Source organism: Quercus robur, chromosome 11 (genome assembly GCF_932294415.1).
Source record: "Quercus robur chromosome 11, dhQueRobu3.1, whole genome shotgun sequence".
NCBI lineage: Eukaryota > Viridiplantae > Streptophyta > Magnoliopsida > Fagales > Fagaceae > Quercus > Quercus robur.
The window spans coordinates 18853912-18926000 of record NC_065544.1 but is presented as its reverse complement, the minus strand read 5'-3'; the positions used below and the strand labels follow the sequence as shown (position 1 = coordinate 18926000).

At 34.6% G+C, this 72089-nt stretch overlaps 6 protein-coding genes, 2 long non-coding RNA genes and 2 other non-coding genes across 10 annotated transcripts; 8 read left to right on the top strand and 2 right to left on the bottom strand.

The window, feature by feature from the left end:
• Positions 1 to 14152: 14152 nt before the first annotated feature.
• On the top strand, positions 14153 to 14982 carry LOC126704797 (uncharacterized). The gene is made up of 2 exons (XM_050403800.1): positions 14153 to 14318; positions 14735 to 14982. Exons 1-2 carry the CDS (start codon positions 14153 to 14155, stop codon positions 14980 to 14982), a joined length of 414 nt encoding a protein of 137 aa, XP_050259757.1.
• A 413-nt stretch (positions 14983 to 15395) lies between these two features.
• On the top strand, positions 15396 to 18616 carry LOC126704796 (uncharacterized). Its single transcript, XM_050403799.1, has 2 exons — positions 15396 to 15561; positions 18456 to 18616. The coding sequence occupies exons 1-2, from the start codon at positions 15396 to 15398 to the stop codon at positions 18614 to 18616; spliced, it is 327 nt and encodes a 108-aa protein (XP_050259756.1).
• An 815-nt stretch (positions 18617 to 19431) lies between these two features.
• LOC126707115 (receptor-like protein 7) lies at positions 19432 to 22671 on the top strand. Its single transcript, XM_050406714.1, has one exon. The coding sequence runs from the start codon at positions 19756 to 19758 to the stop codon at positions 22621 to 22623; it is 2868 nt and encodes a 955-aa protein (XP_050262671.1). The 5' UTR covers positions 19432 to 19755; the 3' UTR covers positions 22624 to 22671.
• Positions 22672 to 30389: 7718 nt separating this feature from the next.
• LOC126704795 (PLASMODESMATA CALLOSE-BINDING PROTEIN 3-like) lies at positions 30390 to 45637 on the bottom strand. Its single transcript, XM_050403798.1, has 4 exons — positions 45629 to 45637; positions 44410 to 44728; positions 44234 to 44267; positions 30390 to 31019 (listed from the first exon to the last, which is right to left on the bottom strand). Exons 1-4 carry the CDS (start codon positions 45635 to 45637, stop codon positions 30689 to 30691), a joined length of 693 nt encoding a protein of 230 aa, XP_050259755.1. The 3' UTR covers positions 30390 to 30688.
• Positions 37273 to 39583, bottom strand: LOC126705319 (uncharacterized). Its single transcript, XM_050404218.1, has 2 exons — positions 37684 to 39583; positions 37273 to 37405 (listed from the first exon to the last, which is right to left on the bottom strand). Exons 1-2 carry the CDS (start codon positions 38726 to 38728, stop codon positions 37368 to 37370), a joined length of 1083 nt encoding a protein of 360 aa, XP_050260175.1. The 5' UTR covers positions 38729 to 39583; the 3' UTR covers positions 37273 to 37367.
• LOC126705320 (uncharacterized) lies at positions 39579 to 42300 on the top strand. The gene is made up of 2 exons (XR_007648239.1): positions 39579 to 40054; positions 40179 to 42300. It is a non-coding gene; the product is annotated as an uncharacterized LOC126705320 (long non-coding RNA).
• LOC126707760 (small nucleolar RNA Z122) lies at positions 41345 to 41427 on the top strand. Its single transcript, XR_007649066.1, has one exon. It is a non-coding gene; the product is annotated as a small nucleolar RNA Z122 (small nucleolar RNA).
• Positions 41602 to 41689, top strand: LOC126707762 (small nucleolar RNA Z122). Its single transcript, XR_007649068.1, has one exon. It is a non-coding gene; the product is annotated as a small nucleolar RNA Z122 (small nucleolar RNA).
• Positions 45638 to 49005: 3368 nt separating the features above from the next.
• Positions 49006 to 50755, top strand: LOC126707362 (uncharacterized). Its single transcript, XR_007648918.1, has 2 exons — positions 49006 to 49409; positions 50513 to 50755. It is a non-coding gene; the product is annotated as an uncharacterized LOC126707362 (long non-coding RNA).
• A 9154-nt stretch (positions 50756 to 59909) lies between these two features.
• On the top strand, positions 59910 to 60908 carry LOC126704794 (uncharacterized). Its single transcript, XM_050403796.1, has 2 exons — positions 59910 to 60395; positions 60462 to 60908. The coding sequence occupies exons 1-2, from the start codon at positions 59910 to 59912 to the stop codon at positions 60906 to 60908; spliced, it is 933 nt and encodes a 310-aa protein (XP_050259753.1).
• The last annotated feature ends 11181 nt before the right edge of the window (positions 60909 to 72089 follow it).

Here is a 72089-nt window from a genome sequence, read left to right as displayed (position 1 = left end):
AATTGAAGAATTTCTTGGGAATCCTACAAGATCCACTCGTTCATTTTTCTCAATTTTTTTTTTTTTTTTTGAGAGATCGAGTTTTAAACTATGATGTCCGCTCTTAATGATAGCTTTTTATAATTAGACCAAGACACCAATAGGTTTTCGGTGTAGGCGAGAATTGAACTTCAGATCTCTTATTTAACCATAAGAGACTTTACCAATTGAGTTAATTGGAATCCACGTACATATGTTCAAATTATATCTAATGTAAAAATTTCGAGGTTGGATACTGAAATGTCAATTCCCTAGCATAATTTGAACTCTTCTATATTTTGTTTAGACTACCGCCTGCGATTGCTAATTCAAGGTTTTAGTCCAGGATTAGGGTTTTGATTTTCACACTCCACTATTTCACATTTATTTTTATGTGTTAACATGTGAACATTTTCACCTCATTGTGGACAAAGGTCATATTCACAACATTTTCATAGTATTTTCATAATAAATTTTAAGTAGTAGGTTGTTATTGGTTGTTATGAGTGAGCAAGAAAATAATTTAAATTGTGGATTCTGATATTTTTTAGACCCCTTAAACGATTGATTTAACTTAGGTAATTAGCCAAATTGTTACTTAGTCCAATTAAACAAGTCTAGGTTATCAAAAAATAAAAGATCAAATCATGTACAGCAGCGGAAAATAAATAACACAAGATATGATCACCCAGGAAACCAAACCGGTAAAAACTTGGGGAGGATTTGACCTAACTATCCTCAAGGTAAACTTGAATCCACTATCTTGAAAGAATCGAAGTTCATACAATAAGACTTACAAGCCCCCACGCCCAACTTCTTATTGCTACCAACCAGTAGAACTTACTGACATAACCACGTGCAAGCTCCGAATCCACGGACTCCTTCTTTCTTGGATTCACCACCAGATACAAGCACACCCGCTTGTGTTTTCTTTAAGCTTCAATGGCAGAAACTGAATTGATCATCAAGGCGTAGATAAATCTTCTCCTTGAAAACCCTAAGTTTGTGTAAAGGAAAACTCCTCTAGATCTCACAAGAGATTTACACAAACCGCAATTATGAGCAACATTAAAACGTGGCTAGGGTTTGCCTTTTATACTTAGGACAAATAAGAAACCCTAAAAACATTTTAAAACACTTAGGGCTGAGTTGGACGAATTTGCAGAAAAACATTCTGCCCGAGTTTCGATCGATCGAGCCTGTCTTTCGATCGATCGAGCCAGGCCGAAAGGCACAATGCTTCCTCCTTAACTCGATTCCAACTTTACATAAAATCACAACTTTGGGCTAGACTAAAAACACTTCTAAAACATTGTTTTGATCATGGTCTGCCGACAATACAAATTAGAGTTCTAAATACATAAAATCCTAAGACTTTAGAACCTAACAAACTCCCCCTTTGGCAATCCGTGACAAAACACAACTAGAAGCTCAAAGTTTACAAAATAAAAAACTCTTTACAAAATAAAAAACTCTTTACAAAATAATGCTCATAAAACAAATTCAATCCTAACTACTATCCATCAGTTGCAAGTGTAGACAGCAGCTTAATTGAATCAACCTATATATTTCCTGAAACACTAAACAAAATGCATAACCGCATGTGTGGAAACAATACAAGTAAACAAAATAATATCTTGATTTCAAACAACACACAAATAAAGACAAATATCAATGAATAGGTCATAAATATAAATCAATAAGCAGTTTGAAACAAGAAACATATAAAGTACCAACAAAACATAAAACTCCCCCTAACATGAATATCCCATCAAAAACATGGTAAGAGCTAAAAATGTAAAGTACAAAGTGAAGCACCTAGATACAATCTAAACTCCACAAGCTCCAACTAAAAACAAATAAACTCCCCCTGAAAGCAAAAACTCTACAAAGTACTCCCCCTTTTTGTGACGGAATGCCAAAGGGCAAACAAGATATCCATCATCAAAAGGGAGGTGGTCTAAACTGCGCCAACTCTGCATGCAAGGCACGGATCTCATCGAGCACGTCCACCAAAATCTATCCTTGAGCCGCCTGAACGGTCAAGACATGATCCAACGTGCGACAAATGTCTGAATCATCCGAAGCAGTCGGTGGAGGAACATCAGCATCAGCAGCAGCACCTGATGTTTTAGCAGCATCAGTACCTGTAGAAGAGGGAGGAGGGGGAACAGCACTAGATGACGCACCCCTAGGATGAGAAGGAGCAATTCTCAATTGAGCAGCCCTCTGACGAAGAAATGTGGCACCTATGGGAGCAATAACATGAACAAGCTCACCAGACGGAAAACCATCTAGACCTAAGAAGAGCAAAATCCTATGAATGAAAATAGGATGAATCAGCACATGCCCTACGGTAGAACTCCTATGAACCTTGTTCAAAGAATGAAGGAACAAGTGAGGAAAACTAATAGACGCTCTAGAAACAAAGGCATACAAAAACACACATCACTCTAAAGGGATGGTGTGGAAGTGAGAGATAGGCCACAAGGAATGACACGCTATCCTAAAGAAGAGATAGGTAGTCTCGGTAAGCTCAACGGACGTGATCCGAGGATCAGAACCCCACTGGATAGATGACTCAATGATGTAAGACATGACTACATCTAATGAGGGTGACTCATCATAGGGATAGTCAGGCTCCCGAACAACCGGCACCCTAAGAGCCTCAGCCACTACCCGAGGGGTAGTGGTGAACTCTACACCTCGTATCTAACTCCTAACAAGGGTGTTGGAATCATAGATGTGGTAAGAGAGGTTCGAGAAGAACTCTCTAATCAGGGCGGTCGGGGGTGGATGATCTATCTCTAAGAGAGGCAACCAACCTCTAGACTCAAAATTGGCCCTAATGGCCGGATCAAGCTCGTCCAACACAACAACTCGCTCAGCCCATATCTTACGCTTACAGTTCAAGGTCTCAAAGGCTTCTCTACACTTATCATTCCTAAACAACTCAACCCTAGTGGGAGACTCAGAGGAAGTGGAAGTGGTCCTATGAGCTCTAGTTTTCCTAGGCATGGTGCTAGGATAAGGACCAACACATAGAGAGAGAGAGAAAAAAAAAAAAAAAACAAAACCAACGGCAGACTGCAAGTTAGCACAAAAACAGAATATAGAATAAAAATCTATATGATGCATGAACATGTTAAATGACATGATGCATGTTCTAATGCAGTGTAATTAAGTCCAACAAGTTCAAATTCACAAAATTTGGCTTGAACAAAGAGGTATTAACACAAAAACCCCAAAATTTTGAAAAACCACTTGATCAATTTTAAAAAATATTGACGAATTGATCATCACACATGATATAAATCACATATTAATGACCAAATTTATCAATGTAACAAGCCAATTTCATCAATTTAACCCAATTAGACAAAATCCCCAATTCGGAACAATTTCAAACCCTAGAATTTTCAATTTCTCAAAAACCACAAAATTGATCAAATTAAACTATAAGAATCATCATTATAGCATCATGGAACAAAAACCCATTGATCAATTTCACCAAAATAGGTTCGAATCATCAAAAACCCCAATATTTTGAAAGTGCAGAAAATAGCCACAAGAATGCATGAAAAATGCATGAAAACATGAAATAAAATGTAAAAGGAAAGGCAAAAGAGACTTACCGGCTTTCAAGGACAAAAACCTTGCAAAAATCGTGGAGGAAAACGACAAAAAATTGATTGTAGAGCCTTTAGCCAACGCGGAGAGAGAGAAAAGTTGAAAAACTTTTGAAAAAGTCCTTTTGAAAAAGACAATTTGACCTTTTAAAAAAAACATGTTTCACGAGTTTCAATCGATCGAAAAACAGCCTCGATCGATTGAAATAGACAGAGACTCTATAAAAACAATTTGAAACAAGTTCAATCGATTGAAAAACAGTTTCGATCGATCGAAACAGACAGAGGCACTCTCTATCAAATTTAAAAATTTTCGATCGATCGAAAAACAGAATGGATCGATCGAAATGGGCAGAGGCTCACCAAATTCGAGGAAACACAGTTTTTGAAAAAGACATTTAGAATCAACTCAAAGTATTGAAATTTAAGAACAAAATGCATGAGAATGAGATGATATGATTTTCAAAAACAATCATTTTAAGCCCAAATTCCTCAAAAACAAAATTTCTTGCATTCTCCACAAATTTTTAAGCAACAAATTAATTTTACACAAAATTCAAAGTATTTGCAAAACTTGGTTGGTCAGACCATAAACACACATAATAACATGTACAATGTTTAGCAAAGAGTAACTCGTGTAGTGTGTGCAACTAGCAAAAACTTGAGATACATGTGAGGTGATATGTGAATAGCAATCAATCACAAAGTCTACAAAATTCATCACAAAGAATTTAAAAGAGACTATCACCTAAAGAGTTACATCATATAACTCCCACATCTCCTAGATCATAAGCTTGCAATCATGTAAGTTTCTTGTATTTATGCCTCATAATATACATACCAATTTTAAGTCATGTGAGTTTAGCAACAAGCCTAATAGTACACACCAATTTTAAGTATTAAGCAATTTAAACCGAGGCTTCACCTTATGTTCTTTTTGTGCATGTGCTACACTTTCTCGAGTACAAAATCTTATGATATGCACTAAGGTGTTCATGATTGGCTAGTGAACAGTGGTGAGATGGTTATTTATTCCTTTCTCTAAAAGTTTAAGTCAAACATTTAAAAACATGTGACTTCAAGATTAAGACATAGTAATCAAAACCATAAACATCTTTCGCACACAACATGCACTACAAAGTTTCAACTAGTAAAGTGCAATAAGTAAGCTCATCAAAGCTAAACAAGGTACAAAAGACATGTTATGTGAAAATAAATTGACCAACCTTGTTCTCAAAAACCAAGAAGAATAGTACAAAACAAAATTTGCTTCCTTTTTCTCTTTTTTTTTTAAATTTTTTTATTATTATTAAAAAAACACCTAGAATGAAATGCATGAATGTTATGCAATGCAAATCCTAGAAAAAAAAAAAAAAAAAAAAAAAAAAAAAAAAAAAAACAAAAACAAAAACAAAAACAAAAACAAAAACAAAACCAAAGAACAATGGTTACAAAGGGTAGAACAATGAAGCACAAGGACCATGAAGATCAAGACAGATCAGGGACATAGAATCACACCAATTACTTGATGAAGAGTCTCAAACTTACTTCTATCAAGAGGTTTGGTGAAAATGTCGGCATTTTGACGCTCAGTAGGAATATACTCAAGACACACAATCTTTCTTTCAACAAGATCCCTAATGAAGTGATACCTAATCTCTATGTGCTCAGTCTTAGAATGTTGAACAGGGTTCTTAGATATGTCAATAGCAGTAGAGTTATCACAGTAAACCACCATGGTATCTTGGGATATCCCATAATCAGTTAAAACCTTTTTCATCCAAAGAAGTTGTGAGCAACAACTTCCAGCAGCAATATATTCTGCCTCGGCAATAGACAAGGACACAGAATTTTGCTTTTTGCTCATCCAAGCAACAAGATTAGCACCAACATAAAAACATCCACCAGTGGTGCTTTTTCTATCATCAGCATTACCAACTCAATTAGAATCAGAAAAACCAGCAAGAGACAGATTAGACTCTTTACTATAAAATAATCCATAATCACAAGTTCCAGCAACATATTTAATTATTTTTTTGACAGCATTTAAGTGTGAAACTTTAGGATTAGATTGAAATCTAGAACAAACACCAACACTAAATGCAATATCAGGCCGACTAGCAGTTAAATATAACAAACATCCAATCATACTTCTGTATAATGTAACATCAACAGACTCACCTGATGGATCATAACATACATATTCAAATTAATTAAAATCAGAAGTGATAATACATGATATATGAGCCAAAATAATAAAAAATTTCATCATTTTGCCTAATCAACTTTATCTAAGTCAATGTTAACATGATGTTCATCATCTTTCAAAATTATTTATTTATTAAAATTTTCTAACAACTACTCCAATACCCAATAATCCAATGAAAACCTTCCCACTGAACCTAATTTCACATTGTCTAGTGGTCTTGAGACCATCTATTAAGTTTGACCGAGTTTGACCAACTTTAACTAAACTTTGACTGTGCCTTTCTCTAAATTTAACCGTTTGATTGTGACCATAATTTACTAGAATTAACATTTCATTACACTCTTCAAATCCAATGGTTAGATTTCAAATCTAAGTATAGCGTGAGATGAACATGTGTTGTGTATCTGTATGGCTATGTTCTCTCAATCTGACCATCTAATTGGTCTCAAATTTCACCAACACCAATATGTCACCATACTCTTCAATTCCAATGATCAAGATTCGAATATGGTGAGATGTAAACTAGCTGTAGTTCTACACCAACTGTGAAGATGGTGAGATGTTTCACTTGCTAGCTAGTTGCTAATTGATTAAAGGAGATATGGCTTAGTGACCGCAATGACCTTTGAAGTTTGAGATAATGTAAACCAAAACAAATATATATATATATATATATCTTATAATAATTATGATAGGCAAACGTACAAAAGACTGATTGATTAGATTTTAGAAAGAACCACCCTCCAAAATTGAAGAGAAAAATTACTTGTTGACTAGAAAAATCAGCATCGCCCAGTAGCTAGCAAGTCAGTTCTCTATTTAATTTCGCACATGGTATAATTTTTTTTTTTAGGTGGTGGTATGGTATAATTATATTAGTAGGAATTGGATTTATATCTCGATCAATAATTAATTTCATGATGCAATTATAATGGAATTGTGAGATCTGATGTAGAAGTTTGAAAAGTAGAGAGGTAAAAAGTTGAAAGGTTAAGAAAAATATTTTGATCTAGAGACTAAAATCAAAAGTGATTTTTAATTTTCAATCTCATCCATTGATTTACTAGCATCAAATCTAGATCCGTAAGAAGTATGGGTTGAAGTGATAGTCCATTAATATTTTGTGGTGTTTCATATTGGCGATTCAAACCCCACCTCCTATAATATAATAAGAATTACTCTTGGAATCATGAATAATTACTGCCATTGAGACAACAACAGGTAACATGAAAATAGGAATGCTTTTAGAAAGTCATATGAACTAATGTAGCTTCATAAAATCAATCTTAGAGAACCTTTGAGTGGTTGCATGCATGTAAAATTTCGATGAAAATAGGATTTTATATTTGTTATTCCAGTTGCACTCATTCAATTGATCTTTGGATCACTCATTCAATTCATCTTTGTTCACCAGTGAGATATTTAATTTTATTTAACATGTTGAACTTTTCATTGAACTATTTAATTTAACGTGTTGGGACAACAACTTGTATGTTTCATTGATGTTCCAATGAGATATTTAATTTCATTTAATGTGTTGAACTTTCCACTAAGCTATATAATTTAACGTGTTGGAACAACAAATTGTATTTTCCTTTAATATTGATGTTCGAGTGAGATATTTAATTTCAATTAACGTGTTGAACTTTCCACTGAACTATTTCAGTTAACATGTTGGGATGACAAGTTGTGTTTTTCATTAATATTCCAGTGAGATGTTTAATTTCATTTAGTGTGTTGAAATTTCTACTAAGCTATTTAATATCATGTGTTGGGATGATAGGTTGTATTTTTTATTAATGCTTCAGTGAGAGAGATATTTAATTTAATTTCATGTGTTGAACTTTCCACTGAGCTATTTAATTTAATGTGTTAGGACAATAGGTTGCATTTTTCAATGAAGTTCCAATGGGATATTTAATTTCATTTACCTTGTTGAACTTTCCACTTAGTTATTTAATTTAACACAACTGTGTATATAAGAGTTAGGCCCTTGCTATTATACACCACTATCAATTTCTTTAAGACCTTCTCCCATTTCCCTGTGTGTGTTAAAATACTTAGTATTCTTTATAAAAAAAAAAAAAAAAAAAAAAAAAAAAAAAAAAAAAAAACCAGTATTATCTGTTAACTCATGAGTCATGGCTTCAATTGGATATGAAGGTGCATGGAACATCATGCCCAGCACCTGCACCAAAGTTGTCCGTATTGTCGATGAGCCTCTTGCTATTGAACAAGGCCTCTTACCCTTGAATAGCTTTTCAAATGGTTAATATATTCACCAAAAACTTGTGATAGTAATTGATTTTTTTTGTATTTCCAATAAAAACGTTCGGGTTTAAATTCTTCCTTCCAAATCCCACTATCAAATTATTTTTATTATTATTATTACTAGCTTGTAACTTTATGCATATGCATGGATACACTTAAAAATATACAATAAGATGCATAATATAATTCATATATATATATATATATATAATTTAAATAATATTGAAAGTCTTTTTTATATTTTTTTTAACTCTTTAAAAAATTTTGTAAGTATATTATTAGGTATAAAATGTAAATTGTCCATGTTTTTAAAAAAAAAATTATTGTGAAGCACTTTTTTTTTTTTTTTAGGATTCATTTATTTTAGATTCTTTGGTTTTTGTACTTAATAACTCACATGGATGAATATTTATGATGTGGTCCCACATTTGATTCTAAAATTAAGAAATATAACTCTTTAAGAATAAATAATTTAGGACACATGGCACAAAATTGAAACTCTGAGTTGGAATTCTAATTTGAGTTTTTCTCAGTTTCACCTATTATTATATATATAGATTAATTAGAAAGTTAGGAGTAGGGGAATTTGAATCCTAGATGTCTCCATTAGAACTACTGGAAAGTGTCAGTTGAATTACAAGCTCTTGACCCCATTGTCAAATTATCCAAAGAATGAAATAGTTGATAAATTCATGAGTTCCAATTAACTCAAATATATAAAAAAAAAATTATTCTCATATAAGAGACTTAAATTCAAATCTTACTAACACCAAAATTCAGTAAATTATAAAAATAAAAAAAGTAAATTAATAAAGAGGTACTTTTTTTTTTATAAGAATCGCCTTGCTCATACAGTCATACTTATATAAGAAAACTTGAAGTGAGTGAGTGCAAGAATAATAATCCTTGAGTACACCATGATTGCAACCCTTATCATCATTGAGGACCTCTAGTTTAAAAATACTTACTCTAATTCAAGGATGACTTCTAAATCTAGGTTTAGGCACCTTGCAGGCATACTTGCATTGATTCTTGTAGGGTCTGAAGAGGCAAAGGGATTTGGAGGAATTTTTAAGTTATCTCCATCATCCTCCAACATTTGAACCCCAACTTTCATGGAAAGATGATCCACTAGATGCCATTGGATGCACTAGAGTCCCACAATCGCTAGTTTCTTTGCAATTTTAGCATCTCCATTATCCTCAACATAGACTTGTAGGTTTTCCTTTTTCTCTAACATATTGTATATACATTTTGGAAAATATATTTGGCTAGTTGGCTAGTATTCTCCATGGTTACACCAACATTTTTCTTACCTTCAACCATTTCAAGCAACAATATTCCAAAGCTGTAAACATTTGATTTGTAAGACACGCTCCCAAAGTTCCTATAGAACACTTTGGGTGCAATGTAACCCACGGTCCCCCCTAGTTGTGGTCATGGACATTGCACTCTAATCCTTTACACACGCTAGACCAAAATAAAAAAAATTTCGATTGAAATTTCAGTCTAGCAAAATATTATGAGGTTTGATATCAAAATGGAGAATTTGTTGATCACATCCTCAGTGAAGATATTCGATTCCTTTTGCTATGCCAAGAGCAATGTCTAGTAGTTTTTCCCAGGCAAGGAAACGGTTAGAATCTATTGAGGAAATGAACTTCTCTAGTGAACTATTTGGTAAGAACAAATAAACTAATGCCCTTCTAAATCCATCAGCGCAGAAGCCAACCAAGCAAACATGGTAGATTCTACCCATTGTTCCCACTTCATTTATGAATTCTTCCCCATTTCCCTTGAAACTATTCAGGATCTTCATGGCAACATGGATTTCATTTGAAAGCTTTCCATTGAACATTGTTCCAATGGCTCCTTGCCCTAACTCATTAGATTGATTTGTAATCCTTTTAACATCGTTATATGAGTACCTTGTGGCCTTGAGAGCTCTATAATCCTCCAAAAACCTTTCAATCCTTGCTTGATTTTCTTTTTCTATTTTGTCATAGTGATAGACACGGTAGAGTAAATATACCACTAGTTCCAAAAGAAATGACCCCAAGGTGGAAACTACATGTTAAACATATTTGTGAGTCTAGAAGGAAAAAAAAAATTTAATTGTGAAATTTCAAAAATGGCCAATAGACAACCCACCAATAATCACTTTTGTTGTTGAAACTAAAAAAAAAAAGAAAAAAAAAGAAAAAAAAGAAAATTGGCTCTAGTCTCATGTTCGCAATAGAGAATGAATGCGATGCTGGCAATAGTTGGGTATTTTATCCTTTTTGTATTAGTTTTAAATTATAATTAATAGAAATAAAAAAATGTAAAATGAAACTATTGATCTAGAATTGGGTTTCTCTTGACAGCCAAAAATAAAATAAAATTTAGGGTTTCTTTGTTGTGGTATTGGAAGTGGAAGGAACAACAGAAAAATTAAGACAAGAAATCTCATCAATTAAGAACAAGGCCAAGAAAGACTATAGAAAGAATAAATGAGTTACAAAAAAAAATTCTAATTCAAATAGAGAGAGAGAGAGAACTTGGCCACGAAGAGTAAGAGGTTTTTTGAAACTTAAATTTGTATAAGTTAAGGAATAACAATAACACTTTTTTTTTTTTTTTTTAAGGATTAGTTATTCTCCATCTTGAAGAATAATTATTCATAAAGAATAACTATCTCTTCTAATAAAAACATAACCAAAAAATTGAATGATTATTCTTTTTTTTTTTAATATATGAATGAATGATTATTCTTAAGTTATAGTTATTCCATTATGGGGTCTAGTACAATACTTGTTTTTTAAAATATTAAAATGATATATTATGATTAGTTCAACATCACCACTGTCACTTTTATTATACACTTATCACAATGTGTCACTTGATCCAAACAAAAAAAAATGACACTTATTAATTAGAAAAAAAAAAATTGATTATATATCAAACTTTATATGTTATTTTATTATTCAAAATTAAGGAGAATCTTTGTGTCCCACTATCCACGTTCTTTTTGTGAGGAGCTAAATGACATATTCTGCATGGAAAGAGGGATAATATCAGGTTCTCAAAGAATTTTTAACCCACTAAAGTTTTTTTTTTTTTTTAAATAATAATAAAAAGTGGCATTCATGCTTGCATTAAGAAAAAAGAACTTCTCATGAAAATAAAAATAAAAAAGTACTTATGTTCTTAGCAAAAAAGAAAATAAAAAGTACTTACGTTAAGTTTTTCAATTAAATTAAAATACATGACTGCATTGACCAATAAAGTATAAATTGTAATTTTTTTTTTTTTTTTTTTGGTATAGTTAAATTCAATACAACACTATTGGGTATAATATACTTTTTTTAAAACTAAAATAAACTCCATATGTTTAAAAAGGATGGTTCTTAAATTTTTTACCCTCTGCATTACATTAGGTGGCATTAAGAAAAAAGTACTTCTTATTTATTTATTTTTTTTAAAAGTACTTATGGTCTCGGCAAAAAAAAGAAAAAAAGAAAAAAGTACTTACATTAAGTTTTTCAATTAAATTCAAATACATAATGGCATTGACTAATAAAGTTTAAAATTGTAATTTTTTTTTTGTATAGTTAAATTCAATACAGCGCTATTTGTTGTAATATACTTTTTTTTTTTAACTAAAATAAACTCAATATGATTAAACAGAATGGTTCTTAAAGTTTTTACCTCCACATTATATTAGGTGGCATTAATTTGGGAAGGCAATAATACATGTAGCAAAAAACCAAAAAGCATTATGAAAGGGAATTAACATTGGTCTATGTAGCTTAAGAGAGTGTATTGTGTGTAGTATAACTCACTACACCTTCCCTTAAAAGTTACCATGGCTTCTGAGTGGAGTTGTGGTATACTTTTGTGTTAGAATCCCTTTTTCTCTCTCTTGTGTATGTGTGTGTGTGTTTGTTTCTCAAATATATATATATATATATATATAAAGAGTCTATGTGATGTAACACATGGTTTTAAGAATCTGTACAATCAAGGAACCGATAAAGGCATTGATTACCGATTTTATATATGGTCCAACCCAAGTCGAATCGGTAGTCAAACCGATGATGTCATAAATAATTTAATTTAAAATATCTAAATAAATTTTACATGAATTTTTATTTTTCATAAATTATATTAAGAAAATATAAAAAATTGAAAGATTTACTTTATTCTATCCTTTTTTTTTTCTAATTAATAATTATTGTCAAATTATAATTTGCTATTTAAGTTTCACATATATATATATATATATATAATAGTTTAATATTTTAACTTCAACTTTTAACTATTTATTGTGAAAAAAAAAAAAAAAAAAAACTAAAACCAGAGTCCAAGATGTCAAAATGACTAAACAAGTCATTCCTCAAAAAAAAAAAAGAATAAATAGACAAGTTATTCATTTCCATTCCTACTTTCATAATCTTGTCTAGTCATACACGTTTACTCAAGTTTTCTTTTCTTTTTTCCCCCTAAATCTATAACCACATGTTACTACCTACCCTCAAGTCCTAAAATCATATTCAAACTTCTTAAATTTTACTTCTCAGTCTTCTTTCCACACTCTTTCTATAATAAAATAGACATCCTCTCGCTTCTCAGCCACTCATTCTCAAATCTCAAGTCTCTCTCTTTCTCAATATAAGTTCTTGATCATTTTCAGTCTTCCTCAACATTTTGTTCCAATCAAAGCCCAAAGCACATATTTGATTATTTCTCATGTTGAAGAGGACGCATAAAGGAATGATTTTGGAATTTGTATAGACACGGACAATGAAGTGATTGAGGATGATGATGACATCAATTTGGAATCATTTGGTGATGAAATTGATGCTCCTCCCGAATTTAGCGATAGAAATCATCCTATTTAAGTTGAAGATTAAGAAGATGAGGATGAGGATGAGGATGATGATAATGATGCTAGTGGTGGAGCATTCAGTTCACATGATGATATTGATTTCAATTTTCTCCATAAAAAATGAGGCCTGTGTCTTAAAAGTTAGTAGATGTTTGTTTGAAACTTTAAAACTTATTTGCTATTTGGATGTAATGAACTTATTTGCTATTTGCCATTTGGATGTAAATGTAATGACTAATGAACTTATTTATTTGGTTTTGTTGAAAGTTTATTATGTTAAGGATGATTGTTTTGCAAATGTTATTATGTTAAATTCTTTAAAAAATGTTAGATAATTGTATTTTTTTTTAAAGGAAACATATTTGTTACTATTGGTTTGTTAGTTTTAGTATATTAATAAATTATTAATTATTTATATAATTTAAATAAATAATAATTAAATTATTTATGACGTCACTGTACCAGTTTTTAAAACCTTGATATTTCTTATGTTGAAGAGGATGCACAAAGGAATGGTTTTGGAATTTGTAAAGATATGGACAATGAAGTGATTGACGATGATGATGAAATCAATTTGGAATCATTTGGGGATGAAATTGATGCTCCTCCCAGATTTAGAGATAGAAATCGTCCTATTCAAGTTGAAGATTAAGAAGATGAGGATAAGGATGATGATAATGATGCTAGTGGTGGAGCATTCGGTTCACATGATGATCTTGATTTCAATTTTCTTCTTAACAAATGAAGCTTATGTCTTAAAACTTAGTAGTTGTTTGTTTGAAACTTTAAAACTTATATGCTATTTGGATGTAATGAACTTATTTGCTATTTGCCATTTGGATGTACATGTAATGACTAATGAACTTATTTATTTGGTTTTGTTGAAAGTTTATTATGTTAAGGATGATTGTTTTGTAATGTTATTATGTTAGATTCTTTAAAAAGATGTTATATACCTGTATTTTTTTTAAAGGAAACATATTTATTACTATTAGTTTGTCAGTTTTAGTATATTAAAAAATTATTAACTATTTATATAATTTAAATAAATAATAATTAAATTATTTATGATGTCACCCTACCGGTTTTTAAAACCTTGATATTTCTCATGTTGAAGAGGATGCACAAAGGAATGGTTTTGGAATTTGTATAGATATGGACAATGAAGTGATTGAGGATGACGATGACATCAATTTTGAATCATTTGGTGATGAAATTGATGCTCCTCCCGGATTTAGAGATAGAAATCATCCTATTCAAGTTGAAGATGAAGAAGATGAGGATGAGGATGATGATAATGATGCTAGTGGTGGAGCATTCGGTTCACATGATGATCTTGATTTCAATTTTCTTCATAACAAATGAGGCTTGTGTCTTAAAACTTAGTAGTTGTTTGTTTGAAACTTTAAAACTTATTTGCTATTTGGATGTAATGAAATTATTTGCTATTTGCCATTTGGATGTAAATGTAATGACTAATGAACTTATTTATTTGGTTTTGTTGAAAGTTTCTTATGTTAAGGATGATTGTTTTGTAATGTTATTATATTAAATTCTTTAAAAAGATGTTATTTACTTGTATTTTTTTTAAAGGAAACATATTTATTACTATTGGTTTGTTAGTTTTAGTATATTAAAAAATTATTAACTATTTATATAATTTAAATAAATAATAATTAAATTGTTTATGATGTCACCCTACCAGTTTTTAAAACCTTGATATTTTTCATGTTGAAGAGGATGCACAAAGGAATGGTTTTGGAATTTGTATAGATATGGACAATGAAGTGATTGAGTATGATGATGACATCAATTTGGAATCATTTGGTGATGAAATTGATGCTCCTCTCGGATTTAGAGATAGAAATCATCCTATTCAAGTTGAAGATGAAGAAGATGAGGATGAGGATGATGATAATGATGCTAGTGGTGGAGCATTCGGTTCACATGATGATATTGATTTCAATTTTCTTCATAACAAATGAGGCTTGTGTCTTAAAACTTAGTAGATGTTTGTTTGAAACTTTAAAACTTATTTGCTATTTGGATGTAATGAACTTATTTGCTATTTGCCATTTGGATGTAAATGTAATGACTAATGAACTTATTTATTTGGTTTTGTTGGAAGTTTATTATGTTAAGGATGATTGTTTTGTAATGTTATTATGTTAAATTCTTTGAAAAGATGTTAGATACTTGTATTTTTTTTTTAAAAGGAAACATATTTATTACTATTGGTTTGTTAGTTTTAGTATATTAAAAAATTATTAACTATTTATATAATTTAAATAAATAATAATTAAATTGTTTATGATGTCACCGTACCGGTTTTTAAAACCTTGATATTTCTCATGTTGAAGAGGATGCACAAAGGAATGGTTTTGGAATTTTTATAGATATGGACAATGAAGTGATTGAGGATGGTGATGACATCAATTTGGAATCATTTGGTAATGAAATTGATGCTCCTCCCGGATGTAGAGATAGAAATCATTCTATTCAAGTTGAAGATGAAGAAGATGAGGATGAGGATGATGATAATGATGCTAGTGGTGGAGCATTTGGTTCACATGATGATCTTGATTTCAATTTTCTTCATAACAAATGAGGCTTGTGTCTTAAAACTTAGTAGTTGTTTGTTTGAAACTTTAAAACTTATTTGCTATTTGGATGTAATGAACTTATTTGCTATTTGCCATTTGGATGTAAATATAATGACTAATGAACTTATTTATTTGGTTTTGTTGCAAGATATTATGTTAAGGATGATTGTTTTGTAATGTTATTATGTTAAATTCTTTAAAAAGATGTTAGATACTTGTATTTTTTTTTAAAGGAAACATATTTATTACTATTGTTTTGTTAGTTTTAGTATATTACAATATTATTAATTATTTATATAATTTAAATAAATAATAATTAAATTATTTATGATGTCACTGCACCGGTTTTTAAAACCTTGATATTTCTCATGTTGAAAATGATGCACAAAGGAATGGTTTTGGAATTTTTATAGATATGGACAATGAAGTGATTGAGGATGATGATGACATCAATTTGGAATTATTTGGTGATGAAATTGATGCTCCTCCCGGATTTAGAGATAGAAATCATCCTATTCAAGTTGAAGATTAAGAAGATGAGGAAGAGGATGATGATAATGATGCTAGTGGTGGAGCATTTGGTTCACATGATGATCTTGATTTCAATTTTCTTCATAACAAATGAGGCTTGTGTCTTAAAACTTAGTCGTTGTTTGTTTGAAACTTTAAAACTTATTTGCTATTTGGATGTAATGAACTTATTTGCTATTATCCATTTGGATTTAAATGTAATGACTAATGAACTTATTTATTCGGCTTTGTTGAAAGTTTATTATGTTAAGGATGATTGTTTTGTAATGTTATTATGTTAAATTCTTTAAAAAAATGTTATATACTTGTATTTTTTTAAAGGAAACATATTTATTAATTTTTGTTTGTTAGTTTTAGTATATTAAAAAATTATTAACTATTTATATAATTTAAATAAATAATAATTAAATTGTTTATGATGTCACCGTACCGGTTTTTAAACCCTTGATATTTCTCATGTTGAAAAGGATGCACAAAGGAATGGTTTTGGAATTTTTATAGATATGGACAATGAAGTGATTGAGGATGATGATGACATCAATTTGGAATTATTTGGTGATGAAATTGATGCTCCTCCCGGAATTAGAGATAGAAATCATCCTATTCAAGTTGAAGATTAAGAAGATGAGGAAGAGGATGATGATAATGATGCTAGTGGTGGAGCATTTGGTTCACATGATGATCTTGATTTCAATTTTCTTCATAACAAATGAGGCTTGTGTCTTAAAACTTAGTAGTTGTTTGTTTGAAACTTTAAAACTTATTTGCTATTTGGATGTAATGAACTTATTTGCTATTTGCCATTTGGATGTAAATGTAATGACGAATGAACTTATTTATTTGGTTTTGTTGAAAGATATTATGTTAAGGATGATTGTTTTGTAATGTTATTATGTTAAATTCTTTAAAAAGATGTTAGATACTTGTATTTTTTTTTAAAGGAAACATATTTATTACTATTGGTTTGTTAGTTTTAGTATATTACAATATTATTAATTATTTATATAATTTAAATAAATAATAATTAAATTATTTATGATGTCACTGTACCGGTTTTTAAAACCTTGATATTTCTCATGTTGAAAAGGATGCACAAAGGAATGGTTTTGGAATTTGTATAGATATGGACAATGAAGTGATTGAGGATGATGATGACATCAATTTGGAATTATTTGGTGATGAAATTGATGCTCCTCCCGGATTTAGAGATAGAAATCATCCTATTCAAGTTGAAGATTAAGAAGATGAGGAAGAGGATGATGATAATGATGCTAGTGGTGGAGCATTTGGTTCACATGATGATCTTGATTTCAATTTTCTTCATAACAAATGAGGCTTGTGTCTTAAAACTTAGTAGTTGTTTGTTTGAAACTTTAAAACTTATTTGCTATTTGGATGTAATGAACTTATTTGCTATTTGCCATTTGGATGTAAATGTAATGACTAATGAACTTATTTATTTGGTTTTGTTGAAAGATATTATGTTAAGGATGATTGTTTTGTAATGTTATTATGTTAAATTCTTTAAAAAGATGTTAGATACTTGTATTTTTTTTTAAAGGAAACATATTTATTACTATTGTTTTGTTAGTTTTAGTATATTACAATATTATTAATTATTTATATAATTTAAATAAATAATAATTAAATTATTTATGATGTCACTGCACCGGTTTTTAAAACCTTGATATTTCTCATGTTGAAAAGGATGCACAAAGGAATGGTTTTGGAATTTTTATAGATATGGACAATGAAGTGATTGAGGATGATGATGACATCAATTTGGAATTATTTGGTGATGAAATTGATGCTCCTCCCGGATTTAGAGATAGAAATCATCCTATTCAAGTTGAAGATTAAGAAGATGAGGAAGAGGATGATGATAATGATGCTAGTGGTGGAGCATTTGGTTCACATGATGATCTTGATTTCAATTTTCTTCATAACAAATGAGGCTTGTGTCTTAAAACTTAGTAGTTGTTTGTTTGAAACTTTAAAACTTATTTGCTATTTGGATGTAATGAACTTATTTGCTATTATCCATTTGGATTTAAATGTAATGACTAATGAACTTATTTATTCGGCTTTGTTGAAAGTTTATTATGTTAAGGATGATTGTTTTGTAATGTTATTATGTTAAATTCTTTAAAAAAATGTTATATACTTGTATTTTTTTAAAGGAAACATATTTATTAATTTTTGTTTGTTAGTTTTAGTATATTAAAAAATTATTAACTATTTATATAATTTAAATAAATAATAATTAAATTATTTATGATGTCACCGTACCGGTTTTTAAACCCTTGATATTTCTCATGTTGAAGTGGATGCACAAAGGAATGGTTTTGGAATTTGTATAGATATGGACAATGAAGTGATTGAGAATGATGATGACATCAATTTGGAATCATTTGGTAATGAAATTGATGCTCCTCCCGGATTTAGAGATAGAAATCATTCTATTCAAGTTGAAGATGAAGAATGAGGATGAGGATGATGATAATGATGCTAGTGGTGGAGCATTTGGTTCACATGACAATCTTGATTTCAATTTTCTTTATAACAAATGAGGCTTGTGTCTTAAAACTTAGTAGTTGTTTGTTTGAAACTTTAAAACTTATTTGCTATTTGGACGTAGTGAACTTATTTGCTTTTTGCCATTTGGATGTAAATGTAATGACTAATGAACTTATTTATTTGTTTTTGTTGAAAGTTTATTATGTTAAGGATGATTGTTTTGTATTGCTATTATGTTAAATTCTTTAAAAAGATGTCATATACTTGTATTTTATTTTTTAAGGAAACATATTTATTTCCTTTTGTTTGTTAGTTTTAGTATATTAAAAAAATTATTAATTATTTATATAATTTAAATAATTAAATTATTTATGATGTCACTGGTTCAACCATCAGTTGAACCGGGACCAACCAGAAAATCGGTAATGAGCTTTTCGACCGGTTCTTTCATAGTTCCGGTTTTTAAAACCTTGATATTTCTCATGTTGAAGAGGATGCACAAAGGAATGCTACAGTAGATGCACAGCAGAGTGAAACAGTTAACACGTGTGATTGACACGTGTATTCACTTATTCAAACTGTGCGTTTTTCAGAAGCAACTCTAATACAGTCACACGGTGTGTTTCATCTCATGCCAGCGAAGCAACAGTTAGTTACTGATTCCAGAGTTCTGTTATGGCAGTTGTTTAAGTGGGATAATCTGTTTTGGTTGTTAGAAGATATTTATGAGTGATCCGTGCTTTCTGGATTCTTAGGTTTACTATATATACCTGTACATTGTGTAAATCTTTCATATTGTGAAATAACAAACTTCTCTTCCTCGCAAATCTCTCTCTCTCTCTTTTCACTCTTTCCTTTTGCTCTCTGTGTGTTTGTTCTGCAATCTTCAATAAGTCTTCTTGTAATTCTCTTGTAAAAGCTTAGCTTTTCTTCATCTCATACATATCATCCAATAGAAGTATCTCTTTTATTTTATTTTCATCCACAAATCTGAGAATTTCCCCAATCTCATTTCAGTGCAAATCTAAGAAGTTTGTACCATTTTATTCTAGTTTTTCTTCTTATTCTTAAATTCTAAGAGTGCTAAACAAAATTCAGTACAACATTATGGGTTTATCAATTTCTCTGTTCATGCTCATGCACTTGCTTGCTCTACTTTCGTTGTATAATCTTATGTTTGCCAGCTCTTCTTTCGTGCAACCTTTATGCCATGATGATGAGAGCTTCGCCTTGCTGCAATTCAAGGAAAGCTTTATCATCGATCAGTCTGCATCTTCTGAAACTTCTGCTTACCCGAAGGTTTCTTCGTGGAAGCTTGAAAGTGATGATTGCTGCTCATGGGATGGTGTTGGGTGCGACAAGGACACCGGTCATGTGATCAGCCTTGATCTCAGCAATAGTTGTCTCTATGGTTCTATCAACTCCAGTAGTAGCCTTTTCCGTCTTGTTAATCTCCAGAGGCTGAATCTCTCCTTCAATGACTTTAACCACTCTAGAATCCCTGTTGGTATTAGGCAGCTTTCAAATCTAACTTATTTGGACCTCTATGGATCAGGATTCGCAGGCCAAATCCCAGCCGAAATTTTACAGCTTTCTAAGTTGGTTTATCTTCAACTCTCTCTCAATTTATTGAAGCTCCAAAACCCTGGCTTACAAAGCCTAGTTGAGAAGTTTCCAAACATGGAGGAGTTACATCTTAGTCAGGTTGATATATCTTCGACAGTGCCCAATAACATGGCGAACCTTACTTCTTTAACTTCTCTTGTACTTGGAGAGTGTGGTTTGCAAGGTGAGTTCCCGGCAGGAATTTTTCAACTACCAAATCTACAGATCCTCAGTGTGTGGTTCAATCCAGATCTGACTGGATATCTTCCAGAATTTAACAGAAGCAGACCCCTTGAACTCTTGAATGTTGCAGGTACGAGTTTTTATGGTGAGCTACCAGATTCAATTGGTGACCTCAAGTTGTTATATGATTTTGACGTTTGCGATTGCAATTTCTCTGGACCAGTACCATCCTCACTTGGTAATCTTACCGAGCTCATCAATCTGGAACTTTCAGATAACAATTTCAACCGTGGTACTTTGGATTGGATCGGTAAGCAATCTAAATTCATTGCGTTGGGCCTAGCGAACCTCAATTTGAATAGTGGCATCCCATCTTTTATTCGAAACCTTACCCAGCTTACATATTTAAACCTTGGTTCTTGTAATTTAACGGGCCATATTCCATCTTGGCTTGCAAACCTTACCCAACTAGCTGATTTGCAACTTGGAAGCAATGGTTTGCATGGTGCAATACCATCATGGATATCTAGGCTTATGAATCTTGAAACTCTCTATCTGGATTCTAATTACTTTGGTGGTATAGTTGAATTTGACTTATTTTTGAAACTCCGAAACCTCTCTTACTTCAAACTGTCTTCCAACCAAATTTCCTTGCTGACAAAGCCTAGTAACAACATAACTTTTCCAAAATTTCAGACCCTAGGACTGGCTTCTTGTGACTTAGATGAGTTCCCAGATTTTCTAAAACACCAAGATGAATTGGAGATTTTGGAACTTTCAGAAAACAAAATTAGTGGCCTAATACCAAATTGGATGTGTAACTCAAGTAAAAAAACTCTTTTGAGTCTTTATCTGTCTGACAATTTTCTAACAGGTTTCTCCCAACTTCCTGTTATTCTACCATGGACCAATCTAAAAGATTTGGATCTTAGTAATAACAAGCTGCAGGGATCACTTCCTATCCCACCACCTTCCATCATTACTTACTCAGTCTCAAACAACACACTAGCCGGAGAAATCCCACAAATGATTTGCAATCTAAGTTCTCTTCTTTACCTTGACTTGTCATATAACAACTTGAGTGGCATGCTTCCGGATTGTTTGGGAAACCTCAGTTTTTCCTTATCAATTCTCAAGCTAAGAAGGAACAACTTTCACGGCAACATTCCTCAAATATGCAAGAAGGGGAGCAAATTGAAAATGATTGATTTTAGTCAAAATCAATTACAGGGGTGGATACCAAGATCGTTGGTGAGCTGCACTATGTTGGAAACTCTTGTTCTCGGAAACAATCAGATAAATGATTCTTTCCCCTCTTGGTTGGGGGTTCTTCCAGAATTGGGGGTGCTTATATTACGATATAATCAACTCCATGGAGCAATAGGGAAACCCGAAAGTAATTTTGTGTTTCCAAACTTGCATATCATTGACATTTCTTACAATAACATAACTGGAAAGTTACCGTTTGAGTACTTTCAAATTTGGAAAGCCATGCAAATCATTGGTAAGCATGGTCAAATGTATATGCAAGCATACGATAAATACCTTATACCTGGATATATAGTGACATCTCACTACCCTTACTCAATGACATTCACAAACAGAGGCATGGAGACTGCATACCAGAGAATCCCATATATTCTCATAGCCATGGATCTTTCAAGCAATAACTTTGAAGGAGAAATTCCAGAACTCATGGGGAATTTGAAAGAAATCCAATTGCTCAACCTATCCAACAACTTACTCACGGGTTCTATCCCCTCATCACTGGAGAAGTTGACAGCACTAGAAGCATTGGACCTTTCTCAAAACAAGTTGTCTGGAGAGATCCCTCCACAACTAACACAGCTCACCTTCCTTGCTTTTTTCAATGTCTCTAACAATCATTTAATAGGGCCTATACCACATGGGTTCCAATTTGATACCTTTCAGGACAAGTCTTTCAATGGTAATCCTGAATTGTGTGGAAGTCCTTTGCCAAAGAAATGTGGAAATTTCGAGGACCCATTGCACCATCCTTTAAATCAAGAATCAAAGTTGCTATCTGAATTCGGCTGGAAAGTAGTTGTGATCGGATATGGTTGTGGATTCATAATTGGAGTTATTATTGGGCAAATTGTGATCACAAGGAAATATAAATGGTTTATTTATCTTCACTATGCAGTTCAACACCAAATAGGAAGATAAGTGACTGGGAGGGGATCTTGATGTTAAATTCAAACAAGCTAGATGTTACCTAAATAAAAATAAATCTTGGTATGTGTTGTTACCATTACTATATTTGTTTTTTCCTTTCCTTTCTTTTAGAGATTTAGGTGGGTAGCATCATTGTACAGGATGGAACTATTGTGTGCACCAAAAAATAAATCTTGGTATGTGTTGTTAGCATTACTATATTTGCTTTTTCCTTTCCTTTCTTTTAGAGATTTAGCTAGGCAACATCATTGTACTAGATGGAATCGTTGTCTGCACCAAAATCTATGTAATATATAAGCATTGTGCTTTTTCCTTCCTTGCCCTTGTGTTTTTGTGATATTTTCTTAGCTTTGACCTGAGATGGTCTTGTGGTAAAACTATTAATGAAATTAATTTATTGTGTATTAGGTGTGGTAATTGGGTTTAGTTGGGCGGGTTTTGAGTTTTGTCATAAATGAGTTAGATGTATAATGTTATGCCACATAAGAAATTTATATGTTATTTTTTGTTTTTTTACAACAATCGATTTTTAATATAGGTGAAGATTAAACATCAGATCTCTTATTCAACAATCAGACTATCAAAGATTTTATCTATTTAGCTAACTAGAACTCACAATTTTACATGTTATTATTCTAATATATATTTTAAAATTGAATTTAAATTCTATTTTATATTTAAACCCCCTATTAGAATCTTGGTACATCATATTTTCTTTAAATAGTAGACTATATAATTCCATAAACACACGCAATTATAATAAATGTCTATTAATAACTACTATAATTATGAAATTTCATATTTATGTAAAAGAAAAAATAAAAAAGAGTTGAAAAAATTATCTTATATTAAACTTTCTTGCGCATTGCACAAGTTACTGATTAGTATATGGAGATAAGAGTCTTACTTGATGGTAAATCACGTTTATTATGGATTGAATTCTATGGGTTAAAATCCTCTCACATATGAGAGAGAGCATTATTACAAATACCATACTATGTTGACTGTCATATAGTACCAATGACTAGTAATCTAATATTGTTTAGGGTGAAAAATAATGATTTAAAGCATGAACACATGGCATACTGAGAGATAGGCAAAGTAGGAAAAGAAGACTTCTGTGTCAAATTACAATTTTTGGAAATCGAGGCAAGATAGAAAATTGCTTGGAATGATGATAAATGGCATTGTGGTGTTGTGGTTTAAAAGCTTCGTATTGTGGTGTGTGGGACTTGGGCTTCGTTTGGGTATTTTGTCTTAGTCTTTTCTCCATCAATGCTCAAGCGTGTTTTTCTCCCTATTGTAAAGCCTATGTTGCTGTGATATCTGGGTAGGTTGTCTTTTTGTATATGGGCTTTCTTTCCCTAGTGCAGGTATTTAGCCCAAGTGATGTACCTCTTATACTTTTAAATAAATAAAATATCTATCTCTTACCTCAAAAAAAAAAAAAAAAAAAAAAAAAAAAAAAAAAAAAAAAAAAAAAAAAACGTTTCCTAAGAATACACCAAATATAAGAATAATTACATTCCAAGGCATTCAAATTGCAAGACATCATATTCCAAGAAATCTAGATGCCGGGTAATATAGATTTTTTCATACCAAACGGCCTTAAAGTGACTTGCAAACATTAATAAGGGACCAAAATTAATTGAAAATTGGTTTATGCTCAAATAAATATAGTTAATTCCTTGAAACATGTGGATTTAAATACTCAATTATTTTAATTTGTATCTCCTATTTTGATAACTACAAAATCTTTTTTAAACTTTTAAGCAAGAGAGAATATTTTTTATATTTGAATGCGAAGATAGAGGTCTATTCTTAAAATAGTGTTGATTAGGATGAAGACACATACCTTTGTAGAACAGATTATATACTTGCTGGATCTTACTCTTTACTTGCTTTACAAACTCCTCATCATGATCTATTCACCTTATGGAACACAATCAAGTCACCAGAGAATCTACTAGAGTCTCCCATATATTCCATGCTCCAAATTCTAGGGCATTGTAGATGGTGTCCCTAGAGAAAAATAGTCTATTTAAGAGAGCACTTACAAAATTATACGAATGTTCTTTGTTCTTACAATATTCACTATTAGTGATTAGTTATCTAACTACTATTAGTGTATTTAAATATCAGGATAGATCCACCCACTATCAAATGGGTAGTCCCAAAAAGTATTTAACCACTAAGTTTAAATTACTCCACTATTAATCTTGACAACTCATATCAAGATCAATCAGATTAAATTTAAACTCACTAATCAGATAACCCATGTGAACGATCCATGGGTTATGGGTTAGGTCAAAACCCAATCTAATTTTTAACTTCTCTCACTCATCCACATTGGGTACTACAATCAGAATTGGCTCCTCTCAATCTCTTGTCCAATCCTCTCTTCATACAAAAAATGGAATGTGCGACCTTACGAGAAGGTGTAGGGTAGGAGTATTATATTAAGTTACCATATAAACTAACTTAGTACATTACTCCTAATATCTAGTCTATGCCCCAAATTAATTGATCACACTTGACCAAGTTTCTTTAATCCCTTGTGAGTTCAAAACTCAAAGCAATACTTAATCCCATACCATATAATATGCTAATGATTATGTGAACAATAGATTCATCATAATTGTTTGGGCTATGAGCTATAAAATGAATAGTGTGTTCTAAATAATCTTCCCCATACACTTGTGTAAATTCATTCACTCTTGACAGCTTTCATAGACCTACTCCATCAAACATTCACTTCATAACATAGTTCTAGGTTGAAAAGGACACAAAATGGACTGTGCAATGGTTAATTAGGGCTCACATAGTGATGGAGTAGGGATCTTTCTAATTACTCCCTTAATTGGTCGGCTATAGCACATATAGTGCTATGGTGCAGCTCTTACTCAATTGGGCCTGTCACACTCAAATATCATACGAATCCTAGTCCAATTGCCACAAAAGCACAACCAACCTTAGTGTCTCAGCATGATTACACATCAATTTCTGGGATACAGCTGAATTTAGTAGTCTTGGCCATTGACCATTGTACAGGTTTAGAAAAATGAAATGAGATGGTTCTGGGTGGTAGTAAAACACAATACAAACTCAACCCAAGTAGCTTTCTACCTCCAATGATACCTAAAATTTTCATTCGAAACTAAGCAGAGCCAACTCAAATTGATATCCAACTGTGTCCAAGCAAGAATATACCTAATTACCCATTAGTTTGGGTCTGAGTAAAACTCCATCTGTGGATGACTTAGAGGCTTTGGCTTGGCGAAGATCAGTTATTTTTGCAATTGAACTTGGTCTCCAAGAGGTAATTTTTGAGGGAGACTCCGAAGTAGTTTACAAGCATCTTACGAAAACCTCGCCAAGTTTGGCTTCCTTTGGTCACATAACTATGAAACTTGAAAATTAGTTTCTCAATTTCGCTTTGCTTCTTTTTCCCATGTAAAACGTAGTGGTGATACAGTAGAGGATAAGCTTGCTAAATTAGCCAAAAAAATTTCTACTCCACAAATATGGAGGGAAGATATTCACTGGGAGGCTAACAGCTTTGTAATTCTTGACAAAATTTCAATTTCAATCTAATGAAAAGCTTCGGCTGGATACTCAAAAAAAAAAAAAAAAAAGGTCAAATAGACCGATTGATGATAAATAGTTGACTAACGTAGGCCTTTTTCTCAAATGACATTTTTTTTTTTTTTTTTTTTTTATATAGAATAACATGTTTTCCCACTTAATGTTTTTGCATAAATTTATGATTTCTCATTTGAGGCTCACAAATGGAATTTAGAGTATGTTAGCCAAAACTGGCTATGCTATTTGGAAAGAAAGGAATTCAAGAATTTTTAAGCTAGAGCTAGAAATGAATGTATGAACACTAATGTTAGAGCTAGGCTTAGTGCTTTTCGAGGTTTTAAGCCATCCTAGGAAAATAGATGGCTTCAAAGGTATTGTGGTATGTCTCTAGATATTTGTTAATCCTAATTCCTGCGTAAATATTTTTTTCCTTTTATTTCTCCCTTTGATGCCAAAACCCTTCTTCATGTGTAGTCTCTCATACAACTTGAAAGCTTTTGAAGGTGCTATGTTTTTGCTCTCCAGGGTATGCCCCTTTGCTTTTGTATAGCTTTTCTTTCTTAATACGTACCTACTTTTATCCAAAGAAAAAAAAAAGGCTCTCAAATAGCCTAAAAATATAACTTTTTTTTATTTTTTATTTAGGGTATATTTTCATGAATGAAAAAAATAAAAATCGTGTAATTATTTAGAATTACTATAAATATAAATTACTTTTCGTGTGAGCCAAATAAGAGAAAACTATTACCTTTACTAATGCCCTGAATCTTATAATGTTGGTTTTGCCTTATTCTACCAAAATTTTTGAAAAAATCACATTGTTTAAAAAGTAGAGAAAAAAAATTTATAGATGAAGGTAGGAAATCTGAACTATAGATGTCTCTGTTAGAAACATTAAAAGATGTCACTTGAGCTATAAGGGTATTAATAAATTCAAGTTGTTAAAGAGAAAGAAATAAGGATAATGATTTATTAGGTGTGCTTGGGATTATACTAGTATTACCCAATTACCTAAATAAGCATGTTCCATTTCCTAAGCTTTCCATAGAGGTTTCATGTCCAAACTTCCAACTACATAATCATATATATTATATTTGTTAAATTAAATTATACTTTTGATTCTTAAAGTTTAGAGTTATTTACTTATTTTCATTAAAGTTCTTTAAAATTAATATTTTTCATTTTTATCTACTAAGGAGGAGTTTGGATTCAGCTTATCTTGCGTCCACGTTTGCCTTCAACGCGTTTCAGGCTTTTTTTTTTTTTTGGGAAGCCGCACTTTTTGACTTTTCTACCGTGAACAGTGCATTTGTGCACTGTTCACGGACCCACAAATTACACTTTTCAGCAACTTTTTCATTAAAAATGGGTCCCACGGTATTATTCACACATTTAAAAATTATTTTGCTACAGTATTTTCAGTTTTCAGTTTTCAGTTTCAGCAAAATAAGTTCTATCCAAACAGACCCTAAATTTGATTTTGTTTTCAACATGAGCATTTTGTTCATGTCTATGACTAATTTGTCGTTTAGAGAGAGTCTTAAAAAAAAAAAAAAAAAAAAAACAACAACAACAACGTAATTTTATTAGCACTTAATAGCCCGATCAATTATATATATGGGTAAAAAGACCATTTTGAAAACAAAACCAAACTTAAAGAACCAATATAAAAAATCTCAAACTTTTAAGGGACCAAAGTAAAAACAACCACAAGTTTTGAGGGTCAAAATTGTAGTTTAGTCTATTTGTTTCCGGTAGAAATTACGTACATCTTTTCTTCTTTAAAAGATACTTTTAATACATCTTATATATACCATTTAGGATCTACCCATCGTGCCCGAAAAATAAAAAAATAAAAACCTAACAAAGCAAAAGATAATTAAAAACAACTAATTAAATTGCAATAAAGAATTCTCATAATCACTTTATTTAATCCATATCTATCTAACAAACTTTCAATGTGGGATTAACACCCACACACCCACACAACACAACTCCTTCGTAATCTAAAATTTCAAATTCACACAATTCAAGGCCAGCTTTCATAAACCCCATTCCCCACCTCAAATAAATAAATAAATAAACATTTCAACCTAAATTGTTTTTTTTTTTTTTCTTCTTTCAATCATAATAATAATCCTTTTGTAACATGGAGCAAACAAAACCCAATTATATTTTTGCATAATAAGTATAAATAATATTTGTGCAGTGTAGACAAAGCACGTAAACAATTCAGTAAAGTATAACGGGGAGCTGTGAATTGCAGCCCACATTGTGCAACTAAAAGCAGAGGCTGAGCCTACGAGGATAGGGTTTTAAAAAAAAAACTTATACCATGTGGGTCTCCATTAAAACCTTCCAATTTCTAAATTTTAATGGAGCTTTCGAATAGCTTGAAAAAGGGACCATGAGAATGGTATTTCCAAGAAGGCACATTTTTTACACACACACATATGACAGACCCACCAATTGTGGCCTTCCACTATTTTAAGGAAGATTTTAACTCTAGGACCAAGCAGAAATCATTAAAAATCTCACGCTAGCACTTCAAAATAAAAAAGTGTTTAGTGGTAAATACCAACATAAAAACTAGTGTTTTATTTTTAGGACCCTTGCCTTGCTACCCCTGTGGCCCCATATTTGCAAGCATCTTAGGCCTTCATAGACTCTTGCTACCCTCTGTGGCCCCAAATTTGTAGTTTATTGAGACAATTGATACCATCTTAGGCTTGCAAGTTATTAAAGTATCTGTTTCTATTTTTTTTATATAAGATTTGAATTTTCAAGGTTTCCAATTGAAATTTATAATTCAAATTTCAAACTCATGTAAATTGAATCACCTTTTTACCTTCCATATGAGAATTTACAAGCATATTATTAAATCATTTAAACAAACCGCAATTAAATAAACTATTCTCCCCCATGATTCTATAAGTGAAAGAAAATTCATGAAGGACTAGAAGTGACAGAATGTCCTGCATAGACAGAAAATAATGGAATGCATACATCCTTTGCAGATCTGACAATTTATTTCCACCCATGTCAAGAGTCAAGACAAAGAACTGACAAAATCAGAAAAGATTCACATGCACATCACATTCTCAATATTTCATAGAAATAATGATTTTATGATCACCGGCATAAACTTTTCACGTTGTTTTAACCCCACAAGGATTGAATGGGACAGTGCAATAATAGAGACTCATGATTTAAAGTTGAAACTAGAAAATAATAACAACATCAAGATGGTAGATGCTCCAACAACTGGTCGATATTACACAAAAACACTGCAAGAATGGATGAGGAATTCCATACAGCTGCCTTCCATTTATCACCATAAATAAATAAGATCAGAATAGCTTGTAACCTCAAGACGTAAAAGCACCATTTGCAACCATTTATTAGCTATGTGTTTGAACTTAATTTGGTGTAATCTAATGTACTGCAAATCTGCACCTAAGAAACTATACCTAAGTTTTGCACAATACATGTTCAAGTTGAACTTTCATTACATGCTAGATTAGTGATTATGTTGTAAAGCACCATCTCATTTCACAAGACCAACTGACCAATACAGCCAGATAAACATTCAATGCTGAGAAAGATTCATGATCAGTGCAATAAGGCATTTGAACATGGCTATTACTGATTTCTTCTAACAACTATGGCTCCCCAAATGTACATCATGGTTAAGGAAATTCTGCATAAATTTCTGGGATACAGTTGATTTTATTAGTCTTGGCCATTGTACAGGTTTAGAGAAAGGAAATGAGATGGTTCTGGGTTGTAAAACACGGTACAGACTCAGAAATATACCTAATTACCCATTAGGTTGGGTCTGAGTAAATATTGTTAGGCTGTCAGATAATTTATATTATAACAATTCTGAGAACTTTTGAACAACTTCAATTAACAATCCAATGTAACTAACCCCCTCAAACCATTCCCTGGACCTAAGTTGGTTTTAAACATCCTACAGAATTGAATCCTATTGTGAAATAAAACCTCTTCAGTCTTACTCTACATGAAGGCACTCAAAGGATCAATTTCAAATGAAGATGATCCTTTTCCCAAAGGTAACAGACAATCACAATGATTTAACACGCACATACATACTATGTACAAAGGAGTGATTAAAATGCGATGACCATCCAGTATAAACTGGGAAAATGGGCTGCCCAACTCTCATAAAATTAATAATTACTAATAAATCTTCTAGATCTAGATGCACAAAAAGAGGAAAAAAGGAGAGCAAAAGAGAACTCTCATAGTCCCACCAGCAACACAACAAAACTACCAAAAGGAATCATAAGCCCAAATTTTACTTAAGTAGGAGGGAGAAGAAAAATACAAAACCTAGCAAGATAACATGAACACCTTCAGAACAACAACCAATCACATGCACATTGAAATGCAGCATCACCTCTGACCACCTTACCCCTCCACCATCATAGGCAGCCACTCCTTCTCTTCAACTCCAGCAAAACATCAAGCCTGTAAACAAGATGGTCATGAAGAAAGAGAAGAATGTGGTGTCTGCAAGTCTAAGCCCACCATGACTGTCATCTGTATTGATGCCAACTCCTGATGGACCTATGCCGGTACCAATGCCTCCTAGCACTCCATTGGAAGGTGTTGTTGTTGTGTAAGGAGATGCGGTTGTTGGCGTGGTGGTTGTTGGCGTGGTGGTTGTGGGTGTGGTGGTAGATGGAGTTGTGGTTGAGGGTGTGGTTGAGGGTGTGGTTGATGGTGTGGTGGTGGATGGTGTTGTTGTCACAGGAGTTGTACTGGTGCCTGCAGTGCTGTGTTAAGAAAACAAGCCAAGAGTCACCAAACCAACCTCAAAAACCAGAAATCCAGAATCAAGCACATCTTTGAAAACATAGGTTGAATCATTAAAAATTTGAAGAATAAAGACAGGTGTTTAAGCTAGTTAAAATAAAGACTTCAGTGCCGCTAGTTTTACATTTACAAGAATTTTACAGAGTCTACAAGATTTAATATCCATTGCTACCACAGAGAGTCAGAAACCAAGATGGCAGTAGTTACTAGCATCTGTACTTTACAACAGCTAAGTTTATAAAAAGAGAATGCCCCTTGTTTGTTAAATAAGCTTACTAAGCTTAATTGTTTCACTTGTCATTACGCCCAATAGCTTGATCCACAATTTTGAGATGGAAAATGGTATTATCATAAACTTTGTTCTCTATATCATTCCAACAAGACACAGGAAACACAATAACAAGTCCTCTAATTTTTTGCAAACTCAAGAATATATCACTGCAAAATATTAAAGGGCAAGTAATTGTATTTCAAGTATTTTGACAGAATAATTTCAGCCATTTAAATAAAATATGTATAGCATTACTCTAACCTCACTTTTACAGTGCAAAGCAAATTGAAACCATAGACAGATATATGACGAAATAGGTCTTAGCTTTATTTGGAATTCATGAGCTTTTATACTTATTAAATGTTCATTAGTCAATACATACTTAACAAAAACAAAAACATGACGAGTTTGGAATTTGGAAGTTTTTGCATTCTGAGTCTTTTAACTTTTGGGTTGCATGTGATCAGCAGTAAGTGACAAAATATCTTTCTAAATGCAGACTGAGAATATGACTGATAAAAAACACTTAAAACAATTTGATTTTACATTTTTGCCCAAAACAATTTGATTTTACATTTTTGCCCAATCATGCACTGCAAATTATATCTTTCTTCAATAAAATATGGAAAACGTGTTGATTAATGTACGCGTCTTTATTTTCTGAAAGCAAGAATAATGTGTAAGAATGAGAATCAAAAGTAGCAATGGAATATATTTCAATGGCAGTAGATCAAATACAACCCTTGAGCTTATGGCATCACCATGACAATAACATTTTGAACAGAAAAAAGTTTAAGCTTGTCAACTCCCTACTTACTCAATGTCAGAAGATGAATTAACTGTTATCTTTGGCAAACAAATTGGCTTTGGAGTGGATTAAGGTACATTCTAGTTCATTTCTATAAGTATATGGAACTTGTATTCAATAAATTGAAAAACATCAGTCCATCTAAGGTTAATATGTTCCTAGAAGTTTATGATACTTTAGGTTGTCCTATTAGCAAAGTTTCCATCCCTCCATCTCCATGACAGTTGCTTCATGAAAGGAGAATTAAAGGCCATTATCCATTTCCTTGCAAACATGCACCAATATTTGTCAGGTTAACAACAGTCTTTCATCGTGTTTAGATAACATGACTGTCAACTGTTCAGCATGTGGTAGATGAATCCAAAATCAGAACATACATAAACAATACCCAACATGTGATTGGCCCCACAAGAGAACAACAGGTCAAGAACCAAGAATGATTGATTTTAGCAAAAAAAAAAAAAAAAATCATGCAATTTAAGATCATTACTTGAACCTATTACAAGGGATTTAAATTACCCAATCACATAGAATCTTGAACAATATTTTCCTCAAATGAGATTTATCCAATGGTACACACCAATCTTTAATAAAATAGGAATAACACATGGCAAAGGTAGCCTAATTAAGTAGGTATTGCATGAATCTTCTCCTAGCAAAGTTGATCATATTGAATATCATTCTTTTTTTCTTCCCCAGTTCATACACAGTCTTCAACAGTTAAGAATGGTCTTATTTGAAATTTTAAAAACATAAAAGGTATATTTCTATTTATTTTCAACTTAAAAAGGGTATGGTACTACAAGGAGTGTCCCCTTACTACGGTGAAGTGGGTAAAAGATGCACAATCCACGAGACATTAACTTCAAAAGTAGGCTCAAAGCTCAAAAAAAACTTGACCACCCTAAGTCTACATATTACAATGAATCACACATAATAATTGCCCCCAAAATCAAAAAGTTGCAATCGCACTGTTTTTAAGAATTAAGCCTAAAAAACCATCCCATCCCATCGTCGCCACAACTTTTGACTCTTGGGGTATCCCTACATGTTCATGGCACTGTAGATTACCCAAAGACAAAAAAGGTATCGAACACAGCTGGGTTAAATAAGGGACACTGTTGTCTTTTTCTAAGACTATCCTTCACACTATTGGATTCTATATAGATTAACCTTTAGTAGATGGCATCGGATCCCAATAATTATATAGCATCTTTTTTTATGAAAGTGAAAGTAGTATGACATCTACTGTAGTGTCTACCGTCAATAAATGAGTAATGAGTCAGGAACATCATCACGCATATATGATATTAGTTAAAACAAAAAGAAGGCATTTAGATTGGGTCATTTGGGTAAAGAAAAAGTGCGGTTATTAGACTTACATGCTAAAAATATCATTAAAGAAATTATAGATTATTATCGAAGGACTATAATTGGAGACTTGAACATTTTCAAAAAAGCTATCCCTTCTCCAATATTGAAAAGAGAAGTGCTTATTCCACATGTAAACTAGAAAAGGCAGGAGCTTTAACAAAGGAATCTCTATAAGAAAGCAAAGGGAAAAAAAGAAAAAAAAAAAAAAAAAAAAAAAGCCCAACTTGAAATAGGTCATTGTTTTTCTAAACCTCTGAATCTTAGACTATTACTCTTTTCGGTGACTTTATTCATCATTATCCTTTTTTCGGGTACACATTTGAGTAACTTTATTTTAAATATATCAGTTACTTTTTTGGATACATTTGAATATCAATTATATAAAGTCAGAGTAAAACAACTCTTACAAAATTTTCACCTGCAGGTAGATTTTCTTTAAGCAAATTTAAAATTGGCTAATCCCACTCCCAAAAAGCTTGTGTACAAACTTGTCCACAAACTTCTTGCAAGTGGTGGCATCAATGAGTCTCATGCCCCACCCCATGCAAGAGGTTTGAGTACTGAGCCGTGCACTAACTTTAGAGCATCAACAGTGGGCTTCTCAAATGCCAAATTGTAAAGTAAATTTGGCATTTGGGCCCAATTTACCCCAGCAATTGGATTGCTAAACCTGGGACCGGCCAAATTTTTTTGGCATACTGCTACAGTGCGATCTCACATATGAGATCGCACTGTAGCGCTATGCCATCCAACAAAATTTTATTTTAATAGTGCACAGTCGCTCAACCTCTCTCTCTCTCTTCCTACACTACCGGTTTTTGCTCTCTCTCGCGCCATCAAGCTTTTCCCTTTCCCTCGCTTTTCTCTCCGATCACCAAGCCGCTGTCTCACTGTTAAGAATATAAAGTATGAGAAAGACTGAATAGTCTGTATATTAATGTGTGTGAAATAATATACAATAGAGAGCCTTATATAGGCTAGGTATGTGTGCAGTACAAGTAAAAGGAGTAAACTACAAGTACAGTATACTGGGCTAAGCCCAATGGGCTAAACTAGTCTAAGCTATACACTAACATCCCCCCTCAAACTCGAGGTGGCAAGGAGGAAGCCAACTGGAGTTTGGATATAAGATCTCGAAGACGACCAGGCGGGTGAGTCTTGGTAAAGATATCAGCAGGCTGGTCAGCAGAGGAGATGGAGAATAACTGGAGATTTCCTTTCTTAAGATGCTGGCGAGTGATGTGGCAGTCGATCTCAATATGCTTAGTGCGTTCATGGAAGACATCATTATGAGCAATGTAGATAGCACTACGATTGTCACAATAAAGAGGAGTGGCAGTGGGCTGTGGAGCATCCATGTTAGCCAAGAGCCAGCGAAGCCAAACAAGCTCACAAGTGGTGTCGGCAAGGGCACGATACTCAGCCTCAGTACTAGAACGGGAAACCACATCCTGTTTCTTGCTGCGCCACGAGACCAGAGAAGTACCTAACAGGAAACAGAAACCTGTGGTAGAGCATCGATCAGTCGGATCACCTGCCCAGTCAGCATCTGAAAAAGCATGAAGCTCGAGAGAAGATCGAGAGGAGTAATGCAGACCATGATAAAGTGTGCCTTTGACATATCGGAGAATCCAAAGAACAGCAGCATAGTGGACAGAACGAGGTGCATCCATGAACTTACTAACCATACCCACGGCATGTGAAATATCCGGACGAGTAACAGTGAGATAGATCAAACTGCCAACCAACTGACGATAGCGAGTAGCATCGGATATAGGTTCACCGTCCAAGGGTGTGAGCTTTGCATTGTATTCCAAAGGAGTGGAAACAGTCTTGTTATCAGTGACACCGGCTTTGGAGAGAAGATCAGAAGCATATTTAGCCTGGGAAAGATAGTATCCATCAGAGGATGAGGTAACCTCAAGCCCAAGAAAATAGCTGAGAGTGCCCAAATCTTTCATCTCAAAGTTCTGACTAAGGAAGCTCTGAAGAGAGCGGATACCTGCAGAATCATCTCCAGTAATAATCATATCATCAACATAAAGAAGAATAAGAGTGATACCAGCAGAGGATCTCCGAACAAAGAGAGCAGTGTCATGAGGACTCGAAGTGAAACCCTGCTGAGCAACAACTGAGCTAAACTTTTCAAACCAAGCTCGAGGAGCCTGCTTGAGGCCATAAAGAGCACGGCGAAGGCGGCAAACTTGATTGCCTGAGTGTGGATAGCCAGGGGGTGGTTGCATGTACACTTCTTCATGGAGGTCGCCATTGAGGAAAGCATTCTTCACATCCATTTGATAAAGAGGCCAATGGCGAACAGCAGCCACAGCAATGAGACATCTAACAGATGTAAGACGAGTAACAGGAGCAAATGTTTCCTCATAATCAATACCATACTCCTGAGTAAAGCCCTTGGCAACTAGGCGAGCCTTGTAGCGTTCAACAGATCCATCAGCCTTGGTCTTGATCTTGTAAACCCACCTACAACCTACTACAGACTGACCAGGAGGCAAATCAACCATATCCCACGTGTGATTCTTATGAAGGGCATCTAGTTCTTCATTCATAGCTTGCTGCCAAAGAGGGTCAGTATGAGCCTCACGATAGGTGTGAGGTTCATAGAGAGTGGCAAGAGCAAAAGAGCAATGATAATCAGTGAGATAAGGGGGAGGAATGCTTACCCGAGTGGAACGACGAAGTTCAGGACCAATAGGAGACTCAGGAGAGGGTGGTGCCACAAGATCCAAGACAGGCGGGTCATATGCCGGAGACAGAACCGGAGATGAGTCGTCTGGAGAGGCAGTCGATGCTGAAGAATCCTCCACAAGTTCAGGATAGAGAGGGAGAAAAAGATCAGTAAAAATGGGAGACTCTGAGGAAGAAGATGTAGGAAACTGCTGAAGACTCGTGAAAGGACGATGTTCCCAAAACTCAACATGACGGGAGACACGAAGGCGATGAGAAATGGGATCATAGCAGCGAAACCCTTTTTGAGACACACCATAACCAAGGAAACAACAGAGACGAGTACGAGGTTGGAGCTTTGTTCGTTCATGAGGAGGAAGAGAGACAAAGCAAGCACAACCAAAAACCCGAAGAGAGGAGTAGTTAGGAGTTTGACGATAGAGAAGCTCAAATGGTGATTTGTTGTGTGTAGTTGGTGAAGGAATACGATTAATAGTGTGCACAGCAGTGAGTGCGGCCTCACCCCAAAATCGCTCAGGAAGAGAGGCAGAAATGAGAAAGGTGCGGACAACATCAAGAATGTGACGATGTTTTCGTTCTGCACGACCATTTTGTTGAGAGGTGTAAGGACAAGACCGCTGAGGAAGAGTACCATGTCTGTCTAAAAAGGATAGGAAAGATTTATCATTATATTCTTGAGCATTATCTGATCGAAAGACTTTAATGGTGCAATTGAACTGTGTTTCAATCATTTTATGAAATGTTTGGTAAATAGACACAAGTTCAGACCTATGGTGAAGCAGATAAATCCAAGTATACCGAGAAAAATCATCCACAAATATGACAAAATATTTAGATCCCCCCTCAGTGGGAACAGGTGCAGGACCCCAAATATCAGAATGTATAAGATCAAAAGGAGCAGAAGAAAATGAGTCACTTTTATTAAATGGCAATTTTGTTTGTTTGCCAAAGTGACAGGAAGTACAATCAAATTTTGAAAACTGAACTGAACCTAAATGACCTTGAGAAGCTAACAATTGAAGACGAGATAAGGATGGATGACCAAGACGAGCATGCCATAGATCAGGTGAGGAGGTGGCAGTTGTAGCAGCTGCAGAAACAACTTGTGAAGGAATCTTCAAGTCATGAACCTCAAACATGCGACCAACCTTACGGCCTGTCCCAAGCACTTGACCCGTCCGGGGATCCTGCACATCCACACCATGATTAGTAAATAGAAGATCTACGCCTAATTCGCAAAGTTGACCAACAGAAAGCAAATTGAGGGATAACTTTGGAATATGAAAAGTGTCACTAAGGGATAAACAAGAAGAAGAGATTGTTCCTTTATGACTAACAGGCATAGGAGTTCCATCAGCAGTGTAAATGGTGATTGGATGTTCTAAGGGTGCCTTATCAGAAAATTGGGATTCATCAGGAGTCATATGGTTACAACATGCAGTATCAAAAAACCAAGGTTGTTTACCTGAGGTGACAGAAAGGGCAGTGGAAGTGCGGGATAAAACCTGTTGAACAACTGCCTCAATATCAGCCGTAGTAAGTGAGGAAGCCAAAGATGGACCTGTAGGAACCGATGGATCTGAAGGACATACAGCAGCTGCCTGAGGAAGAGAAGTTTTATTCTGCTCTTGCACAAATTTCTGTAGCTTACGACAAACAGAGATGTCATGGCCTTTGGCACGGCAAAACTTGTAGTGAGCACCTTTGGAAGACTGAGAGGTGGGACGCCCGGAGTTTATTCGCGGAGGAGCAGTGAATGCAACAATGGGAGGCTGTGGTGAGGGTGTAGCCAAGACATGATCAGATGATGTCATGTGATAAGTGGGCCGACGATTCTCCTCAGAAAGAAGCTCCTTTACTGCAGCATCAAGAGAAGGAGTAGGAGATCGGCTAAGTAGAGAAGCCCTAGTAGGCTCAAAATCCTCACGTAAACCCATCATGAAGTGCATAAATCTACGGCGATCCCGATATTTGACAAAGAGCTCAATGTCCTTAGAACACACCAGTGGAGGATCTGCAGCAGAGAGTTGTTCCCACATAGTAGAAGTCTGAGAATAAAAATCAGAAATAGACTGACCTGTCTCTTGGCGCATTTGATAAAGCTTGGATTCAATGTGAAACTCCAAGCTTGAATCATTAGTGCAGTTATATCGATCGGCCAAAAATTTCCAAGCAGCCTCAGCAGTTTCAAGACGAGGAAGAAGATTATGAATAGAGGGAATAGAGGTATTGATAAACCAAGATAAGATCTTACTCTGAATACTCTCCCATTCTTCTAGACGTTCTTCATAATCATCTGTTGTAACAGCAGTCTTGGAAGACTCTTCAGCAGCTGTGGCTTTGGACTTAGGGTTTGGTACTGGCTTAGGAATTGAACCAGTCACATATCTCCACAGTTTACGACCCTTGAGAAAGACGGTCATATTCTGAGACCATGCATGATAGCTAGTAGGACCATCCAACATGATGGTGATAGGACGTATGATATCTCGTTCACTTTGTTGAGCCATAATGAAGAAAATGACCAAAAAGTGATATTTAGATACCTCAAATGCAGAAAAGGAGCCCAAAATCAGAATCTACGCGAAAAACTGAGCAAGACAGGTCCTGTTGAAAAATTTTGACTTGGTCAACGGTCAAAGTCAACGGTCAACGGTCAAAGTCAACGGTCACGGTCAAAGTCAACGGTCAAGTCTGGTCCAGTCAACGGCTGACGTGTGCTGACGTGGCAGGTGACGTCACACTAGGGCTGACGTGGCAGATCGCGAAACAGAGCTGGCGCGTGGGGCGCGTGTAAGCGCATGAGGGCGCGTGGAGGAAGTCCGGTCTGGCGCGTGGGGCGCGTGAATGAGACTGATGGCGCGTGGAGGCGCGTGGCGGCGCGTGGAGCGCGTGCTTGTGAGGCAGAAACTTCTGGCGGCGCGTGGGGGCGCGTGTGAAGTGTTTTCTGGCCGTTCTTGGTTGGGTTTTGCTCGGGATTGTGTGTTCTGTCACTCAATGCCTTTGTTTTGACAGTTGGATGAGCAGAACATTGAAATCCGAGATTTGCTGGGACTGTGGGCGTGACGGCGGTGACTCGCTTCTGACAGTGGCTACTGGATGAAGGCGAGGGCAGCGGAAGAACGCCGGAGATGTCCACAGGAACCAGAAAGTCAGAGGATTGGCTCTGATACCATGTTAAGAATATAAAGTATGAGAAAGACTGAATAGTCTGTATATTAATGTGTGTGAAATAATATACAATAGAGAGCCTTATATAGGCTAGGTATGTGTGCAGTACAAGTAAAAGGAGTAAACTACAAGTACAGTATACTGGGCTAAGCCCAATGGGCTAAACTAGTCTAAGCTATACACTAACACTCACCAAGCCTCGCTTTTCTCTCCGATCACCAAGCCATCGCTGTCACCAAGCCTCGCTTTTCTCTCCGATCAACAAGCCGCTGTTCGAATCACCAAGCCTCTGCCGATTCACCCTCACCCATCTCCAAATCCGTTTTCACTGTCACCAAGCCTCGCTATTCTCTCCGATCACCAAGCCGCTGTCACCAAGCCTCGCTTTTCTCTCCGATCAAGAAGCCGCTGTCCAAATCACCAAGCCTCTGCCTCTGCCGATCCACCCTCACCCATCTCCAAATCCGTTTCACTGTCACCGAGCTTCGCTTTTCTCTCCGATCACCAAGCCGCTGTCACCAAGCCTCGCTTTTCTCTCCGATCACCAAGCCGCTGTCCGAATCACCAAGCCTCTGCCTCTGCCTCTGCCTCTGCCTCTGCCGATTCACCGAAGCTTCGTCGGTCTCTCAAATAAAATCAAAATCAAAATCAAAGCAATTTACTAGGTGGGTTTTGATCCATGTTCGATTTTTTGTGTTTGTGTTTCTTTTCTCTTTCTGCAAGAAAAGGGGGATTCAGCTTGTGTTTGTGTTTGTATTTTGATCTAAGAATTGCTGTTGATGTTTGCAGAGGTGGGATTCAGCTTCATTACGAGGGTTTTCGCTTGCTGTCGGATTAGCATCTTCAGAAAGTCTGCTCAGGTTCAACTCTATGATTTTGTTTGATTTCTATATATTTTTGCAGAGAATATATATTATATCCGAAGTGGCTGTGTAAAGGGCTTATATTTTGTAACAAAAAATTACTGTGTAAAGGGCTTATATCCGAAGTTGTTTGAGAATTTTGTAATATATGATGTGCTGAAATGGTGTTGTTTGGATTCATTGTTCCGGTTCAAGGTACAATAAGGATTAGGGAAGCCTAGTAGGATTTAGATTAAGGCGTTGAGGAAGTGCTTGACAAAGTCTCTGTGAATCTCATCTAGTTATTGATAATGTGTCTATTAATTACCTGATGAAGTTTTAGTTTCTATAATATCTCGCTTGACTTTGAAAGAAGCAGGAAGAAGTAGCATTATTTAAGATGGAAAAGGATGTCAAGATTTTAGTGTAGAAAAAGGCAAAAGGCAATATTTGTCTAAGTGAAGCAAGGCCTCAAATTCTAAATATAGTTATTATACTAAGAATGAACTCAAATCATACGTGTCTAATACCCTGGAATTTTATATTAAAGTCTTTGTGGCTCTACAAATGTGTGCTACATGAGAAAAAATTAATCAACAATAAGCTTTACAACAAGCTAGGCACAGTTTGAATTGATGCTGGAGTGCTCTTGCACATGTTAATGTTATGAGCTTATTTTCGTTGTTTAATTGAGATAGGTTGTTGCCTTTTCTCACAGTTATGAGCTCCGAAATTTTCTTCGTCTACTCTCTCTCTCACAGTATGGATATATTTTTCACAATTTCCTCCAACAGACTTTCAATAAAAATTTCAATTGAAGCGTTGTTGATGCAAATGGAACCATAATCTTTTTCACTAATTATTATTTAATTATATTTTTCATATTAGTGCTTTTATTTTTTTGGATTGGTTAGTTACACACCCACCCAATGGGTCTTGAACCCTTGACCTCACCCTCCACCTACCATCCAACACTTGTAAGGGGAGGAAGTGACAATTGTGCTGGAGCTCACTGTCAATTTTTTCCCCCCCATATTTTATATTTCACGTCTTAGTGACCTTTGTTAGGCATCATCTGTGGTGAGATGACTGGATTTAGTGGTTTTATTGGACTTTGGGAAATGATGCCAAAACTTAAAGAGTGACTGAAGCATAAGCTCTGCTGAATATTATTTGCATGTCAGTCTGATCCCAAATTCTCTGTGGTTCTTTTATATTGATATACATACATATATATTTTTATTTTTTATGATAATCTTTTGTGAATAGTGACAAGATTGGTAGTCTCTTCTATGTTCTTGTTTGTGTTAATGGGTTGTTGTGGTAAACTTACATCATTTGACTTTTGTAATTTGTTGTTTATTTCGGACTTTGGGAAGTGATGAGAAGATAAAAACTGATTGGAAAAGTCACCAGCAATGCTGAAATTATTCATTTGCACGTCAGTCTGATCCCAGGTTTCAATGTTTATGACTTATCTATTCCATATTAGTGTCTATTTTTGTACTTTACTTCTTAGCAACATTTGTTAGCTATTCGACTATCTGTGGTGAGATGACTGGATTTAGTGTTTTTATTGGAGTTTGGGAAATGATGCCAAAACCAAAAAATTGTGACTGAGGTGTAAGCTTTGCTTATAATAAGATTGATTATATGGAGTCTATATTGTTATGCTGAAGGGTTTCATTTTTGCTTATAATAAGATTGAAAAACTTGTATGCTGAAGGGTTTCAGGATAATGGAGTCTATATTGTCAGCTTGAGCTTAAAATCTTCTCTCTGACTCTCTTAAATTCTTTTCTGGTCATTATATTGAGAATAAACTTAATTGATTTTTCTTTTATTCGTAATTGCTAGATTTGAAGTGCTCCAAATGTTTGGTACCATGCCTTTGTGTATGTATACCCAATCCATAAGCCTTGGGGATGTACGTTTAAATTTAGATCCAATCCATATATATGTGGATTATAAAAGTTGGTAGGTTGAGTACATTGTTATTTGGCAGGTTGCATGTATATATATGTATGTGAAATTTAAAAATTGGCAGGTTGAATATATTGATATTTGGCAGGTTGTATGTATATATATGTATGTAGATTTTTTAAATTGGCAGGTTGAGTACATTGATATTTGGCAGGTTGCATTTATATGTATGTATGTGGATTTTTAAAGTTAACAAGTTTGAGTAAATTGATATTTGGCAAGTTCTTTCTCCAAAAAAAAAAAATGGCAGGTTCTATATATATATATATATATGTGTGTGTGTGTGTGTGTGTGTATCTGGATCATTAAAATTGACAGGTTGAATACATTAATATTTGACAGGATGCATCTATAAATATTTATGTGGATTTTACATCAATATTTGACTGGTTTTATGGAATATATATGTATGTGGATTTTTAAAGTTGACAAATTTAAGTACGTTGATATTTGGCAGGTTCTTTCTCAAAAAAAAAAAAAAAAAAAAATTGGCAGTTGTTGAAATAGTTGGAAATAAATTGAAAAAAAAATCGGTAGGTTGGTGAAACAGTTGGAAATAAATTGAAATTGAAAAGAAATTGAAAAGAAAAAAAATGTGGCAGACCGTTGGAAATGCAATAGGAATAGTTGATTTTGAAAACAAGTTGATTTTGAAAACAAAAAAGGTAGTTGGAAAAGTAATAATAAAAAAAGATTAAAAAAATAATATTTTTTTAAGATGGTAGAATAATAGAATTTTGGGATGATGGGTGTATTGTAAAATGGTATGGTATAATTGATAAAGTAACTTTTTGGGATGGTAAAATAAGATGAGATTTAGAATCCGGATGTGGATGCTCTTATACAAACTCACAAGCCTTGAAAAATTCTTATCAAATTCCACCCCTGGAACTTGTTTGTCCATATAGCCCAAAAACTCTTTCGCCTCTCCTAGAGCTTAACTTTCTTTCCCACAAAATGCCTATTGGACTTGGCACTTGCAGGGCAAAAAGACACTGCATAAAGAATAGAGTAATCTAAAAATGACCACTTTTATTAACTATACACTCCACATTCAACTTTTCCGACCACACACATTTTATCAAAAATTCTACAGCCACAAAAAAACTCTGCAACCACAACGGTCCACATGACAAACTGTGAATAGTGAAGAAAAAAATAGTAGATTCATGAAAGCCACAGACAACTAGTCACAAACCATTACGTAAGATAGTTATAGCTTTTTATGTGGCACTTAAATTTAATCACATGTTATTATTAAAAAAAAAATGACCACTTTATTTAATGTAGCGCTTGTAATGCTACCTTTTCCTTTAATATAAATAGGCCATTTTCTAAGTTATAACGGTTTTTTAAGTCAGGATGCTTTTTGCTGTTCCTAACATATTAAAATTATACTTAAAATGTATAATTTTAAATTTTAGCTGTTTTTTATATTTACCAAAAAAAATTTATTGTTTTTTACAATTAAATACCTATGAGCATTAGACTGACTATCATTATTTTTCTTTAATGGGATGAAGACCGTGGATTGAGATCGGGTGTAATACCCTAAGGTGCAATACCGTAAATGCAATCTGATGCAATTGATATGGATGGTTGAGATTTAAAGTTGCAAAAAGTAACTTTAAATTTCAACCATTCATATTAAAAATAAGTAAAAGTAAAAATGTAAAAAAAAATTGTGAAGGAATTAGGTGAATTGCACGGCTCCCAATCCGCTTTATTCGGTTTTTATTGCCATTCAGATCGTGGGCCCTCATTTTCAAAATAATCAAAGGACCCATCAGGCCCACCACCACATCCAAACAAGAAAATGAAAGAAATGCTAGTACTATAATCAGCTTTTCTTTTAAGAAAAAAAAAAAAAAGAAGCTTTTCTTTTCTTTTCTTTTCTTTTTTTGTCTAGAAATACTATAATCAGTTAATCACTACTACCATTATAGTGATTATCATTAACCCTTATTAATTATTATTATGATTTGTGTTCATGGCAAATAAGCAAAGAAAACTAGTATACCTGGCGCTAGAAGGGTATGGACAACCAGTACTGCCTGCAAATCATCAAAAACAAAAAGAAAATTAGAAGAGTTATGTATATGAGTTTTCTGATTTTCAAACTTTTTTTTTCCCTTACTTGTATATAGAGTAAGGTAAAATAAACATTGTTTAACAAAGAAATTAAGGGAAACTTACTAGGGTCAGATGTAGAAATGGCAGCAGTGCCAGCAAAATCACAGGTGCCTTGAGCTTCGCCCTTTTTTTGGAAGTAGCTGTTAACAGCATAGGAGCAATGGTTCTTAACAGTGTTGGGATTAAAACAGGACCCAGCTTGATGGATAGGGTTACAATCAGCCCCAGCTCCACAGGCAAAGTCCAGTGACTTCTGCAGCACTGCGTCACTCAGTCCATCTTTGCAAACACACCATGTAGCACCTAAAAACCAAAATCCCACCAAAAAAAAAAAAAACACAAAGGAAAAGTAGATCAGCCTTCTAGAAAGTGTGTGTGCATGCTAGCAAAATTCACCCCAAAAAATAAATAGAGAAATGGAACTACTTTGGATTTATGATTTGAGAGAGAAGTATGTTTATTTATACCCAAAAAAAGGAAGAAAATATGTATTCAGAAATTTTTAGCTGGATAGAGAGTCATTAAGGCCCATCAAAACTATTTCTAGCTTATGTAAAAGGTATACAAACTAAAAGGGAAAAAAAAGTTTATGTAGAAATAAATCTAGAGCTTGTAACTTTAAACATATGACAAAAGAAGCTTATACTATAAATGTATAATAATATTATTATGTACAATATTGAATATAAACCCCTTTCTAGCAAGGAATATGTTGTGCTGTTCTTGATTCCAAGAAACTTGTCCATCTTTGCCACATCAGCTCTTAAAAATACTAGTCTTTTCTTTACTTTTTTTTTTTTTTTTTTTTTTTTTTGGGTTAAATTTTTTTAACCAAACAGAGTTTCTTTTTTATCTTACCAATTTTATTTTTTCTGTTCTTATAATTTCTTGGTAAACAAACAATCTTTCCTTTCTTGCAATTTATTTGTATCGTAACAGTGATCAAGTCCAACAATGGCATATCAAGTATCAACACAGATTACATTGATTCTAATTTTCAATTTTGCTTTCAATCACAGCAAATCTTATGCCATCAAGTTTAAACTATAATCCAAATTCAAACAAATCCCCAAACTCAGCGCCTCCATACAACGATCCAACAAACTCAGATTCACCACAACCCTAACGGCGCAGCAGCAGCAGCAGCACCACCACCACAATCCCAGATCCAGCTTATTCCAAGCCGAAGCCACGACTCATTTCCTAGAGTTAGCCCAGGCTCACGAATCATCTCCGATCTTAAATCCTCTTCTCCGACCAAATCCACCAAACCCAGACTTACCGATTTCATTCCCAACTCAGAGATTCCTAATCTCTTCTCATTCTTCTCCAAAATCGTCTATTCTGGATTTCGTTCTTAAGGAAGCCCATGATGTAGGAGTTGTTGCGACGTAGGCTGCGCAGGAGGCAGCAGATGGACGGCGATGAGCGACTCAATGGTTTATGGACTAACTTTGCCGATCGTTGAGAAATGAGTACTGAGAAGAATGAAGGCAGAAGAGAGGGACAGAGATAAACTAAAGAATAAAGTTGTAGAGATTGAGAGAGAGATGAGAAAATAAAAAGAAATTCCGCTTGGTTAAAAAGATTACAAGAAAATTAAAAATATATATATATATATATATATATATCGGTAAATAAAAGCTCATGTGCCTTTTTTTTGCTATGTAAGAACTGATGCGGTAAAAAAAAAAAAAAAAAATTAGATACGTTAGCATATCATTTTGTATTTTAATATTAGACATGTTAATTGTGTAAACCGTTCGCTACGTAAGCAATTTTTGTTAATGAGTTAACAGTAATAATCAAATTGGTTGCAAGTTGAAAATATAAAGGACTAAATTAACTCCTACCAAAATATAGTGACCAAATTAATAGTAACACCGAAATATAGGAAACAAAAAATATCTTTCTAACTGCAGGCTGAGGTTTCTCAAAATGACTGATAACAAACACTTTAAACAATTTGATTTTACATTTTTGCACAATCATGCACTGCAAATTTAAATCTTTCTTCAATAAAAAATGGAAAATGTGTTGATTAATGTACGCATCTTTATTTTCAAAACGCAAGAATAATGTGTAAGAATGAGAATCGAATGTAGCAATTGAATATATTTCAATGACAGTAGACCAAATACAACCCTTGAGCTTATGGCATCACCGTGACAATAACATTTTGAACAGAACAAAGTTTAAGCTTGTCAAGTCCCTACTTACTCGATGTCAGAAGATGAATTAACTGTTATCTTTGGCGAACAAATTGGCTTTGGAGTGGATTAAGGTACATTCTAGCCCTGTCAATTAAGGTACATTCTAGTCCGATGGCCGGAGACATCTCTTCGGTGACCAGTGCCCACGGTCTAGTGGCCAGAGACTTCGCTCTGGGGACCAAAATTAATCCACAGGGCTAGAATGTACCAAAATGGAAACCATTTAATTATCTCTATATCCATTCTAGTACCTACATTAAAAATAATAATAATAATTCTCTCTTTATACATAGGTACTAAAACTATGTAGGAAAAAAAAAGTGATGTTTTTGGTAAATTCAAATCAAAATAAATAATAACTTGTCACTTAAATTTTATTGTCAAAATATTGTGCGTGTAACACTATTATACACACCGTTTGTTTTGAAGTAAAATATTTTTTAGAAATTTTTTTTCCTATTTTCTTGTATTTGTTTGCAGGTAAAATATAATCAAACTTGTATAATATTTTTCGTTGACCGTAAATTATTTATAAAAAAAAATTATAAAATATTTTACCTTTAAAAATTTGGTAAAACATTTTTCATAAATACAAAGTGATTTTCTTTCCCCCATCTAGTCATAAGGTCACCAGTTCGATGGTCGGAGACATCGCTCTGACGACTGGTGCCCACAATCTGGTGCCTAAAGACTACCTACGAACAATTCTTATCAAATTCCACCCCTGGAACTTGTTCATCTATAGTCCAAAAACTCTTTGCCCTCTCCTAGAGCTTAACTATACTTCCCTCAAAATGCCCACTGAAGTTTGCACCTGCAGGGCAAAAAGATACTGCATAAAGAATAGAGTGATTAAAAAAAAAACCACTTTTATTAACTTTACACTTCACACTCATCTTTTCTAACTACACATTTTATCAAAAATTCTACAACCACATAAAAACCCCATTCATATATATATATATATATATATATATATATTATGGGATTTGTATTGCACCACACCATTAATTATCCACTGATAATGGCTAAGCATTCACTATTTCTATCCAGGGATGAAGCCCTTAATTCGGTTTTTATTGTCATACAAATAGTGGGCCCTCATTTTCAAAATAATCAAAGGACCCATCAGGGCACCACCACGTCCAAACAAGAAAATTAAAAAAATGCCAGTACTATAATCAGCTTTATTTTTTCTTTTTCTTTTTTTGTCTAAAAATACTATAATCAGTTAATCACTACTATTATTATAGTGATTATCATTAAGTACTTATTATTAGAGTAATACTAGAGATACAAACTTTTTTACAAAAATTTTTACAAACTGTTGATGTAATGAGTAATTATTAGTAAATAAAAAAAAAAAGATGTTAATGGTGGGTTTAGATGAAAACCAATAATAAGTTGGCAACATCAACAGTTTGTAAAATGTTGTAAAATAGTTTATGCCTGTAGCTTTTTTTTCTCTCTCTCTAAAAAAAACCAGCTTTTTTTTTTTGTCTAAAAATACTATAATCAGTTAATCACTACTATTATTATAGTGATTATCATTAAGTACTTATTATTATTAGTGTAATGTCAGAGATACAAACCTTTTTACAAAAAATTTTACAAACTGCTAATATTGTGAGTAATTATTAATAAATGAAAAAGTGATGTTAATGGTGGGTCTAGATGAAAACCAATAATAAGTTGGCAACATCAATAATTTGTAAAAATGTTGTAAAATAGTTTATGCATGTAGCATTACTCCTATAATTATGATTTGTGTTCATGGCAAATAAGCAAAGAAAACTAGAAAGGTATGGACAACTAGTACTGCCTGCAAATCATCAAAAACAAATAGAAAATAAGAAGAGTTATGCATATCCTGTAGCATTACTCTTATAATTATGATTTGTGTTCATGGAAAATAAGCAAAGAAAACTAGCAAGGTATGGACAACTACTACTGTCTGCAAATCATCAAAAACAGATAGAAAACAAGAAGAGTTATGCATATGAGTTCTCTAATTTTCAAACTTTTTTCCGCCTAACCCCATTGAAGTTATACTAACATCTCAATCACTTACTTACAGGTACCAAGAGGCATTTCAAAATCAGCAGGTACAGAAGACTGAAACCACACAACTGTGATGTCGGTGGCTTGATCTGATCCTAATCCATGTTAGTTTTGGACTGGCTTGCAAGACATGAATTCTATTTCAAGTAGGATTCTATTTCCTATTTCAAGTGCATCTATATTTCCTAATTGTAATAGACTAGGATTCACAGCAAGTCACGTGTAAAACCATGATCACCTAGCCGACCTACCTTTGTATAAATAGGACATAGGTATTGCAGCAATTGAAGAGAAGCAGAAGAAAATAGAGAGTGCAATAGAGAGTTTTGGCTGCTTCATATTATTCTGAGAGTTCTCTAGTTTAGCATAGGGTGCAAGGTTTTCTCTATTCCTTGTATTTGTGAGAGAGCTATTGGGGTATTTGGGATTGGATGTGTGTGAGAAGATTGATACACCAACTTGTATATCTCCATATTTGATTAGTGGAATTTCTTCGTCGTTGCCTGTGGATGTAGGCCAAAAGCCGAACCACGTAAATCCTTGGTATTCTTTTGTTTGTGTGTGTATTTATTTTCAGAGTTTGGGTTTGCTTCATTCCTATTGTTTATTTCTTGGAGATCTTTCTATAATCATAATGTTTTCACAATCAATATTGAGGTGGGAGTGCTATTCGGAGGTGCTTTCCTACTACAACAACTTGTTTTCCCCTCCAATCAGGAATGGCAGCTTATTTTGAAGGTAGCAGCTTAGAGCAACCGCACCTAGCATTGTAAATGCCATATGTAAAGGGTATTTAGCATTTTTCCCTCAAAAACCTCCAACATTCGGAATGCTATATATCAAGTATTGCAAAAAAATTTGGAATTTTGCTACAGTGCAATTCTACCTTTAGAATTGCACTATAGCACAATTCTAAACATAAATATTATTATTTAATTCCCTCTCTCTTCTACTTTTTATTAAACTACTCCGAATTAGTTCTCTCTCTCTCTCTCTCTCTCTCTCTCTCGTTATTTCTCTGCATCTCTGCTTTCTTTCTTCTCTCTTCAGACCCAAAACCCAAAGCCACCACACCATGACGAGCCACCACTCTCGTTGCAGATCAACCTGGTTGACAGTGGTGACGTGGCTTGCGTTCTCTCTCTCTGGTCAATGGTGGTGACATGAATCGGTGCGGTTGTGGGTTTGGGTTCGACATGGATCGGTGAGCTGGGTTTGCTGGTGATGGCTCCGATGAATGGGTTTGCTGGGTTTTGAATGGGTTTTGCTGGGTTCAAACATTTTTTTCGAATGGGTTTGCTGGGTTTTGAATGGGTTTTGCTAGGTTCAAACATATTTTTTGAATGGGTTTGCTAGTGATAGCTCCGATGTGTTTGTATGGGTTTGACAAAGGTTTGAATCGGAGCTCCAATGGCTCCGATAGTGATTTTTTTGGAATGGGTTTGACCATGGGTTGCTATGTTGTTTTTTTTTTTTTTTTTTTTTTTTTTTTGGTGCTGATGGTAGATCATGGGTTGCTGGTGGTGGTGGTGTCAAGTGTGTGTTGTTCAGTGGTGGGCTTGTGGTGATGGTGGTTTTGTATTGTAAATGATGGTGATTGTGGGATATATTATTTTGTTGTGTAGAAATACTATTTTAATGAGTAGAATAGGAAAATAAAAGTTAGGATACTGGGAGTATTATAAAATTGTATTGTATAACTAATAAACTGGCTTTTTGGGATGGTAAAATGGGATAGAGTAGCATTCACAGATGTGAATGCTCTTACAAAAATAGAAGGTCAAAGAGAAGTGGGTATGCTTATGAAGCAAAAACCTTGGATGGGAATGAGCTTTTCTCTGGTGGAGCTAGCCGTTGACGAAAATCTCAACAACTTGCAATCCAAGATGCAGTGGGAGAAGCAATTTTCAAGGCTATGCAAATGGGATACAACGTGATTTTGGTTCTAAGCAACAATACCAGGCTTGTGCAGATTTGCAACCAAGGGAAGGATCTAACTTGGACAAAGCAGAATTTGGTGGCAGACTTGACTCATCTTCAACAACTGGGGTTGACCACTCACTACTTGTTTGTTCCCAAGGATATTATCTCACATGTAATAGACTTAGTTGCTATAACTACTTGCTTTCCTATTAGCCACTGTAGATACAATCCGGTCTATGTATAAGTCAGGTGGCACTCTTTTGTACTATCTCCTTGTTTATCTGGTATTAAAAAAAAAAAAATGAAGTAAAATAAATAATGTTTAACAAAGAAATTAAGGGAAACTTACTAGGGTCAAAGGTAGAAATGGGTACTCTATTGTAAAACCACCATTTTGAGAGGCTCCAACGTAAACCCACCCATTCACATGGATTTGGTCCATACCAATCAATTCAAAATGGGCTAGGGGCATGGTCTCTCACAAACACACCTTATGAATTTTTCTAAGTGTTGAAAACACATTTATGAATGAAGTTTATTAAAATAACAATATTCTTCAACATTCATTCTTCCTATTTGTTCTTCTACATGAACATGACCATCTCTGTTTTTTTTTTTAAATCCTTCTTATAGTCACTTTATCAAACACGTGGAAACATATATAGAAATGCAAATATTGGAATTACCTTTAGCATCTAAACAGAGAGCAAACTATTTTGCTTGGCAACAATTCATTGTAAAAAAAAAAAAAAAAAAAAAAAAAAACACACACACACACACACACACTTAATACTTCCAAGGATAAATAAAGTTTCTCTGCAATCTAAATTGGAGGAACTCTCTCCAAACTATGATGTGTCAACACCAAAAACTGACAACTGTCCAGCCTAACTAAAGCTGAAATTCAAGAACTAACTCCCGTTAACTCAAACTTTAGACCACTTTTCGACATCTTTTTTTTATTAAAATTTTTTTTTCTCACCATCATCACCTAAACCTAAACGCTTAGTCCTTACTCTCTCTCTCTCTGTCCTTCAACGTAAATCCTTTCTCCATCTCTCTCCTTTGTTCCAGACCCTTTCTCCCTTTTTTCAATCGTCTTCAGCTCCAACTAATGCTCCTTCCACTGGGCCCCCAGATCTATCTCTTGTTTCCAACAGTCCCACCCATCAACCACTCTTCACCGTTCCACCCATCAAATCCCTTCCCTCTCTATCGACGCTACTCCCTCCAAACCTCTCTCATTCTGCCGTTCCAATCCCCCACCCACACTGTCGCTGCCAAGAAACACCCCTCCAAGCCCTTCTTTTTGTGGCAATCTCAATTATCTTCATCACACAGGGATTGCCACAAAAAGAAGGGCTTGGAGGGGTGGTTCTCGGGGGCGACAGTGTAGGTGGGGGATTGGAAATGCGTAATGAGAGAGGTTTGGAGGGAGTAGCGCTGATAGAGAGGGAAGGGATTTGATGGGTGGAACGATGAAGAGTGGTTGATGGGAGGGACTGCCAGAAACAAGAGATAGATCTATGGGACCGGTGGAGGGAGCATTAGTTAGGGCTGAAAACAATTGAAAAAGGGGAGAAAGGGTCTGGAACAAAGGAGAGAGATGGAGAAGGGATTTGTGTTGAAGGATAGAGAGAGAAAGTAAGGACTAAGCATTTAGGTTTAAGTGATGATGGAGAGAAATTTTTTTTTTTGATAAAAAATGATGTCGAAAAGTGGTCTAACATTTGAGTTAACGGGAGTTAGTTCTTGAATTTTAACTTTAGTTGGACTGGACAGTTGTCAGTTTTTGGTGTTAACACGTCATAATTTGGAGAGAGTTCCTCCAATTTAGATTGCAAAGAAACTTTATCCAAGATAAAATATATAAAATAAGCTTGACATACCATATGGTTTTAATGAGCAGAATGATATCCCCTCTCAAGAATATAGGCTTGCTACTCTGAAATGAGCTCTTTTATGGCATGAGATAAATCTAAAACCATTCATTTTCCAGTTAAGAGAGACAAAGGATGTCTACCAATTTATATATCATCTCTTTCATTTTATAGGGGTGGTGGCAATTGAATATGTATGAACTAGTTGGGTTCAATGAGAAGAGGAAGAGACAAGAAAGGAGGAGAGAGAGAGTCTGAGCAATTAAAGAGCTTACATGGGAAGTTAAAAACAATGGAGAAAGGGAGTCAGGGGTGTTATGGAAGTAGAAGTGAAAATTGTAGAATCATTAAAAGATTAATAGAAAAAGAATGGAAATAAAATAGTTTTGTTTATTAATGGAAATAAAATAATGACATAACTGCTGATGTGGCTCAACAATGACATAGTAATAATAAATATTATGCTTCAATTTTTAGATATATATAGATAGATATAAATAACTAGTTTAGTGCAATATGCACCGGTACAATAAAAAAAACACACACACACATACATATACACACATATACTATATATATATATATATATATATTTCTACCTAAAAAATAATGATTGTTCATAGTATTATATAAAAAGTTGATAAATTTTAGATATATGATTGGGCTTCTTATGGTTCATTTATATTAGACTCCTCATAGTTTGAACTAAATTAACTCATTTGAAACAAAAATTTAAAAGTTTAAATGACACACATAACACAAAATTAAAATCCAGTTAAAATCCAATTTGAATTCTGATTGAATTTCCTCTTAGCCTTGACTTTATATATATATATATATATATGATGTTTTATTTTTGTCAATAATGTTACAAATTCAAACTTTTTTTATTATAAATCCTTTGTTAATGTGTGTGAAGTGCAACCATTCAAGAGGAATCTAATAGGTCCCTGTCCCATAGCCACTAAATTGGAAAATCAATAAACAAATATTCATTTAATTGAAATTTGCACAACTCCCTAAAAATATTTAGTTGATCACAATAAAAAGTTCAACCACGTTTGGTACACTATAATGATGATTACAATATAATAAGAATAAATATCACAAGTTATAAAAGAAGCTAAAATGGAATAATAATTTTATATATTCATCTATTTGGTGAAAAAACATGAATAAGGTGGTGTATGATATCATATTTAGTCAAAATTTCCAAAACACTATTTTTACAAAATTATATGTTTACACAGATTGGATTATGTTTTGAATTAATTTTCAATTTATAATGACAGCAAAATAGATATAAACAATAAAACAAACTTGAGTTTCTCTATTTGAGAATATCAAACTTTAAAAATTAAAAATTAAAATTAAAAAAAAATGTCTCTATTCTCATGTTCGCAATAGAGAAAGAATGTGATGTTGGAAATAGTTGGGTATTTTATCCTTTTTGTATTAGTTTTAAATGATAATTAATAGAAATAAAAAATGTAAAATGAAACTATTGATCTAGAATTGGGTTTCTCTTGACAGCCAAAAATAAAATAAAATTTAGGCTCTCTTTGTTGTGGTACTGGAAGCGGAAGGAACAAGGAGGTGTTTGGTAATGTTGTTTGAACAACATTTTTTGTTGTTTAAACAACACAACACATATTTCTACAACACTTTTTCACCCACACGTATTTTCACAACACTTATACAATGTTACTAAAACAACACTTTTTAAATGAGTTACAAAAAAAATATTCTAATTCAAATAGAGAGAGAGAGAGAGAGAGAGTCCTTGGTAGCGAAGAGTAAGGGCTTTTCTAGAGCTAAATTTGTAAAAGTTAAGGAATAACAATTATACTCATTTTTTTAAGGACTAGTTATTCTTATTTTAAAGAATAAGTATCTCTTGTAATAAAAATATAACCAAACAATGGAATGATTATTCTTAAGTTATAGTTATTCCATTATGGGGTCTATTACAATACTTGTTTTTTTTTAAATATTGAGATGATGGATTATGATTAATTCAACATCATCATTGTCGTTTTTATTATACACTTATCACAATGTGTCACTTGATCCAAACAAAAAAAATTGTCACTTTATTAATTAGAGAAAAAATATGAAATTGATTATATATCAAACTTTATATTTTATTTTATGGATAAAACTTATGTATAGTACCTTAGGTGATGTTCCTTAGATTCCTATTTTAAGATTTTGTCATGTGGCTACTTAACTAAAAATATATATTTCCATCACATGAGAGAAAAGCCACACGGTAGAATCTTAAGAGAGAAATCTAAGGAACAACACCTAAATACTATACCTAAGTCTTGCCCTTATTTTATTATCCAAAATTAGGGAGAATCTTTGTGCCCCACAATCCACGTTATTTTTGGGAGGAGCTAAATGACATATTCTGAGTGGAAAGAGGGATATTATCTGTTGCTCAAAGAATTTTTAATCCACTAAAGTTAAGAAAAAAAAAAAAGTGGCATTCATGCCTGCATTACGAAAAAGTATTTTGTACAGTTTCTTAGAAGTAATGCATTAAGTTTTCCAATTAAATTCAAATACATGATTGCATTGACTAATAAAGTATAAATTGTAAATTATTTTTCATTGGTATAGTTAAATTCAATATAGTTATTTGTTATGATATACTTTTTTTAAAATTAAAATAAATCCAATATGATTAAAAAAAAAAAACGGTTCCTAAAGTTTTTATCCTCTACATTATATTAGGTGGCATTAAAATAGGAAGGCAATAATACATGTAGCAAAAAGGGAATTAACATTAGTCTACATGATCACCACGCATCCTTGGCATGATAGTCACTCCATAAGTACTAAGTTCTTGTGAGGTAAGGGGCAAAGACCTGGGGTTCAAGTCTCCACAAGAGGTAAGCACTAGGGTTCAAACCTTTTGGCGACCTAGTATAAGCAACGAAACCAATTTCGTTACCAAAAATACATTTATATAAAATTTTAAAAAAAAATTTAGTCTATGTGATAATACACCATTAACTTGACTGAGTTGACTTCAAATCCACTAGCCAAAGTGAGCTTTCTTATGGGCATTATTCTAATCAATATATATATAAAACCGAAACCTCTAAAGCTCTCACAATTTTCCATGTCAGCACAATATTAAAAAAAAAAATTATTATCATTTTTTTAAATAAAATTATTTTTGTTTAGTCCAAACTTAACAAGAAATGAAATTTTATCTCTCTAACAAGTCCAACTTAAACTCAAATTCTCTCAAGCCTTTGACTTTTGGTTGACCTCTCCACAATTTTACACATCAGTATTTTTTATTTATAATTTTTAAATCTAATTTATTTTTTCAATTAAAAAAGACATGGAACTAAAACTACACTCTATTATACTACTACTAAAACATTAAAACCCTAGAACTCTTCCCTTCCCTTAAGAACCTACGCAGGGCTTCTTTGATTTCGTATGCCCTTATGCAAATTTGTCCAACATTTGTACTATATCCAGAAAGAAGAAGACAATTGCTTAAACTGACTCTTGCATGATACTTGTGCATACACTAATGCTATTAATGCCCTAATGGACTTTCACGTATGTTTGAAGAACTCACCAACCATTCTAGCCATTAAACCTCATATGATCTAATCTAAAGAATAAAAAATCGATTGTTTGATGGTTCTTCATGTTTTTTTTTTTTTTTTTTTCCTTTTGATTTTGCAAGTTTCCTAAGAACACAGCCTAACAGGTAAGAGAATTAGTAGTTGTTTTACAACTACAAACCTTTTTTTTTTTATATAACATACAACTACAAACCTTGATCTTGGAACCTGATTTTTTTTTTTTCATATGAATTTTTCTAATTCTTTGTAGTAATTGTTTTTATCTAATTGTTTTATGTAAGTTTTGAATTTAGAAAAAAAAAATCTTTTAAACTAAAATTTTTACTTATCAATTTATGTTAGAATATATTCATGAACTTTGAGGTTTGTAAGATTTATTGTTGAAGTTATTGGTGAAAGTATTTGGTTATGATTTTTTTTATTACGCATCTCTGTAGATTTGAATTTTGATTTAAATTATGAAATATGTTATTAATATCTCCTCTTTTCATTTGTTTGATGGTTCTTCATGTTTTTCCTTTTTTGTTTTCCTTTTGATTTTGCAGGTTTCTTAGGAACACAACCTAGCAGGTAAGAGAATTAGTAATTGTTTTTATCTAATTTTTCTTTTAGATACAATGATGTTTTACAGTATTCCTTACTTAATGTCACATATAATTTGGTATGTAGAGAGTAGATAATTGAAGGTATTCTACAACCATCAAAATCTAAACCTTCCAAAGGTGGTGTTTTACAACTATTAGAATCTAAATCTACATCTACAAAGATCTTGGTATGTGTGTTTTTTTTTTTTTTTTTTTTTTTTTTTTTTTTTTTTTTTTATATATGAGTTTGTCTAATTCTATGTTTTCTAATTCTTTAGTTTGATTTCAAAAACATGTGCATGTTTATGATTCCTTTTTGTTGTAATAAGTTTCAATAGTTTAAAGGGTAGGTTTTTGTTTGCTTTTTATGTCAAAACATCCTCCTTCCTCCATTGTAAGTATTGAATTTAAAACAAAAAATCTTTTAAACTAAAATTTTTACTTATCAATTTTTTATGATAGAATATATTCATGAACTTTGAGATTTGTAAGATTTATTGTTGGAGTTTGTGCAAGTATTTGGTCAGGAATATTATTATGTATGTGCTCTCTAGGCCGAAACAAACCCATAATGACAAACCCGAGAGTTCAACAAAGGATCTCAATTTCTTTACAGAAGGGTCTATCTCTCCTGACTAGCTCAAGGAGTTAATCAAGGAAGCTATCAAAGACCAAGTTGGGGGTGGAAGTCAGGCGTCCATTGTCTACGCTAAACCATACACTCAAAGGATAGATCTCTTGAGGATGCCTCAAAACTATCAGCCACCGAAGTTCCAACAATTTGAGGGTAAAGGCAATCCAAGGCAACATGTAGCTCACTTTGTGGAAACTTGTAACAATGCTAGAACTTATGGGGATCTCATGGTCAAGCAATTTGTTTGCTCTTTGAAGGGAAATGCGTTTGATTGGTATACCGATCTAGCGCTTGGCTCCATCGATAGTTGGAACCAAATGGAGCGAGAATTCCTAAACCGTTTCTATAGTACTCGACGTACTGTTAGCATGATAGAGCTCACCAATTCAAAGCAGTGGAAAGAAGAGCCAGTCATTGATTATATTCAACGGTGGAGAAACTTTAGTCTTAATTGCAAGGATCAATTATCTGAGTCGTCTGCAATTGAGATGTGTATTCAAGGAATGAATTGGGCTATAAGCTACATCCTTCAAGGAATAAAGCCCAAAACATTTGAAGAATTAGCAACACGTGCTCATGACATGGAGCTTAGCATTACTTCCAATGGTCACCAAGGTCCTCCTGTGCAAGAACCCCGCAAGGGGAGAGAAGGGCAAGATACTCGCAAAGGGGGCAAATTTCCTCCTAAACCGGAAAACAAGCATTCTTTAATTGTAACTACTACTCCTCTCAAAGTTTCGGTTAAGCCCAAGATGAAAGAACAAACGCCTAATTTCACTCAAGATAAGGGAAGAAGAAGACCAACGTTACAAGAGATGCAAGAGAAGCAATATCCATTCCTTGATTCCGATATCTCTGAGATATTAGATCATTTACTTGAATTGAAGTTGATTGAGTTACCAGAGATGAAACGACCTGAAGAAGCTGACCAAACAAATAACCCTAAGTATTGCAAGTATCATCGCCTCATAGGCCACCCTATAGAGCGATGCTTTGTGTTGAAAAACAAAATTATGGAGCTAGCCCACCAAGGACAGATCACATTTGATGATGAAGCTGTGACTTCTAATCTTGCCATGGTGGCCTCAACAACCACTTCTACTTTTCTCACTATTTGGTTCATTTGAGCCTATTAAGGTGAAAGTACCTTTCTCCACAGTGCCAATTCCTGAGAATTATATCTTTTCATCTTTTACATGTTATCAAGTAAGTGGTAAGAAGAATCTTCAGATAGTGAGGAGGAGACAGAACGAGCTATCGTGTATAGGGCATACTGGTCTTCAATCATTTTTATTGATGATGATCGTTTGTTAGGCTCCAAGATTCACAATCGTCCCTTGTTTGTAACTGGGTACGTTCGAGAACAACGAGTCAATCGTATCCTTATTGATGGTGGATCTGCAATCAATATCCTTCCATTCAAAATATTGAAAGAACTTGGAATCTCCTTGGATGAACTACTTCCTAGTAGGTTGATGATTCAAGGCTTTAATCAGGGTGGACAGAGAGCTATTGGGAAGATTAGACTTCATATGCTCATTGAGGAAATGGAATCAAGAGCACTCTTTCATGTCATTGATGCCAAGACCACTTACAAATTGCTTATTGGAAGACCATGGATGCATGAGTATGGTGTTGTGCCATCTACGTATCACCAATGCCTTAAATATTTTCAAGATGGACAAGTCAAGAAGATAGTAGCTGATGACAAGCCCTTTACTGTAGCTGAGTCACACTTTGCTGATGCAAAATTCTACTTGGAAGATGATACAATAGAAGAAACCCAAGTCATGGCTTCACCATCTAGCAAAGAAGAAAAGCCCCACTCCAAAGCTCCAAGGATTGATTTTCCAATTATGAAGAAGGAAACCAAGAAAACAAAGACTTCCATGGAAGAGAAGAAGCATCATACTTCAAAAGTAACTAGAGTAGCCCCTGTGCTACACTATGTTCCAGTTGCCAGAAGAAAAGAAGGCCAATCCCCATTTTCAGGAGATAAGGAGTCAATATCGAAGGATTTGCAAGGATTAAACTCACCAGTTACTAAAATCACAAAACCAAGACCCTCAAGTCAACCATTGAAAGGGTTTACAAGACCATCCCAAGGACCAATTGTTGAACATGAGACTTTGCCCACCAAAAGAACCGAAGAGGGTTTTGACCCCAATGCGTATAGACTCATGGCTAAAGCTGGTTATAACCATGAGAGGCCAAGTGGTTTAGGTAAGCTCATCCCTGAAGCCTCTGGAAAAGAAAGACAAAAGACATTGAAAGCCAAAGGTGTTGGGGCACCAAGTTCTAAGGCTGGAATTGGATACACTCCACCAACTCCCATTTGTATCCCCATTCGGAAAGCTAGTGTTTTGATGATTTCAACAGATGATAAAGAAGAAGAAAAACCTTCAAAGCCATCAAAGAAACTATCTGTTTTTGATCGCATCGGCCGACCCACTCCCCATATCTCAGTCTTCGACTGGTTGGGGACACAAGAAGATGATAACTTTGTTAATGGCACTCGAAGCTCTGTTCTTACAAGACTCGGTCATTCAACTTCTTCCCAAAATGGCACTCGAAGTTCTGCTCTTACAAGACTTAGTTATGCAACTTCTTCTTAACTTTCAAAGGATAAGAAGTTAAGACAAAAGCAAAATAAGATGTCGAATTTCTTTTACAGAGATGTTAGCAACACACTCCTCATGGATCAAGATTCAAACAAGGTTCGAAGCTCCATTCCATCTTGCATGAAGCATAGAAGTATTTGGGAAGTAAATACTAGAGAAGCCTTGACTGCAAAAAGGCGTACAATGGTGTCTACAAAACAGAAGGTGGAGGATGAGGTTGTTGCTTCAGTAAATCATATAACAATCACTGAAGTCACAAAGGAGGAGTCCCCTATTGAAGACGACGCTGAAGATGCTCCACCCACATTTGAAGAAGGCGTACGGTTTACAATTGATGAATTAAAGGAAGTCAACATTGGCACTACTGAAGACCCTAGGCCAGTCTTTATAAATGCAAATTTGTCCCTAGAAGAAGAAGATGCTCATGTTGAACTCCTCAAAGAGTATAGGGATGTTTTTGCTTGGACATACAAAGAAATGCCAGGTCTAGATCCAAAGGTTGCTGTTCACCACTTATCAGTAAGGCATGGGGTGCGACCAACGAAGCAAGCATAACGTAGGTTTCGGCCTGAGTTAATCCCCCAGATTGAAGGTGAGGTCAACAAACTTATTGGAGCTGGCTTTATTCGTGAAGTCAAGTATGCCACATGGATATCAAACATTGTCCCTGTAAGAAAGAAGAATGGGCAAATTCGTGTTTGTGTAGACTTTCGTGACCTTAACAGGGCATGTCCAAAAGACGAATTTCCTCTTCCTTTAACAGAAATTATGGTTGATGCTACAGTAGGCCATGAAGCTCTTTCATTTATGGATGGGTTCTCTGGTTACAATCAAATTCACATGGCTCCAAAAGATGAAGAGCTCACCGCTTTTCGTACTCCAAAAGGAATATACTACTATAAAGTTATGCCTTTCGGATTAAAGAATGCGGGCGCCACTTATCAAAGGGCAATGCAAAGAATCTTTGATGACATACTTCACAAGAATGTAGAGTGCTATATTGATGATTTGGTTGTGAAGTCGAAGAAGTGAATGGAACATCTGCAAGACCTTCGTCAAGTCTTTGAGCGACTTCGTAGGTACCAACTTAAAATGAATCCCATGAAGTGTGCATTTGGAGTTACATCCGGCAAATTCCTAGGATTCATAGTTCGACACCGAGGAATTGAAATTGATAGATCGAAGATTGATGCTATTCAAAAAATGCCAGAACCTCAAAATATTCATGAGCTCAAAAGTCTTCAAGGAAAGCTTGCCTACATTAGGAGGTTCATATCCAACTTGGCCGGACGCTATCAACCCTTCAGTCGCCTTATGAAGAAAGATGTCCCATTCAAGTGGGATGAAGCATGTAGAAATGCTTTTGAGAGCATCAAAACATACTTGCTAAATCCCCCTGTTCTACGAGCACCCATACGGGGTTGGCCACTTATTCTTTACATAGCAACACAAGAACGATCTTTAGGAGTGCTTTTGGCTCAAGAAAATGAAGAAGGAAAGGAGAATGCCCTCTATTACCTGAGTAGAACCCTAAATGGTGCTGAATTCAATTATTCACCAATTGAAAAGACATGTTTAGCTTTGATGTTTGCCATTCAAAAACTAAGACATTACCTGCGTGCCCATTCAATACAGCTCATTTCACGAGCAGATCCCATCAAATACATCATGACTAAGCCAGTTCTTTTAGGAAGGCTAGCAAAATGGGCTCTCTTACTCCAAGAGTTTGAGATAATATATGTTCAACAAAAAGCAATGAAAGGACAAGCTTTGGCCGACTTCCTTGTCGACCATCCTATTCCTGATGATTGGGAGCTGTCTGATGACCTTCCTGATGAAGAAGTAATGGTCGTTGAAATTTCACAACCTTGGAAGATGTTCTTTGATGGAGCTGCTCAACGTTGTGGTGCCGGTGCTAGAGTAGTGTTTGTAACTCCAGAAGGGGATATACTCCCGTATTCATTTACTTTTACAGAATGTTGTTCAAACAATGTTGCTGAATATCAAGCACTAATCCTAGGTCTGGAAATGGCAATGGATGCAAAAACAACTAGTTTGGAGGTCTTTGGTGATTCAAAGTTAATCATAAACCAAGTGCTTCTACACTATGATGTGAAGAAGCCGGAATTGATTCCTTATTGCAAATACGCCAAGAGGCTTCTGGGATGGTTTGATCATATTAGCATTACACATATCCCAAGAAATGAGAATAAACAAGCTGATGCCTTGGCAAAATTAGCAACAGCTCTTGCTTTACCAGATCCTGAGACAAAAATTCCAATATGCCAAACATGGGTAATACCTCCAAACTTTGATGAGGATGAGATAGAAGAAGAAGTTAATGCAATTTCAGTTTTTGAAATAGAAAGAGAAGATTGGCGGCAACCTATCATTGATTATATAGAACATGGAAAATTGCCCAATGACCTTCGACATAGAATAGAAATCTGGCGACGAACTCCACATTTTGTTTATTACAAGAATACTTTATATCGTCATTCTTTCGATGGTCTTCTCCTTCGTTGCTTGGATGATGAGGAAGCTGCCAAGGCACTCGAAGAAGCTCACTTAGGGATTTGTGGTGCTCACCAATCAGTTCCTAAACTTCATTTTCAAATTAAACGGATGGGTTATTATTGGCCCACTATGGTCAAGGACTGTATGGAGTATGCGAAAAGATGCTCAGCGTGTCAATTCCATGCAAACTTCATTCATCAACGTCCAGAACCCCTACACCCTACTGTGTCTTCATGGCCATTTGATGCTTGGGGATTAGATGTGGTTGGGTCATGGACGCCAAAATCCTCTGATGGACACTCATATATCCTGGCTGCGACAGATTATTTCTCCAAGTGGGCCGAAGCTGTTGTATTTCGTGAAGTGAAGAAAGAAACTGTCGTGAACTTCATCAAAAGGAATATCATCTTTAGGTATGGTGTACCCCGTTACATCATCACTGATGATGGGAAGGAATTCTACAACAAGCTGATGGACAAACTTTGCAATGACTTTGGTTTTAAGCAGCATAATTCCTCCATGTATAATGCTCCAGCCAATGGTCTCGCAGAAGCCTTCAACAAAACTCTATGCAATTTTCTCAAGAAAGTTTTAGGGAAGTCGAAAAGAGATTGGTATGAAAGAGTTGAGGAAGCCTTGTGGGCGTATCGTACAACATATCGAACACCTACCCAAGCCACACCCTATTCTCTTGTTTATGGGGTAGAAGCTGTTCTACCACTTGAACGTCAAATTCCTTCATTGAGGATTGCCATTCAAGAAGGTTTTTCTAATGAAGATAATGTGCGTCTACGACTTGAAGAATTAGAAGCTTTGGATGAAAAAAGGCTGGAGGCACAACAACGCCTTAAGTGTTATCAAGCTCGCATCTCTAAGACTTTTAACAAGAAGGTTCGTCCTCGATCTTTCCAAGTTGGAGATTTGGTTCTTGCTGTACGAAGACCCATCATTGTCACCCATCGCACTAAGAACAAGTTTGTTTCAAAATGGGACGGACCATATGTTGTTCAAGAAGCCTATACAAATGGAGCATACAAGTTGGTTGCTGAAGACGGTCTGAGAATTGGCCCTATCAACGGCAAATTCTTGAAACGTTATTATGCCTAAAGATTGAAGCACTCCTTGGTAAGAGCCTAAAATGCCTACCTCAACACTCAAAGGGTACATGATGTTTTCCCATTACTCTTGAAAGTGTCCTAAAAAAAAAAAAAAAGGGCCCACTAGGTTGAAAACCTTTTATAAGGCCACCTAGGCAAAAATTAGGGTAATAAAAGCTCGCTAGGTTGAAAACCTTTAAAAAGGCGGCCTAGGTAAAAGTTAGAGCACAAAAAAAAAAAAAAAAAAAAAAAAAAAAAAAAATCCCCTTCTGAACTACATGTTGACTTGATTCCCTTTCGGGTACGTAGGCAGCTTGGTATCATTTACTGAGTTCAGTCACATCTTCAAAAAAAATATCTCCTTCTGAACTACGTGTTGACTTGATCCCCTTTCGAGTACGTAGGCAGCTTGGTATCATTTACTAAGTTCAGTCACATCTTCAAAAAAAACTCTCCTTCTGTACTATGTGTGGACTTGATCTCCTTTCGGGTACGTAGGCAGCTTGGTATCATTTACTAAATTCAGTCACATCTTCAAAAAAAAATCCCCTCTTGAACTACGTATTGACTTGATCCCCTTTCGGGTATGTAGGCAACTTGACATTCTATGCTAAGTTCAATCACATGTCCAAATATATATTTAACAATCATTGAAGCAAGAGCTAGAGAAATAAACAATCCATTGAAAAAGAAAATTGACATGATGGAATTCCTTTATTGTTCACAAAAAAAAAAATAAATAAATAAATAAGAAGAAGGAAAAGAGAAAAGAAGAAGATGGTTATAATGATGATCTATTACAAGTCAATATTTCCAATTGTAATTTTCTAATTCATCACGGGCGGTCCTTAATTCTTGTTCAAACAACTCCAAGGATTCAGTGTCTACATTGCTTAAAGTATGAGAAGTCTCTACGGAGGAAATCTCTTCTCGGATGTTTGAAATGATTACTTTCTGGCTTGACAGCTTTTCATCATTTTCAAGGGCGGAAACTTCAAGTTCTTTCTTGTGGGTGAATAATCGTTTTAGTTCTTCTTGAAGCTCTGTTATTTTAGAATGGGTGTTCACTAATCCATCCTTAAGTGCCTCACCATGTGCTAATAATTCGCCCTCTACCTTTAGTTGATCATCAAGTTGAATTTTATATCCTGTCAGCTTTTTGTCACGCTGCTCAAGCGTCATACATGAGGAAAAGGAAGACTATAGAGATGTAAAAGTATTGGCCTTATCAAAATATTCTGCAACCAATGTTTCTAATGGTGAAGGATCAATAGCTTGATTGGTTGTTATGGCTTCAAAAATTTTGTTAGCCCCATTAAGGAGTAAATACATCTTGTTGAATGGAGTTCTAACAATCTTTTGTTGAAGACTTTTCCAAAGATTCAATGCAAGATCAATGTGGCGCTTCAAAATTTCATCATTAGGATTATATTCAGAAATTTAAGGAGCACAAGACTTAGTTCTTTGAGGAGATCTTGTAATATTCTTCCTAGAATCGGTATTAGCCACCTCACCAATGCTCCTTGGCAATGTAGTAGATGATCGTGGACTGGAAATTGAACTTTCACTATCATTTGAGGCCACATCATTATCAATGTCCAATGGCAAGGTTCGCTGATCGGACTAAAAAAAAAAAATAGTACATAGTTCTTAAGGAGTAACTTTAAAAAAAAAAAAAAAAAAAAAAAAAAAAAAAGAAGCAGCAAGAAGAAGAGTTAAAGACTAATCACGAATACCTGAACTTTGTTTCTTGGTGATGTAGCGAGAGATTGCGGATTGGAGTTATTTTCAAAAGCCGCCTCATTGTCAACCTCCATGTTCAAAACTTGTTGACCAGACTGCAATCAGATACACATTGGTCATGTAAGATATACTTTGCATAAACAAAAGGAAAGTTTCTTCTAAAAAAAAATGATTAAAGAAAAAAAAAAGACCTGATCCTTTGCACCCTCAAGGTTTTCAGAAGCACTTGTAATGCCTCTAAGGGAATTTGGGTTGCTAGGTATTGTCAATTTGGGCTTTTTAGTCCGATTCCAATGATGATCACTATCGTTATCATCGCTCATTTCTTCAAGGACTGGATTTGCTCCTCCTTCAAATGCATCATGCACTTCTAAGGATCTTTCAACAGATGGGGCCCTTGGAGGAGGCTTCTTCAATTTAGTTGTGACACTTTGAGACTCCTTGGACTGAATATGGTGATTCACAGATTTTGAGATGGTGTTTGCCACATGAACTTTGGGTAATCGAATATCCTTATTATTGTTGCTATTGACATTGATAGGCTGAACCACCTTACTCTTGGAAGGAAGAGGATGTGCACTTGCAATCAAAATATCTACACCATCATCAAGATACTTCCCATGAATATGATTCCACCATTTTTTGTAGCCACTCGTAGTATGAAGTTTGAAATTAGCTAGGGTAGGAGGCACTGGAAAGAATGCTTTGCAACCAGTCTTGTAGAGAGTACATAATCTCCAAAACTCCACAATTTTATCCAAAGTCACTTGACGAATGTCCTCTTTAATGGTACTTGGAATGTCTTGGCAAAGTCCAAATTGACGGCTAAACCGAAAAGGACTATAAGGTTCCACTATGAGATGACCATTTTGACGCATAGACAAGTAAGAAGAACGGATACTTATAAAATATGACAATGAATTACGAGAAAGTCCTCCATCATCAAGAAAAGTCTCCTTCCTATTCCTGACATACAAATTTACGTCCCATTGCATAGAAGTACCTTGTATCAACTTTCTTACTTCGTGTTCATTAAAGTGCTTGGCCCCTCCTTCCCCAGAATATACAACCATCTTGGGTCCCCTGACATCAATCTCATAATGAGTCCTAAAATAAAGACCTAGCCAGCCATAAATATAATGAACAGGGAAGCAGGCACCCAAACGACTAATCATTGGAGAAGAATGAGCAATTTTGTTTAGTCCTCGGTAGAGACTAACTAGAATTGGTATTGCTAGACAAAAAGGGCGACCTGTTGCCATGAAGCTTGCAATCTTGAAGGTTCCAGGGCGAATTCTATTGGGCAGCTAAGTAGGTCTCTTCCCATAGCCCATCCTCAATCTTGAGTTCAATAAAAGGATTTTTCCCACATTTGGACCAACCTTGAATTTTATTAAGCGAACCATCAGGATTATGAGTCTTGATTGCACGACTTAACCTTTTTGTCCTTCGACTAGGTGGTTTCGAATACTTCATTCCATATCTACACCAAAAGCTGACCCAATCATTCACCGAAACATGTGGGTCTTCTCCTTCTTTTTTAGAATTAAGGAGATGAAAGGCCGCAAATAGGTGCTCACAACTCTTTGGGATGAACCTCTTTGTCTTGTCACTTCCTGTTAATTCCTCGTAGCAAGGGATGGTTTCATCATAAAGATGACCAAAGATAGGAAGCCCGCCAAGTCGATACAAATCCCAAAGTGAGATAGACATCTCGCCAAGTGATGTGTGAAGAGTGTTGGTTTGTGGACATCATCCTTCGCAAAATGCTCACATTACATCAGCATTCCGATCATATGTGTACAGAGATGCTGAAACTGCGTCATAAATATGGGCCTTGTTAAGAGTCTTCCTACTTCTAAAAAGAACATCTTCCAGCCATTCCCAATATAGAGGTATGTAACTCCACTCTCCATTGATCTTGAAAAGAGTGCCCCAACGTGTTTTGCCTGAAATTATACGACGGCCAAGAGTCACTAGATAACGAGACTCTGTAGTGTTCTTGTGAAGAGAGCTATGCAAAGACCACGCTCCAGAGGGGAGATTAGAATTCCGAGGGACATCATAGGTCCACTTAACAATGTCTCTTGAGTCTTTAAGTTCAGGCCACTTTTCCGCAAATCGACCAATAATCGGCCTTTCAACGAGCATTGATATGTCTACTTCCTTAGCGTCATTCGATTCTTTAGTAACAACAAGATACTTCTTGCCGAATGAAGAGAAGTCTTTGAAGAGCACCATGATGATAGGGCGAACCTACCAAAAAAAAAAAATTGTACAAAAGAATATAAACTACGGTGCAAAGAAGGTTAAAAAGAAAAAGAAGGGGGGCATGGACATGCAATAAAAATAAATAAATAAATAAAGTTATTATATCCTCATATGCAAGTATTGCTCCACTGCAAGATATCAATGGACACACATCCTTGCATAGACAATTTTCATCCTCAAAGTAGCCTTCTTCTTCGATGCAATCTTCGTCTTCAAGGAAGTCTTCGTATCACAGATAGACTTCGTTGTCAAAATTGTCTTTGTCTTCAAGGAAGTCTTCGTATCACAGATAGACTTCCTTGTCAAGATTGTCTTCGTCTCCAAGGAAGTCTTCGTATCACAGATAGACTTCCTTGTCAAGATTGTCCAAGGAAGTCTTCGTATCACAAATAGACTTCCTTGCCAAGATTGTCTTCGTCTTCAAGATTGTTGTTGAGGTCGTTGTCTTGGTAGCTACTTCGCTTGAGGAACAAAATAAACTCTTGCAAGTTCTTCGTAGTGCCACTAAGTCATCATATTACCTATTCTAAATGGAGGTGGAACAATACAAAACACTTGCAAGAAAAGAAATTCACAAGTAAGAAAGTTTTGTACAAGAATGTACCTCCAAAGATTAATTTGTGTATGATCGAACTCCTGGAAAACTTGAAGCCGAATTCTTCAACGATGGACCAGCTTATGCATGCAAAAGAAATTGTCAAAGGAAGAGTTATTTTCGTACCCAAAATATATATATATATATATATATATGTATCTATGAAAAAGGGGCAAGGTCATCCAATCATATAAGCCGACTTATTTGGCATACTGCTGGTGAGCAAGCTATACCAAGTGCAGGGTCAGTTCATATCATACTCACAAAACATGATCATGATCAATAATACGATTGCATCTTTGAGGCAACCATGCATGGACGTGAGTCAAGAGGAGGATAAAATTCGCATAGCATGCAAGAAGAACTTTGTTTATAGAAAACAAAATAAATTTAAAGAAGGTTGTTATACCCAAGGGAGAGATGCTGGTAATCAATGCTAGTGGTGTTAATTATTGTGAAGTTGAGATCAAATCTGCACCAGCAAATATAAGTCAATATATTTGAAAGCATACAAAGAAAAGAGACGGTTTACAAAGATATAAACATGAAGCTGAGGCTACCCTTTTATAGTGCTGGTCAGAGAGAGTTTAATTGCAACTAAAACTCATCTAGTCAAGACTAGATTGGCCAGGAAAAGAAGTCAAAATAAAGAAGGATTCTTGGAAGGAATAAGACATTGCGAGTTCCTTCGTTCTAATTGGAATTAAACTCATAAGGAATTTAAGTAGGATAGAGTTTCAATTCTTATAGGACGTTGGCTGTTGATATCAGGTGTACTGTGGCCAATATTACATTAAGTAGGATACGAATTCTCCTTATTGAAGTTATCTTTGCAAGACTACCTCGACTAACTTCCTTCTTAAAAGTGGAAGCCCTTACCGCCGCCGACTTGAAGCAAATATGGAATCCTAAATTGTCAAGATTAGGCCCGGAAGAATTGCAATCCCAGCTTAAGAGCAATTGTGATAGCCATTAGCCAAATTGTAATAGGAACTTTCCTATCACGTGGCATATTTTAACTACACTTTGATTAGGAGTAAATCTCTTCTCATAGTGGGGATATTTGTTTAATTCCTACTAGGAGTCTAACTAAGACCACTTTGACTAGAAAACAAATTTATCTAGTCAAAGACCAATGTGGCTAGGAAAAGAAATCAAAATGAAGGGCAATTCTAGTGTCTGATGGAAGGCATGAAGGATCATCATTGCAAAGGATAGAATTTCAGTCCTTATATGATTACTACTTTGGCTAGGAAACAAATTTCCTTCTTAAAGTTATCTTCGCAAGACAAGTTAGGAGCAAAGCTCTTCTCATGATGGTAGACTCCCGCACATGTTCAAGCTCTTGGAGAAATGCCTGCTTGCAAATTCCTAAACAAATGAAAGGTGCTGAAACAAATTGCATCAAAGCATGAAGTTGTCGAGATTTGATCACTTTCCACGTTCAAGATTGTGAACATGACCAAGTCTCGAGGGGCATTTGTAGGAGGCGAAAATTTTAAGCCAATCATAAAATGCCACATCAAAATTTAGTGGCAAATTCTAAATTAATGTCATTAAATTAATTAAATTACATGATGACATGTGTCATCCAAACTGATATTACATTGACATGTTGAAATTCGCCATGTGTCATTGGACCCGCAAGATAAAGATGAATTTCCTATTCAAAATTTATGGATAATTATCTTTATAAATAAATAAAATAAAGATAAATTTTCTATTCAAAATTGATAGATAATTATCTTTATTAAAATAAATTAAATAGAGATAATTATTTATCTTTATTGATTATTATCTTTATCAAAATATGATATTTATCAAAGTAGATAAATAGAGATAATTATCTCTAAGAAGAATTTGGGCCAATCAAAAGTCTACTACATACTTTCAAATATATCAATTCGAAGTGGAGTTTATCCTCTAAAATCACTATAAATAGAGGACATCCCCTCTCATTTTGATCACCAAGTTTTCAAGAGGTCTAAGTTCTGGAGAAATTCCGTCTCAAGAAACTTTGAAGAACTTTGAAGAATCTTTGAAGAACTTGAAGAACATTCGAAGAACTTGATGAACATTCAAAGAGCTTGAAGAACTTGAAGGACAATAAATCTCTAATAAGCTCGAAGCTAGAGATTTATTGTGAAGACCGATCAATCCATCTTCCAATCAAAATCAAGAAGATTCTTGTTCAAGTCAAATTCAATGAAGATAGAATCAGAGGGTATTCTTTTGTAAAAGAATCAAAATAGAGATTGTACTCATTATACATCAATACAAATTTATATTTGCAAACCTATTTCTTTTCAATTGTTTGATTTTCTACAATTGAGAAAAATTTGTGTTTATAGTAGCAACTATGCCTTTTGCAAGGTAAGGATGAGAGAATTTCTGTGTTCTATAGATGAGGGTGTTTGGGATGCTGTTGAAATAAGTTGGACAAAGCCAGAGACAGCCAAATCCACTTGGGATAAGGCAACCCTCGCAGCGTCAAATGTTAATAGTAAAGCACTTAATGCAATTTTTTGTGATGTGTCCCCAGATGAATTCCATCGGATTTCTCATATCACCGTTGCCCAGGAAGCATGGCAGATTTTGGAAACCATTTATGAGGGTATAAAGAAAGTTAAGGACACAAAGCTACAGATGCTGACTACCCGGTTTGAGGAGCTCAGGATGAGCGAAGATGAGTCCTTTGACTCTTTCTATAGTAAGCTAAATGAAGTGGTCATCAACAAGTTTAATTTGGGAGAGAAAACGAAGGACTCGAAAGTTGTAAGAAAAATTCTTCGTTCATTGCCGGAGAGCTTCCGTGCAAAGGTGACTGCAATTGAGGAGAGTAAAGACCTTGATGAAATCAAAGTCCAAGAGCTGATTGGTTCTCTCCAAATGTATGAACTTTCATTACCAAATCAAAGAAAGAGCAAATCACTGGCTCTTAAGACAATAAATGAAAGGGTAGAAGGTCATGGTTCATCGGATGAGGATGCAATAGAAAAGGATGTTGCTTACCTTGCAAAGAATTTCCGCAAATTTCTAAAGTTCAAAAACAGTGAAAAATTTGGTGATAAAGGGAAATTTATGAGTTCCGGAAAGGAGAAGAAAGACTTCAAAAAGAGAGAAGGGAAGGAGTCCCATTCTACTCAAGGAGTCACTTGCTTTGAGTGTAATGGACAGAGCCATTTCAAAAAGGAATGTCCCAATTACCAGAGATCGAAGGGCAAGGTGAATGCCACCACTCTTAGTGACTCATATTCCTCCACCTCTAATTCGGAGGATAGTTGTGATGAAGAAAGGAATTTCTCAACATTCATGACTGTTGCCCATGTTGAGTCTTTAGATGATTTGAATTTGCTTGTGGAAGAGCTTGGGGAGCATAGTGATGAGGAATTCATGGGAATTGAAGAAGAATCAGATGCTGAAGAAGATGAAGATACAGCTGGTCTTAAAGAGAACTACAATTCTCTACTTGAGAAGTCAGGAGAATATGCAAGGGTGGCCAAGGCAGCTGTGAAAAAGATGAAAAAAGCTGAGGAGGACTATAAAAGTCTTCTAGTGAGATATAAGGAGGCCAAGTGTGAGATAGAAACGCTAAATGGCGAGCTAACCGGAGCTTACACCAAGGTAAAATTCCTTGAGCTTGAGGTGGTTCAAGCAAATGCCGAGGTAGAGCGAGTTTCTAAAAAGAAGCTTGATGATGTCATTTTCTCTCAAAAGACCTTCTCCGACAAAACCGGATTAGGATACATCGGAGAAAGTAGTTTAGCTGTGAACATCTCCAAAGAAGTGAAGTTTGTGAAGGCCAAAAAGCCGATTGTAGTTGCCTCTACTGTTGAAAAGGAAAATATTGAGAAGAAGAAGAATGTAACTGACCAGCGGGTGTTGAACAAGCCCCATAATAAATCTGTGGTCAGGTTTGAAGGCAGAGCAAAATCTCTTCCACGATCGTAAAGAGGTCCTAGAACGAATCATGTGTGTCATCACTGCAGA

What these genes read in the sequence shown, in the direction of transcription:
- LOC126704797 (XM_050403800.1), top strand. Translation starts at nt 14,153, where the DNA reads ATGGACAATGAAGTGATTGAGGATGACGATGACATCAATTTTGAATCA. An exon ending in TGCTAGTGGTGGAGCATTCG is followed by an intron (nt 14,319 to 14,734) that starts GTTCACATGATG and finishes TTCATGTTGAAG; the next exon opens with AGGATGCACAAAGGAATGGT.
- LOC126704796 (XM_050403799.1), top strand. Translation starts at nt 15,396, where the DNA reads ATGGACAATGAAGTGATTGAGGATGGTGATGACATCAATTTGGAATCA. An exon ending in TGCTAGTGGTGGAGCATTTG is followed by an intron (nt 15,562 to 18,455) that starts GTTCACATGATG and finishes CTCATGTTGAAG; the next exon opens with TGGATGCACAAAGGAATGGT.
- LOC126707115 (XM_050406714.1), top strand. Translation starts at nt 19,756, where the DNA reads ATGGGTTTATCAATTTCTCTGTTCATGCTCATGCACTTGCTTGCTCTA.
- LOC126705319 (XM_050404218.1), bottom strand. Translation starts at nt 38,728, where the DNA reads ATGGCTCAACAAAGTGAACGAGATATCATACGTCCTATCACCATCATG. An exon ending in TGCCCTTTCTGTCACCTCAG is followed by an intron (nt 37,406 to 37,683) that starts GTAAACAACCTT and finishes GTGGATGTGCAG; the next exon opens with GATCCCCGGACGGGTCAAGT.
- LOC126704795 (XM_050403798.1), bottom strand. An exon ending in CATTTCTACATCTGACCCTA is followed by an intron (nt 44,268 to 44,409) that starts GTAAGTTTCCCT and finishes GATGATTTGCAG; the next exon opens with GCAGTACTGGTTGTCCATAC. An exon ending in CCATACCCTTCTAGCGCCAG is followed by an intron (nt 31,020 to 44,233) that starts GTATACTAGTTT and finishes TTCTTAACACAG; the next exon opens with CACTGCAGGCACCAGTACAA.
- LOC126704794 (XM_050403796.1), top strand. Translation starts at nt 59,910, where the DNA reads ATGTCGAATTTCTTTTACAGAGATGTTAGCAACACACTCCTCATGGAT. An exon ending in TTGCTGTTCACCACTTATCA is followed by an intron (nt 60,396 to 60,461) that starts GTAAGGCATGGG and finishes TTAATCCCCCAG; the next exon opens with ATTGAAGGTGAGGTCAACAA.